Source organism: Hibiscus syriacus, unplaced genomic scaffold (genome assembly GCF_006381635.1).
Source record: "Hibiscus syriacus cultivar Baekdansim isolate YM2019G1 unplaced genomic scaffold, ASM638163v2 tig00112305_pilon, whole genome shotgun sequence".
Classification (NCBI taxonomy): Eukaryota; Viridiplantae; Streptophyta; class Magnoliopsida; order Malvales; family Malvaceae; genus Hibiscus; species Hibiscus syriacus.
In genome coordinates, this window is record NW_024063299.1 from 1,105,316 (window position 1) to 1,177,404 (window position 72,089).

At 34.0% G+C, this 72,089-nt stretch overlaps 2 pseudogenes; both read left to right on the forward strand.

The window, feature by feature from the left end:
* Positions 1-22,150: 22,150 nt before the first annotated feature.
* Positions 22,151-26,637, forward strand: LOC120177698 (annotated as a pseudogene).
* Positions 26,638-27,795: 1,158 nt separating this feature from the next.
* LOC120177715 lies at positions 27,796-30,714 on the forward strand (annotated as a pseudogene).
* Positions 30,715-72,089: the final 41,375 nt, after the last annotated feature.

Below are 72,089 nucleotides of genomic sequence, written 5' to 3' on the forward strand. Positions count from 1 at the left end.
ATGGAGGGTATGGTTTAAATATGTTATGGGAACCAATACTCACAGCAGTTGAGTCGTGGTTTGAGAGGCGGGGAGACGCATTGCAGTCCTAGCATCTCCCCCATTCAAGTTGAAGACACGTTTTCTCCATGGCAACAAGGTGATAGTCACATGGACCATCATGTGTTTCCCATGACCACGATATCAAACACTCTATTCAAATAAATAATTTTAGAAAAGCATTATTTTATGAATTTTTTTCATTCGTATTATTGTAACATTTCATCAATTAAACCATAATTTCCAGCATAGTATACTAGTTTTCCAATAATTTTCTATTTATCCTTCACTTTTCAAACCATGCAAAATAGTCCTTAAAACCCAACAAAGTTCCAATTTGATCCAAAACACAATTCCAAGCATCTAATATCATTCTAAACCATTCACATATCAAACTAAAAAAAATTAACATCTCTTCATAATACCCCCATCATAGCTAAAACTTTCAATTAACTCTCTGTAATCATTTCTAATCAATTTTCATATTTGTTATACTTCCATAACACTCCTAAAGTTAGATTACAACTTTATCTCAATCAAATTCAACTTTCTCTTCAACCACCATAAATACCAACTTCACCATTGAACCATGAAACAACGAAATACATATACCAATTTGTAGAGAATTAAGTGTAGAACATTTTCTTATTTCTCACTTTAGTCTAAATTCTCAATAAAATGGATCAAAAATGAAAAATAAAACCTTACTCACCTTGGCTATGTAGTCTCAACAGGTTGAAGATGAGCAGAGAATTCTTGAAATTTCTTACAAAATATCTACTTAAAAACCTAAATTAAAATGAATTAAAAATCATTTTAGCCCAAAAGTCAAAATTACCATTAATGAATCCTAATATTTACCACTTTTCCATCCTTTTATCTCCATTTTAATATCCTTAAATAAATATAAAGATCTCCTATATCAATTTCCATCTTTGCCCTTCTAATTTTCTAAAAAATCAATTTAGTCACTAAATTCACTATTTCACTTTAACATGGAAATTCCTCCAAATTTTACTAATTCACATCAAATTCCACTAATTAAAATATCAATATAATATTTCTAGCCCTAAAATATCTTCATTCAAATTTTTGCAGATTTTCGATTCAATCCGGTTATCCAAATATTTTACAAATCTTTATCGCTTAATAAACTTTTATACAAACTTCAAATTAAAATTCTGAAACTCACTAAAATTTTGTTCTTGGAATGAACTACTCAATTACAGTCCCAAAATATAACTTTTGAAAATATACTTTTTAATCCCTAAACTTTTACAACTTTACACTTTAATCCCATACTTTCGAAATTTACTTTTTAGTAACAGTCCAAATTTTGGGGTATTACAATTCTCCCCCTTTTGAAAATTCATCCTTGAGTTTTTAGTCTACTTCTATTGCAAAAAGGTGGGGAAACTACTTTTTCATATCCTCATATCTTTCTCATGTAGCTTCCTAGACCTTATGATTCCTCCAGACAACCTTAACTAATGGAATCATCTTATTTCTTAATTATTTAACTCCATGTGCCAAAATCTTCACTGTTTCTTCTTCATATGTCAGATCCAGCTGAATCTCAATTTCCTTCGGTATTATGACATGAGAAGGATTTGATCGATACTTTTGAAACATCAATACGTGAAAAATATTATGAACCTTGTGTATTTCCAAAAACAATGCTAACTGATAAGCTGTTGATCCAACTGTTTTTAAGATCTTAAAGGGCCTAATGAATTGTGGACTTAGTTTTCCTTTGCATCCAAAATAGAGAATCTTCTTCTAAGGCGATACTTTGAGAAATACTTTATCACCTGCTTGGTATTCAATTTATTTTATCTTCAAGTTTGAGTAAGACTTTTGTCGATTGGTGGCTATCTTAAGATTATCTTTAATTATCTTCACTTTCTCTTCAACTTCTTTGATCAGATCTGGCCCCACCACATCTCGATCTTTCAATTCAAACTAATTCAATGGTATCTGACACTCTCTTCCATATAGAGCTTCATATGGAGCCATCTTGATACTCGCTTGATAGTTATTATTATAAGAAAATTATGCTAAAGGCAAGTATTTCTCCCATGATCCTTTAAACTTAATTACACACTCCCTTATCATATCTTCTAGAACTTGAATAGTCCGTTCGAACTGACCATTTGTCTGTGGGAGAAAATATGTCTTAAAGTTCAATCGAGTACCCAATGATTCATGTAAAGACTTCCAAAACCTTGAAGTGAACCTTAGATCTATATCAAATACTATTGAAATTGGCACTCCATGTAGTTGAATTATCTTCTTGATGTATAATTCATCATACTTATCCATCGAATAATTAGTACGAACATGAATAAAATGTGTTGTCTTCGTCAATTTATCAACTATCACACAAATAGAATCCTTTTTATTTGGTTTCAATGGTAGTCTTGTCACAAAATTCATCGTAACTCATTCTCATTTCCATTGAGAAATAGAGATTAGTTGCAAAAGTCATGAAGCCACCTAATGTTCAGCTTTACTTGTTGACACATCAGACACTTTACAACAAATTCCATAATAGCCCTCTTCAAACCAGGTCAATAATATCGAATATTCAAATTTTGATACATTTTGTTTCCACCTGGATGCATAGACTAAAATGTATCTCTAAAAGAATATCTTTTTTCAACTTTTTATCATTTGGAATATAACTATGTCTATGTAATATAAGCATCTGTCGGACTTGACTTTAAAATCTTTGGTTTCACCCTTTTTCCACTTGTTTCATCCTTGATAATCACTTTTCATCTATTCTTTACAGCTTCTTTATCCATTCTAACAATAAAGGCATTAACTTTAATTCAGCCACCAGAGCACCATCGTCCTTTAAAGACAATCAGGAATATAATGTACGTAAAGCTGAAAAAGTCTTTCAGTTAAGTGCATCAGCTACAACATTAGACTTCCATGGGTGATAGTCTATGATCGCATTATAATCCTTAATTAACTCAATCCATCTCATCTGTCTCAATTTTAGCTCCTTTTGAGTCAGCAAATACTTCAGGCTTTTTTGATCGGTGTAGATATAACATCCTTCACCATATAAATAGTGATGTTATATCTTAAGTACAAACACCACCGTTGTCAACTCAATATCATGCTTCATGCGGTTTAAGTTGCCTCAAAGCATAGGCTACCACCTTTCCATCTTGCATCAAAACGCATCCCAAACCATTATGAGAAGCGTCGCTATAAATCATATAGTTCTTGCATGATTCTGGTTGTACTTGTAATACCCCAAAATCATATTAGTGACCTTATTAAAAGGATTTAAAAATTGAAGACTCATTAGTATAAATGATAAAAAGATAGGAAATGATTAAAATAGTGTTTATGACCAATTTGTATAAATGAATTAATAGAGAGGGCATTTTAGTCCTTTAAAGGGGAAATAACTTTTATAGTTATTTTTAATAAGGTATTAAAGTGGGAAAAGGGGGAAAACCTAAGTTATTTTTCTCTCATTCTTTCTCGTGGAATAGTTATCCTCCATAGCCAAATGTAAGGTGTTATTTGGCTAGTTTCTTCTTTCGTATGTGGTTCGTGTTTAAAGTATTGAGTGTTATGGATGCTTAAGGAATGATTAAATAGGATCAAAACTAAGAGATATGAAATATGAAAGATTTAAGAAAATGGGTTTTTGAGTGTTATGTTAGAATATGAGTTTTTACTGATGTTTATTAGTATATTTAACTTGTCAAAGAAGTAAATAAGAGATTAGAAGCTTTAGATATGAGTAAAAATATATTAGAAAAAGTTATATGAATCTTGAGTTGAGATGTTACATGAAGATTTTAGATGTTATAAGAGGTTAAATGAAGTAAAGTTAGTTGGGTTAAGTAAAAAAGAGTTTAATAGTATTGTTGGAGGTAAAAGTAAGAGATTAAAGGGGGAAATTTAGTAAAAATCGGGTTGAAAAATGGTAAATCTGGGTAAGGGTATCGGTACTGATAGAACAATACAGTTACTATAGGCTTAAATGGGTGGAAATATGACGAACAGTATCGGTACCGATCAAGTAGTATCGATACTGATGGGGTATCGATACTAAAAGGGAAAGTATCGATACCATGGATAACAGAATGCCAAAATGGTATCGATACCGAAAGGGAGTATTGGTACTATAGTGTAGTAGTATCGATACTGAGAGAAAGGTATCGATACCATGGTAGGGGTATCAATATTATTGAGCCTGGAAATATAAATAGGTTGAAATTGTTATAGAAACTGAAATAATAGTACTTTTGAGTATTATTAAAGTATAAATGTTAGGGAATATACTAACATTTGGTACGGTATATGTCTTTAATGGATGCTTGTGTAGATCATAACCAAGCTCTTGAATTTAGCAAGAAAAATGACAAAGATAAAGTTGTTGAATAGTCAGACATCTCTACATCTTATTAGGGAGGATTACCAGGTGAGTACATTGATTGTAATTATTGGAGATGAATAAGATTCACAATGATTCAAATTAGAACGTTTTAAGTTAATGTATGTTTTATAGTATTTAATATGTTATGATTATATGTATGGAAAGGATATTATGAATGAGTTTTTAAGTATGAACTGCTCTAAACTGAAGTTATAAGTGAAATGCATGAAAGGATGTCATAAATGAAATGCATGAAATGATGCATTAAGGCATGAAAGGATGTCATAAATGAAATGCATGAAATGATGCATTAAGCCATGAAAGGATGCCATAAATGAAATGCATGAAAGGATGCATTAAGGCATAAAAAGATGCCATTAATGAAATGCATGAAAGGATGCCATAAATGAAATACATGACAGTATGCATTAAGGCATGAAAGGATGCCATAAATGAAATGTATGAAACGATGCATTAATGCATGAAAGGATGCCATAAATGAAATGCATGAAAGGATGCATTAAGGATGCCATAAATGAAATGCATGAACGGATGCATTAAGGCATGAAAGGATGCCATAAATGAAATGCATGAAATGATGCATTAAGGCATGAAAGTATGCCATAAATGAAATGCATGAAAGGATGCATTAAGGCATGAAAGGATGTTGTAAATGAAATCATGAAAGGATGCATTAAGGCATGAAATGATGCCATAAATGAAATGCATGAAAGGATGCATTAATGCATGAAAGGATGCCATAAATGAAATACATGAAATGATGCATTAAAGCATGAAAGGATGCCATAAATGAAATTAACGAATAATTAATAAAGGAAAATAAAAAGAAAAATGTATAAGAAAGAAAGGTATGTTGGACATACTAAGGATGTTTATAATATAGTATGAAAGAAGTTTGGTTTCTATAATAGTTACTTATCTAATCCTTATGGATGATACGAATTAGTTCGAAAACTAATAAATTCATAATAAGTTTATGAGTTTCTGTATTGGTAGTGGGGGTACAACCCATGTAAATTATAGTAATGTTTGAGGAATGATTGTTTTGGCACTACAATTGTAAACTATAGAATTTAATGAAATTAATAGTTAATTGATAATATGAATAATTATTAGAGTAGAATTTGTTCTAAAATAAAAGATTAATGGCCTAGTTGTGTATGACAGAAATGTGTCAATTATGCCAGTTAGATGAAAGGTTAAATACCTTTGAATAAAAGACTAAAGTCTAATGGTGTATTTGGCAGAAACATGCAAATGATGCAGATGGATGAAGGACTAATTCCTTACTCGTGCTAATTGATATGAAAGGATCCACAAATGAAAATACATAACGATATTAATGGTGTATAAGGTGTCACTCATGATAATTATAAAAGATAAAGGACTAATTGGTACTTTGGTGCAATACATGTGCATTACTTTCTCATTTAACGTACATAGGGCAACTAAAGAATAATTGGGAAGAATATACGGAAGGATAGGTAGGATGGACCTACTAAGTTTAATTTTGATGAGTGAATAACAGAAATTTGGTTGAACTGAGAAAGATTTATTTGATCCTTATGGAATATATGATTTAATTCGTCATTTAATAGTCATAAGATATGTACGTATAAATTTCATTTTTTTAATAATATTATGCCTCACTAAGTAAATACTTAACGTTTGTTGATTTTACGTGTAGGTAAAAGAAAAGACTATTCGGATAAGGGGTGCAATAGCAGCTATCATAAAGCTAAGGTTGACTCTCATTAGTAATGGTAGGACAATCATGTTTATTCTGAACATTGCTGGCATGCAATCAAACTAAGAAAAATTCTTTGGAAATTATATAAAGTGGGGATTTTGTAATATATTTCAACAATTGCTTTTATGATGGTACTAAATGTTTTAGTTTAAAATTTTGAAATAAAATTTTACGGGTTTATAAATGAAAATTTGTTTTAAAAGTGATGTGACATCTATATCTCATGTACGAAAAGGTATACGGGAGATGGGTGTTACAGTACTAGTACTAGAGCCTCAGTTAGAACCTTCTTTAAGGTTTTAAAACTCTCTTGGAATTTATCCGTCCAAATAAATGGAACATATTTCCTCAACAGCTTTGTCAATGGAGAGGCAATCATCGAAAAGTCATTTACAAATCTTTGATAAGATCCAGCTAACCCCAAGAAACTTTGTACTTCAAAAACATTTCTTGGAACTTTCCAAACTAATAATGTTAATCTTCTACGGATCCTCCTGAATACCTTCTACAGATACTACTTGTCCAGGGAAGTCAACCTCTAACAACCAAAATTCACACTTTGATAGCTTGACATACAACTTTTTTGTCCCGAAGTGTCTTAAGAAAGATGTGTAAATAAGCATCATGCTCTTCCCTGGTATTTGAATAAACCATAATGTCGTCAATAAATACAACCATGAAATGATCCAAATATGACTAGAATACTCGATTCATAAGATCTATAAATGTCGTCAAAGCATTCGTCAAACCAAACGGCATCACTACAAACTTGTATTACCCGTATCGAGTCTGAAATACAATCTTTAGAATATACTCTTCTTTAATCTTCAACTGATGGTACCCAGATCAAAGATTGATATTGGAAAACACTACCACCTTTAGCTGAACGAACAGATCATCAATCCTTGGAAAAGGATACTTGTTCTTTATAGTCACCTTGTTTAGCTGACGGTAGTTTATGCATAATCGCATAGATCCATCTTTCTTCTTTACAAAAAAAACATGGGTGCTCCCCAAGGTGACATGTTAACTTCCTAAAAAGGCTACTTTTAAGGCTTTTTTCACTTAATTTATTGTTTGTTTAAAAGCCCATTTTAGTCATTTTAGGATCATATAGTTGCATGTGTGGTGGTATTGCTGTTTTATTTCTTAATGGTGGTGTATTAGAGAAATGTGCAGTTGTTTGTGGTGTGCAGGGAATAGCAGACAAAAGGATTATTCGGGAAGTAATGGCGCAGCATCACACGTTGCTGAAGCAGATTGAAATGCCTTGGCATTTCCGACACAGAAAACGACAAAAAGATACAGTTGTACGAGGACAACTGGCTCTGCACGTGAAATGATTGTTGTAACCGCTTGCCAGAGGACCATTTCTACCGGAGGATAAGGTTCACGTATATGGTGTGATTCAAGGGGTATGAGGGGTATTTTGCACCCAACAACCTCATCATTACTCCTAGATATTTTTATTATATATGGCACCTCATTAGAGAGAAGAATAGACACACGCACACGCATAGGGCATAACAGAAAAATCTCATTTTTATTTTCCTTTTCCCTTCTTCTTCCTTGGGTGTTCCTCCATTGATAAAGCTCCAAAGAGTGGCGAGCTATGCGTATGATATGAGCTAGCGAGCTAAGGTGGTTCGTGGTGGCCGAGGAGACCTCCGGTGGTGCGCGTCGAAGGCTTCTTTTCACTTCCCTTTGCTGTTATTTTCATATTATTTTTGGGTTATTAGAATGAATATTTTAAGGCTTGTTCTTTGGATATTTCGAACCCCGCCATGAAGTAACTTATTTGGTGGTAGTTGGTTTAATGGTTGTTTAAACTTTATTTTAATTATAGATTTTTGTTTTCTTGGGTATTTGCTTCCTTTTCTTATGAATACTTCACCATCTAGGCTTGTAAGAGGCATGAGAGTGTCTATTTCTTAGATAAAGATTAGGTGTTCAAGGAAAACCTAAGCTAAAAATACTTGTAGTATTTGAGAGAAACACAAGACAAGATCCTCATAAGCAATGGGCTATAGTATTTTCAAGGGGCTTTGAACTGGCCTAGGATTACTATATCCTAATCTTAGTACTCGAGAGACACTAGGATAGGATTTCAACGACTAAAAAGGGTGTTTTTATCAACAGTGTAGGTTGTCATCTTCGTTGAGTGCGAGTAGATCCGATGTTGGATGATCTAAATCCTGGAATTATGGCACCCTAAATTCAAGCTGCACATTTCAAGCTTAAATCGATCATGTTCAACATGTTGAATTCTATTGGGCAGTTTGGGGGTATGCCAATTGAAGATGTCAGGCAGCATATTCGTAATTTTCTGGAAGTTTGTGATTCTTTCCGCCAAGAAGGAGTGCATGAGGATTTTCTAAAATTAAAGTCATTTCCGTATTCATTGCGTGACCGAGCGAGGGCTTGGTTGAGTGGTGTACCGTCCGGTTCTATGGAATCATGGGCTAATCTTTATAAGAGATTCTTATTGAGGTATAACCCACCAAACATGAATACTCAGCTAAGGAATGAAATAACATCTTTTTGCCAGGGCGACGATGAATCCATATATGAGTGTTGGGACCGTTATAAGAGTTTACTTCGAAAATGTTCAAATCATGGTTTTCACGATTGGACTCAAGTAGTTATGTTCCATAATGGAGTTAATGCACCCACGAGGATGATGCTGGATACCTCGGTAAATGGGACATTACTGGATAAATCACCTACGGAGGCGTTTGCTATCTTGGATAGAATTGCTTACAATGATTATCAGTTTCCTTCCTCAAGGCTTGGGAGTGGGAGGAGAGCACCTGGAGCATTTGAGTTAGATACCAAGGATTCGGTGTCTACTCAACTCTAAGCTATCCCTAACATGATGAAAAATTTACAATGTTCCACTAAGGTGAAGGAAGTGAAAGCAACTAGCTTGGCATGTCTGTTATGCCAAGGCAACCATCACGAGAGCGAATGCTCGACTAACCATGAGTTTATCAACCTTGTAGGTAATTTCAATCAAGGCAACAACAATCCTTACTCTAACAGTTATAATGTTGGATGGCATCAACATCCATATTTCTCATGGGGAAATTAAGGAGCCCACAATGTTAATCAACCCACTCGGTAGCAGAATCACAATGAGCCTCAAAGTTACCAAAATGTTATGCCATGGCATAATACCAACAAAAGAGCTTCAACTTCAGCGAGCATAAGTTCATTGGAAGCTACAATTCAAGAGTTCATATCTACTACGAAGACAATATTGCACGACCATTCTACTTTAATTAAGAATCAAGGAGCTTTACTTCAAAGTCAAGGCGCCTTACTTCAAATCCATAGCTCATCTCTAAGAGCATTGGAAGGTCAAGTTGGTCAGATTGCTACAGCATTGCAAGAGCGTCAGCAAGGAAGTTTGCCAAGTGACACCGAAGTCACTAAAGGGCATGGCTAAGGCACCAGATTCTGATGCCAAGGCAAAAGCAAATTCTATTCCTACCATTAAGGAAGATAAACCTCCACCACCCTTCCCACAAAAATTGAAGAAGCATAATGATGAAGTTCAGTTCATGGACATTCTTGATCAGCTCTTTATCAATGTACCTCTCTTGGAAGCTATTGAACAGATGCCGATGTATGCCAAATTTCTAAAGGAAATCTGTACCAAGAAGAGGAAAGTAGAGACTGTTTCCACAACAGCAGAATTTTGTTCTTCAATAAGTAAGTTGCCACCAAAGTGAAATGATCAGGGCAGCTTCATTATTCCTTGTTCGATAGGAGCAAATTTTGTTGGAAAGGCACTGTGTGATCTTGGTTCAAGTGTCAATTTAATGTCGAAATCTATATTCTTAAAGCTTGGCATAGGAGATGCAAGACGCGCCTCAGTTATTTTACAACTTGTCGAGAGATCCCATATTAAACCTGAAGGGAGAGTCGAGGATGTCATAGTAAGGGTGGATAAGTTTGTGTTTCCAGTTGACTATTTTATTCTGGACTATGAAGTTGATGCCAAGGAACCTATTATTTTGGGAAGACCTTTCCTAGCCGCTGGTCGTATCTTGATAGACTGTGAAAAAGGTGAACTCTCCATGAGAGTGGCTGATTAGTGTGTGACTGCCAATGTGTTTCGAACGCTCAAATATGTCGATGACCATGAGGAATGCCAAGGCATTTCTGAATCGAACTCAGTAATTGAAGAAGAAACTGGACATCTTTGCTAGAACAATTTCATTCAGCTGGTTGAAAAAGAATATTGGGAGAATGATGAAAGCTTAGTGGAGTCCAACAACTTCCCGATTTTGGAGGAGCAATCTAGCTTACTACAAGTTAGATCAGATATGAATTTTGAACCTCTTAATTTTAATGAATTTATTCCTCCTAAGCCTTCATTATTGCAAGCACCTACTCTAGAGCTTAAGACTTTGTCAGGGCATCTGAAATATGCTTACTTAGGTAGCGATGAAACTTTATCGATGATTATTTTCACTAACCTTACTGCTAATCAAGAGAAAAGTTTGTTAAGTGTGTTGATGCAGCATAAGAAAGCAATTGGTTTGACTATGGTCGATTTAAAAGGCATCTACGATCTGCATGCACAAGATTCTGCTCGAAGATTGCCACGTCAATTCAATTGAACCATAAAGAAGATAACCCTATTATGAAAAAAGTGGCGATGAAAAAAATCTGAAATGGCTTGATGCTGGAGTGATTTACCCTATCTCAAATAGCTCAAGGGTGAGCCCTGTCCAATGTGTTCCGAAGAAAGAGGCACGACGGTGGTTACTAATGAGGATAATGAACTATTACCCACTCACACTATTACCGGATAGAGGATATGCATGGACTATCAAAAACTCAACAAAGCTACAAAGAAGGACCATTTTCCTCTACCTTTCATCGACCAAATGTTGGATCGATGGCCGGCAAAGCAGTCTATTACTTTTTGGATGGGTACTCGGGGTACAATCAAATTGCCATCGCATCAGAGGACCAGGAAAGACTACATTTACTTGTCCCTATGGCACTTTCCTTAGGAGGATGTTTTGGACTCTGTAATGTCGCGGCAAACATTTCATCTGTATGCAGTCAATATTTTCACACATGCTTGAGGATTTTCTGGAGATATTTATGGATGACTTTTCTGTTTGTGGGGACGATTTTGAACGATGCCTCGGCAATTTGGCAAAAGTTCTCAAAAGATGCGAGGAGGCTGAGTTGGTCTTAAATTGGGAAAAATGTCACTTCATGGTGACTGAAGGTATTGTATTAGGCCATAAAATTTCTCAAGGGTATTGAGGTGACAAGAGAAGATGAAGTGATTGAAAAGTTACCACCACCAACTTTAGTCAACGGTATAAGAAGTTTCTTGGACATAAAACCCTTTGTGTTTAATGAGTTATGCCTGTCGCATTCACTGAGCTGAAAAACGACGATTGATCTCAGCACCATTGTAGTTCCTCCTGATTGGACATCACCATTTGAGCTGATGTGTGATGCAAGCGATTATGCCGTAGGAGCTATTTTGGGGTAACGGGAGTAAAATTTTCATGTTATTTATTATTCTAGCCGCACTTTGAATGAAGCACAATTGAACTATACCACCACTGAGAAAGAATTACTTGCGTGGTGGTTTGCTTTTGATAAATTTAGACCTTACCTAATAGGTACTAAAGCTATTGTTCACACTGATCATTCGGCTATAAAATACTTAGTGAACAAAAAGGATGCCAAGACTAGACTTATTAGGGGATCTTACTTTGCAAGAATTCAACTTAGAGTTGGTAGATAGAAAAGGACTGAAAATCAAGTTGTTGATCACTTATCTAGGCTAGAGAACAATTCTGAATGCCAGGACATTGTAGATATTCAAGAGTAATTTCCTGCTGAGAAAATTTTATATACCACGGCAATCCCATGGTACGCTGACCTTGTTAATTTTCTTGTTAGTGGAATATCGTCTTTTGATTTAGACAGTCATGCTAAAAAGAAGTTCAAGCATGATGTAAGGCATTATTTTTGGGATAAGCCATATTTGTTCAAGCATTGTGATGATAAGCTCATTAGACGATGTGTACCCGAAGAAGAAAAACGTGACATTTTGTACCATTGTCATTCATCCCCATGTGGAGGCCATTTTGGTGGAGCAAGGACTGCTACTAAGGTCCTGCAATCAGGCTTTTACTAGCAAAATATGTTCAGAGATGCTTAAGCATTTTACAAAGCTTGTGATCGATGCTAGCGGACTGGAAACATCTTCAGATAACATGAAATGCCACTGCAAAATATTATGGAAATAGAGTTGTTTGATGTATGGGGCATCGATTTCATGGGACCATTCCCATCTTCTGGAGGAAATCTATATATCTTGCTTGATGTGGATTACGTATGAAAATGGGTGAAAGCAATAGTAACATCAAGGAATGACTCTAAAACATACTCAAGTTTTTGCACAAGTATTTTCACTCGTTTGGAGTACTCGTGCTATCATTAGTGATGAGGGACCCACTTTGATAACAAGTTAATTGCCAAGGCATTGAGGAGATATTGAGTTTGACATAAGATTGCCACGGCATATCATCCGCAGACGAATGGCCAAGCTGAGATATCCAATCGAGATATCAAGCAGATTTTAGAGAAAGTGGTGAACCCAAGGCTTAAGGATTGGTCGCCGAAGTTGGATGAAGCAATTGGGTGTATAGAACAGCGTTCAGACTCCTTTGGAGATGTCACCATTCAGGTAGTGTATGGAAAGCTTGTCATCTCCCGGTTAAACTTGAACAGGCGTACTGGGCCATCAACCAATTGAATTTTGATGCTCAATTAGCAGGGGAGCAGAGATTACTGGAACTCAATGAGATGAAAGAGTTTAGAGCACAAGCATATGAGAATGGTCGGATATACAAGGAGAAAACCAAGAAGTGGCATAACCAGAAACTGATGCCATGACATTTTCATATGGGCCAACAAGTCTTGCTCTATAACTGGAAAGCTCAAATCTTGATGGTCAGGACCATTTGAGGTGCATCATGTCAATCCCCATGGAGCAGTTGACATCAAGAATATAGATGGGATGATCTTCAAAGTCAATGGCCAGAGTTCAAAGCCTATAATGGAGTTCCACCACCGCACAACAAAGCAGTTTTGCATCTGCACGATGTTGAAAAGTGCCCAGAGGAAAACCAAATTCGATGCCACACCATGGAATTTGTGTCTGTGCATAAAAAAATTTAAATTTCATCTTTTATTATTTTATTTTTATTTTATTTTGTAGATAATTTTTTATTTGATTCGTATGGACCACAGTGCTGCAAACCGTGTAGGGAGCAGTTACCAAAGGGAGGAAAGGACAGCGCATTAAATGGGGAAGATATTCCTTGATTTGTTTTTTTAATTTAATTTTCTGATTTTCACTTTTCTTTCTCCAACAGTTTGTCCCATCAACATCATTACTTTGGTAGGATATTTTCCTTCCTTATGCACGCATTGACCCCATCCACTCAATTTAACCGTCCTATCACCCATTTTCCCTCTTTTAACTTTTTCTTTTATCTTATTTTAACTTTTCTCTTCAGTTTTAACTTTTACTTTTTCTCTCTCATTTATTCATCTTCTTTTCTTTTTTCTCCATAGCTGAAAATCCTTCAAGCTTTTAACACTCTCAAATATTCTTCATTTTTCATTTTTCTTACTTCACAACCACTGAAAATTGTGAGTACAAGACCGACTGCAATCGAGGCTTCCACTTTGCAATAGTTTGATAACCGAAAACTCTTCTTTGAGTTGGGTTTTATTTTTATCGATGAAGTCGCGGTGGCTTTAGACCGGATGATGGACATTGTTACTCCACTCAAATGGAAGAAGTTTGCAAGGCATCCGGGTTCGGTTAATGCCTCATTGGTTAAGGAGTTTTACACCAATATCTTCAAGCCAAACAAACACTACATTTTCGTGCGAGGTAAACAGATTCGGTTTACACCCTCTACGATTAATAGGTATTTTCATTTACAAGATGTGGAAGACCGACATGCCACGTTCGAAAATGATACCGATAGCACCTCCTACGATGAGATTTTGGAAGACTTACGCTTCACAAACACCGAGTGGAATGGTTGCCAAACCAGTTGATATTTGGTCAATCGTGAGCGTCTTCAACCGCATGCCAAGCTATGGAACCATTTCCTCAAACACAAGCTCATACATATATCTCACAATACGACGGTATCACTTCTCGTTTAATGTTTTACACTCGATCATGTATCCCGTCCTATTGATGTTGGTCGAATCATTGTTCATCAAGTTCATGAGTGTTTGGGTAAAAAAGCAAGTGCTTTAGTGTTCCCTAATTTAATTGTTGCTTTGTGTCATAAGAAAAAGGTTGAAGAGAATGCTTTGATGAAATTTTACCTAGAATTTTGGGCATAACTAGGGCTAGATTACCACTGTTATTGGGGATTAAAAATCCAAAGTCAAAGAACCCTGCTCATGAGCAATCTGCAGGTACTAAGCAATCAAATGTCGAGGCAAGGTTACTTGCTCTCGAGGAAGTTGTGATGTAGACTCAGACTCACCTGCATGCTTTACATGGTGACATCCGTAATTTCTTTGGTTATGTGAAGCATAGAGATGTTGTGGTGGAAGCGATGTTTCAAGAAATTCTTCCCCACGCTCAACAAAATTTCCTTAGCTTTCCAGATGAAATTCTACTGGCATTCAATGCTAAGGCATCTCCCGAGCCCGAGTAAGATGCAGCCGACCCTCCAGTTGATGAACTAAATCCTGATTCGCACCGTCTGAGACCCTGAATTCACCTATTATCCCTTCTGAAGAAACACCCGTCCCGTTCCTGGACCCAATCCTTCTCCTACACCACATAGTGGCCGACGTACCAAACCACGGCTGGACGCAGGAATATTGCGCATTATTACTCTAGTTCTTCAGAGTCCAGCCCAGCACATCGTAAATGCACCAGAGGGAGTGCCAGTAGCTTCAAGGCACACCACCACGCAAATCATGAGGTACCTCACTTGCATTCATTTTCATTTAGTTTGCATTTCATTGCATGGAATTTAGTTTTTAGTTAAATTAGTTCTCTTTAAGCATTGAGGAAAATGTTTCCCTTAAGTTTAGGGGATGTAATGTTCTCAGTAGAGCATATGCAAGATACATTAGCGTAGTATTATGCCATGGCATCAGTAAATAGTAGGACAATTAGATAGAATATTTTGAGGATACCCGATGATGATGAATTTTTTAGGCTAGAATTTGAATGTAAATGACTGTTGAGAATGATTAACTCACTCTAGGGCTTGATACTTTGTGGAAAAAAATTACACGATGTGTATGTTCTCTATACTTAGAAAATTTAGAAATTTTTTATGAAGGAACTCTAGTTAGTTTTGGCATTAAATATATATTGTGCTTAAAAGAAAAATCAAACAACTCCGTTATATGAAATTATGAAAAAGCTTAGGCATAGCTGTAGAGGGACATTCCTCTATGTTGTGGTATTGCTTGAAATTTCTTTAATAAATGGCATCCTCGCACATATGAGTGAATGAAAGTAGTCACGAGATGACTCTACTTAACTAGCTCGGGGGTGGAAGGTATGCTCCCTTTCACCTATAGTGTGGAAGAGTATGTGTGATGGGCTGACTCCCTTCGTAGCAGCATCTCTAAAAAAAGTTCAGAAAAATGGAGTAGTAAAAATGTGCTTAATGAATAAGTAAATGCCTTGGAAAAAACTAGGGGACTTGAGTAGAAATTGTCTAAATTTGCTAAGTATAGATTGGATGAAATCACGCACACACACTACCACAAAGAATCTTGACCTAGGGAAAAGTACTTGACTTCTTGATATGTCTAGCATGTTGAAGCCTAATGTTCTGAGGGTTGAAATTTAATTTTGTCCTACTGTCTTATTGTTGAAAGTTGCCATGACATTCTGCTTATGTAACTGCTATCCATTGCTTGAGGATAATTAATAGCTTAAGTTTGGGGGTGTATTAACTTCCTATAAAGGCTACTTTTATGGTCTTTTCACTTAAGTTATTGTTTATTTAAAAGCCCATTTTAGTCATTTAGGATCAGTAGTTGCATATAGTTGCATGTGTGGTGGTATTGTTTTTATTTCTTAATGGTGTTGTATGAGAGAAAGAAAAAATTACACGATGTGTATGTTCTCTATACTTAGAAAATTTAGAATTTTTTTATGAAGGAACTCTAGTTAGTTTTGGCATTAAAATATAGTATTGTGCTTAAAAGAAAAATCAAAACAACCCTTATATATGAAATTATGAATAAATGCTTAGGCATAGCTGTAGAGGGGCATTCCTCTATGTTGTGGTATGCCTGAAATTTCTTTTAATGGCATCCTCGCGCATATGAGTGAATGAAAGTAGTCACGGGATGACTCTACTTAACTAGCTCGGGGGCGGAAGGTATGCTCCCTTTCACCTATAGTGTGGAAGAGTATGTGTGATGGGCTGACTCCCTTCGTAGCAGATCTCTAAAAAAAGTTCAGAAAAAATGGGGAAAAATGTGCTTAATGAATAAGTAAATGCCTTGGCAAAAACTAGGGACTTGAGTAGAAATTGTCTAAATTTGCTAAGTATAGATTGGATGAAATCACGCACACACACTACCACAAAGAATCTTGACCTAGTGAAAAGTACTTGACTTCTTGATATGTCTAGCATGTTGAAGCCTAATGTTCTGAGGGTTGAAATTTAATTTTGTCATACTGTCTTATTGTTGAAAGTTGCCATGACATTCTGCTTATGTAACTGCTATCCATTACTTGAGGACAAGTAATAGCTTAAGTTTGGGGGTGTATTAACTTCCTATAAAGGCTACTTTTTGGTTTTCACTTAAGTTATTATTTATTTAAAAGCCTATTTTAGTCATTTTAGGATCATGTAGTTGCATATAGTTGCATGTGGTGGTATTGTTGTTTTATTTCTTAATGGGTTGTATGAGAGAAAGGTGCATTGTTTGTGGTGTGCAGGAATAGTAGACAAAAGGATTCCTCGTAAGTAATGTCGCGGCATCATATGTTGCTGAAGCAGATTGAAATGCCTTGGTATTTCCAAAACGACAAAAAGATACAGTTGTACAAAGACTGTTGGCTCTGCACGTGAATGATTGTTGTAATCGCCTGCCAGAGGACCACTGCCACCTGGAGGATAAGGTTCACACATATGTATGATTCTAGGGTATGAGGGGTATTTTGCACCAACAACCTCATCATTACCCCTATATTTTATTATATATGACTCATTGGAGAGAAGAAGAGACACACACAGACGAATAGGGAAGAGTAGAAAATCTCATTTTTTATTTTCCTTTTCCCTTCTTCTTCCTTGGGTGTTCCTCCATTGATAAAGCTCCAAGGAGTGGCGAGCTAGGCGTCCGAGAGGAGCTAGCGAGCTCAGGTGGTTCGTGGTGGTCGAGGAGACCTCCGATGGCGCTCATCGAAGACTTCTTTCTCACTTCCCTTTGTTGTTATTTTCATATTATTTGTGGGTTGTTAAAACAAATATTTTAAGGCTTGTTCTTTGGATATTCGAACCCACCATAACTAACTTATTTGGTGGTGGTTGGTTTAATGGTTGTTTAAACTTTATTTTAATGATAGATTTTTTTTTATCTTGGGTATTTGCTTGTTTTTCTTATGAATACTTCACCATCTAGGCTTGTAAGAGGCATAAGAGTGTTTATTTCTTATGAAGATTAGGTGTTCGAGAGAAACCTAAGCTAAAAATACTTGTAGTATTCGAGAGAAACAGATAAGATCCCATAAGCAATGGGCTATAGTATTTTCAAAGGGCTTTGAATCGGCCTAGGAATACTATATCCTAATCCCTTAGTACTCGAGAGAGACTAGGATAGGATTTCAACGACTAAAAAGGGTGTTTTTATCAACAGTGTGGGTTGTTATCATCATTGAGTGAGAGCATATGCCATGGCATCCTATTCTGTTAGGTTTCTTTGACTAGAGATAGCAGGAACACTTTAGGAAAACCTGTCGAGTAAGTAAAGATTAGATAGCTTAAATCTGCTGAGAGATAAATTTATCCTTAAATCAATCCCTACCATTCATTCCAGTGAAGCTTGTGTGAGGATTATCTACTTATCTTTTATTTGCTATTTATTTACTGTTTTTACTATTTTCATTGCCTCGACATTATAACATTTTCAACACTAACATTTGTTCCTACCACTGCATTTCCATTTGCTACACCATCAGACCATTCATATGCATCCACCTTTATAAACTTTTCATTTGTCGTGACATTTGTATAATCAAGACTAACTATACTTAGATAGAATAGTGCATTGCTTTGGTTAGACCTTTGTAATTTCACCCAATCCCTGTGGAGGCGATACTCACTCATCACTTTATTACTTGAGCGATTGTGTATACTTGCACATTATTTGCGTATAATTTATAGTACTCACAACACACAACATGACTCGTCTTGATGAATCCCCGATTGAGCAATTCTTGTAATTGAGCCTTCAACTCTCTGAGTTATATTGGAGCCATACGGTATGGATCCATCAAAATAGGCACAACCTGGGGTACTTCAATTCTAAACTCACCTCTCTATCAGGATGTTATCATGGTAGTTAATCTGGGAAGATATTTGGGTACTCTCCAACAATGGGAATTTCTTCCAGTCTAACTTCAAAAGTTCGAGTGTCCAGCATGTTAGCTAAGAACGCCTGACACCCTTGTAGCAATAATTTCTTAGCAGAAATGGTTGATATCACATTAAAAAATGATTTACTCTCTCTCCGACTATTATCACCTCTGTACCTTCCAAATATTTAAGTGTTAGTCGTTTTAAATGACAATGTACTATGACATTATAAAAGGATAACCAATGCATGCCCAAAATAATTTCAAACTCCTCGAAAGGCAGTTTCAATAGGTTTCCCGAAAATTTAATTTCTTAAATCTTTATTGGGCAGTTTCTACAAAATCGAGTAACTCACGCACTCTGACCCAAAGGATTTGTTGCCACTATATCACTAGAAGTAGGTTCCAACAGAATCTCTAAATTCTCTAATCAGCTTTGTACTAATATATGAATGTGTAGAACCGTCATCTCAGTCCTCGGTAGTCTTGATATTATAAACTCTAATTGCATGTTGCATTTTTGACTGTGTAGTATATTCAGAGGTTCCCCTATCTCTGGCCTTGCCTCTGCCTCTCTCTGAAACTGTAGCAGATCGCTCAGTCTGGGTTGGTCCCCTAGACATCACACGGTAATATCTCACAAAATGACCATTCTCACCACATCTAAAACACACCCCAGAAATCGTCGGCATACTCTTGAATGAGATTTACCAAAGACCTCACATAACCTAAGTTCCCTCTGAACTGGTTTTCTCGCACCTGAAGCAGCTAACTGTGATGGTGGCCTTTTCCATCATTGGATCTCTTAGTTGGAAGCAGTACTCTTGGATATACTCTGATATTTGTCACTGGAACCTCGCTCTTGGATTGGATTGCAGTTGGAAACGATCAGAGTCTTTTAGTGACAGAAATTTCTGCATTGCAAATTCTCATTGTGCTCTCTCCAGGGCTTTAGCTCGGTTCACGATCTCATGAAAAGTAGGCATCTCTAACGCCAACATGAACTCTTTCAGTATTGGGCGCAACCCTCTATGAACCATTCCCATCGATCTTTCTCAGTCAGAACTAATTCTGAGGCAAACCTACTCAGCTTCTGAATTCGCACTTGAACTCATAAACAGTACGATTTTGTTGCTTCAAATTCAGGAATTACTGCTTCAGTTCTATGATGAAATGGTTGTCGATATACTTGTTCTTAAATTCCTCAAAGAAAAATTGCCAAGTCACCCTCTCTAAAAGGATATGTATCATGGCGTTTGTCCACCACATCCGAGCTGGACCTCGAAGTAGAGACACCACTCCATTAATCTCTTGGCTAGAGCAGCTTATCCGTCCAGCATTACTTTTACATGCAACCAAAGATCCACTGTCACCAAACCTTTATTAGTTTCTCCCTTAAATTCAGGGCTCTCAGACTCTTTAATTCTTTTGCAACAGACATCAATGAGCTGGGAGTAAGTGGTGGAGGGGGAGGAGAAGGCTGATATCGTTACAGGATAGCTTCTAAAGCCTGAAGAATAGATAGCTTAAAGCCTGAAGAAATATTCCTTGATCCGGTGTAGGTATTCCCTGAGGTGCAGGCACTCTCCTCTATTCCGACTGAATAAAGGTTTCAGCGTTCACTTCATTACTAGCGGTCCCTTTTGGAACCTTTTGTTGTTCAGTCGATCTCCTAGACGTTTCGCATTCAGACATTATTTACACAAAATACTTAGCTTAGTAAGGAGTGACATCCCACATATAACACATATCAGTTATTTTGGATATTCTAGTGGCATGTACTAACTTTCAACAATTAACGACTTCGGTTTAGGCCGAGAATCGACTAAACATATAACTTTGATACCAATAAATGTAACATGTCATTAATCAAATCATAAATTCCAGCATGGTACTCTATTTTTTCAACAATTGTGTATTAATCCTTCATTTTTCAAATCGTGCAAAATAGTCCTTAAAACCTTACAAAGTTCCAATTTGATCCAAAACACAATTCCAAGCATCTAAGATCATTCTAGACCAATCACATATCAAACTAACAAATTTTTAACATCTCTCTGTAATATCCCATTATAGCCAAAACTTTCAATAAGCCCTCTAATCAGTTTCAATTAATTTTCATACTTGTTATACTTCCAAAACACTCTTAAAGTTAGATTACAGTCTTATCTCAATCAAATTCAACTTCTCTTCAATCGCCATAAATACCCATTTCACCATTTAAGCATGAAACAATGAAATACCTATACCAATTTGTAGAGAATAAGTGTAGAACATTTTTCTTATTTCACACTTTCCAATTCTCACTAAAATTGATCAAAAATGAAAAAGAAAACCTTGCTCACCTTGGCTATGGAGTCTCAGTAGGTTGAAGAAGATGAGGTGAGAATTCTTGAAATTTCTTACAAAGTATCTCCTTAAATCCCAATTTAAAATGAATTAAATGCATTTTAGCCCAAAAGTCAAAATTACCCTTAATGAATCCTAATTTTTACCACATATCATCCTTTTATCTCCATTTTAATATCTTTAAATAAATATAAAATATCATATTTCAATTTCCATTTTCTCCCTTCTAATTTTCAAAAATTTAATTTAGTCACTAAATTTCACTATTTCACTTTAACATAGAAATTCCTCCAAATTCCACTAATTCACATCAAATTACACTATTTAAAAATATCAATATAATATTTCTAGCCCCAAACTACCTTCCTTCAATTTTTTTGCACTTCTTAATCGATCCGGTATATAAATTTTTATCGATCTTATATCTTAATAAACTTTTATACAAACTTTAAATCAAAATTCTAAATCCTAATAAAATTTATTCTTCGGCTGAACTACTCAATTACAATCCCAAAATATAACTTTTAAAAATTTATATTTTTAATCCTTAAACTTTTATAATTTACTTTAATCCCTAAATTTTCAAATTTATTTTTCCGTCACGAGTCCGAAATTTGGAATATTACAATTATTAAAAAAAATTTTCCAAAAGTACAATATTAGACGTCCTTTGACTTTTGTAACAATTCTTGTATTTTTATAAAGAAAAATACATTTTATATATTCAAAATGAAATTATTAACATTGTAAACTTCTTCAAAGTACAAATGACATGATTTAATTTATATAATAATTTTCGTAAATCTATTTTACATGTGATGTGATGATTTTTTTTCTTTTATCTTATTAAAAAAAAATACTCGAAAAGAAATCTTTTTTTTCAAAACAATTATTTAAAAGGACCGTTTTTCTATTTTCTATTTTCTATTTTCAATCGCAATATGCAATACGAGCATGGTTTCCGCTTGATTGTAAATTCAGTTGGAATTGCAAGAATACGTTGAGAACGAAGAAGGTGAAAGCGAAGAGATCCCATCTCAGATATTTCATGGCAATGAATAAGAAAACCGCATCATCATCAAGACCCAGGAAGCCATCGGGTACGGTTTTACCCTACCAAACCCATCGAATAAGGGACCACTATTTCTTGGGCAAGAAGCTTGGCCAAGGCCAATTTGGCACCACCTATCTATGTACCCACAAGATCACTGGTGTCCGCTACGCTGCAATCAATCCCCAGCGCAAGCTCGTCTGCCGTGAAGATTACGATGACGTCTGGAAAGATCCAGATCAGCATCATCTGTCCGAGAACCCATCCGTGGTGCAGATCAAGGGAACTTATGAAGATGCCGTCTTCGTTCATTTGGTCATGGAGCTTTGTGCGGGTGGGGAGCTTTTCGATAGGATAGTGGCCAAAGGTCATTACAGTGAAAGGGAGGCTGCTAAGCTTCTCAAAACTATTGTTGGTGTCGTCGAGGCTTGTCATTCTCTTGGGGTTATGCATAGAGATCTCAAGCCTGAGAATTTCTTGTTTGATTCTCCTGCCGATGATGCCGTTCTCAAGGCTACAGATTTTGGCTTGTCCTTCTATAAACCGGTTGCTTCCTGAGTGTTCTTGTTATTTTGCTTATATATGTTAATATTGATTCTATTGAATTAAGGCATTTTGTTGGGTTGAATTGATAATGTAGTTCTATATGAATCGAGAAATGGAGTTTTGATATTTCTTTTTCTGATTGGATGTTGATATCTGCCATTGGCTGCTTCCATGATTGGGGTTTTTCTTTGATTTGTTATGTTATTATTTTCTAGAAAAATGAATTGATTCTTTGAAGTTCTTGGGATAATTATTTTCCACCGTGATAATTTATTGCATGTTCTTGAGGCACTGTTTATTATTAGGATCAATTTTCCTTGGGTTTTGATGTTGGTATGTAATTTTCAAAATAACATTATTTTTAAAAAGGGAAATTGTGTGGAACGTTGGTTCTGGTTTGTTTGACTGGAACAATGTTTAGTTACCCAGTCCAATTTTTTACAATTGTTTTATGATTTCGGTTTTTTCCCCCATAATTAATGCTCTTATTATCTGATTCAATTGGATATATAATGTGTAAATCTTCTCCAACATTAATTAAGTGTTCAGTAATCACCAATTGCTTGGAAAACTCTGTGCTCATGTCAAGATTAGCACAATTAATTTATCAGGTTGTGCTTTATTACTGAGCTCTACTTGTAGGCTCATCTTGGAATTTCGGTGCACTAGTTCTTTCCCTTAAAATTTCTGTGGTGTTTTCTTTCATGGTTAATGGGGCTAACTTTTTTTTTAATCCATTTTCATTCCAGGACAATGTTTTAATGATGTTGTTGGGAGTCCCTTTTATGTTGCTCCGGAGGTTTTGTTGAAGCATTATGGACCAGAGTGATATATGGAGTGCTGGTGTTATCCTATACATCTTATTGAGTGGGGTTCCCCCATTTGGGCAGGTTTTTATTTAACATCATACTCCCTGTAACAGTTGGTGCCATGCTTTTGTTCTCCTAAGGTGTACTTACCTTTCCTCTTCTCTTGCAGAAACTGATTCGGGAATCTTCAGACAGATTTTACATGGAAAAGTGATCTTGTATCTGAGCCTTGGCCTAGTATCTCTGACAGTGCAAAAGATCTGTTAATGAAGATGCTTGAAAGGGACCCACAGAAAGAATTTCTGCCCATGAGGTCCTGTGTAAGTTATTTGAATACTATGTATGCTATTATTTCTTTCTATAGCAGATGAAGACAGTGCCCCTCTTTTTATCGTATGTGTGTAAGTCACAATTGTGGATTGATTTATGCATCAGTCACCCATGGATGTTGATGATAGAGTTGCCCCAGACAAACCTCTGGATTCTGCTGTATTGTCACGTTTGAAGAAGTCAGCAATGACAAACTTAAAAAGATGGCTCTGCGTGTATGTGACTTTCCTGTCTCCATCTTACTAATGATCTCTTGTTATAGAAAAATTTTAGAATCTAATAGCTAACTTATATCTAGTTATCTTTAATACCGGATTTATTATCTTCTTGCTGAAGGATTTTATCTTGTATTGGGCAACACGAGAATAAAAATCATCAAAAGCTTTGACTGAATGTTTACAGGATGAATATAATATCTGACATAAAATTATGATTTGTGAGTCTGCCAAAATTGAGCAATAAGATGCAGCTGTTCTTAGCATATTAGTGTTATTTTTGCTATTACACTGTAAATTATTGGTGTGGTCTTATGAAATGTCTATATGTCTGAAGTGTGGAGTTCTCCATAATAAGTAGAGAAATGGAATGGAAGTTTGTCTGGTATACTAAGATTCAGCTTCATTTTACACTCAATCATGGCAGATATATTTTGCAGTTTTTCTTAACATGGTATGGCACTGTGATCAAATGTATTCTTCTAGAAATACGTTGGTATTTAAATTTGCTATGATAACCAGCTATTGTTTATTTTATTCTTCATTGGGAGGCATTATTAAATTTTATTGATATACAAGCTTTCCCATTCTCTGAACTTTTACTTTTGAGATTTTGGCTGTCTGCATTGGATTATCGTTTTTTTTGTCCCTAGCTTGTTTTACACAAAATTCCGGGGTGGGTCTGGAATTTAACTTGTTTTAGCTGTAGTTGTTAGCAATAGAAGTCAGGATCCTAATCTCTTAAACTTCTATGCCTGTTAACTTTATCCGGGCTTGTGAGTTGTGATAAAATACTACGTCAAACCATCATTTCACCCAAGAAGTAAATTCACCATCAAATAGCTTCATGAGAACTATAAGAGGCAGAGATCGCTACTTGTGATGGAAAAATGCAAAACTGTAAATTTTTTATTTTCCTTTTCAGTTAGTTTGTTATGCTATAAATCATGGTTGTAGAAAAAGTTTATTGCTCAAAGTTTATCCCTTCATATATGTACAATGAACGCAATCCACTTGTTATCTTTGTTTTGTTTGACAAAATAGGAATGCATGAAAAAAGCGGCTGTTACGAGAGTCAACTTTTTGTCTTGGTTGTTTGGAACTATGGCTTATTGATGTTTATGTATTTTTGAAACATATTATGATGGGAAATAAATGCTTTTGCAGGTCATAGCAGAAAGATTATCTGAGGAAGAAATTGGTGGCTTGAAAGAGTTGTTCAAAATGATTGATACAGATAACAGTGGGACAATTACATATCAGGAACTCAAAGATGGTTTAAAGAAAGTGGGCTCTGAACTTACGGAATCAGAAATCAAGTCTTTAATGGAAGCCGTAAATATACCCTTCTGAGTTATTGAAAATTTAATGTTTTTGCTATAATCTAAGTGTGGTTCTCTCTAGTGTTACAACATGATCAAGTCTCACAATTACAGCATTTGAAATTTTGGCAGGCTGATATCGATAACAGTGGAACAATTGACTATGGTGAATTCCTTGCTGCTACACTGCACATAAATAAGATCGAGAGAGAGGAGAACTTAGTTGCTGCTTTTTCCTTTTTTGATAAAGATGGCAGTGGTTACATCACCATTGATGAACTTCAAAATGCTTGCAAAGAGTTTGGTCTAGGTGGTGACCATTTGGATGAGATGATCAAAGAAATTGACCAAGACAATGTAAGTACAAGGTCAATTGGACATTTAAATTTGAAGTTATTCATATTTTCCATTGTAAAAAGTTATATATTCATAGTTTTTACGTATCATCATCATCATGGTCGTATCAATGTTATCACTGAGATGAATGCATATGAGTATATTTATGTTGGGAATATGAATTATTACTTGTATGATTACATTTAGTATTACAATATTGATTATTTGTCCTTATACGATTCAGTACATTTCAGTATTACAACTTTGATTTTTTATTCAGTACATTTTAGCCGGATTCATAACCATGTTCATATACATAAAATTGCAGGATGGGCGAATAGACTATGGGGAATTTGCTGCAATGATGAGAACGGGGGATGTGGGGGTCGGAAGAAGCAGATCGTTGAGGAGCAATCTGACCTTCAGCATAGCTGATGCCTTTGGAGTCAAGGACCCATCGCGTGCTACTAACTAAAACTAAATTATTCAAACTTGGATGTGAGTGTCGGATACAAGTATGTATCCTGCGTAAGTATGTTTAAAATTTTCAAAGTTTTTCCATATATTTAGAAGGTCCCTGAATTGATATAATCTCATCGCTATTACCAATTTCCTAATATGCATCCGGAACCGGTGTCGAACATGGGTACTTCAAGAAATGAAGAGTCATAACAACATAAGCATAGAATGAAAACCAGTCTCTTGCATAGTTTTCTGCATTTCGACAAACTGAAATCGAAGGTTAATGAGACTGACGTTCCATTTGAGTTGCCTAGCCTAGGGTGTCGATGCTTCTTTAGGTGTGGGATTGGATTTTATTGGCACGTATAGTTCACTAATTGTGGGCATGATAGAGTAAGTAGCCATCGGACAATTAGTGCTTCTTGTAATGTTCTATTTTATAATGAAACAAGATTGTTTGTTGTTTACATTTGTTTACCTTTCACACACACAAAGGGTTAGGATCCATTTATCTAATATAAACTCTTTGTTTTACACAGAGTTGAATGAGTAAAATAAATGATAAAGATTTACTCTCTTTTTTCCAGTGAATATATTTTCCTTTCCTACTGTTAATTTTAGTCATCTATTTTCATTAATCCAACAGTCATAAATCTGTATAAAACTAAAATAGTTTTACATTATGTAACATGATTCTGTCTATATATATATATATATATATATATATATATATATTATATATATATTAAAAAATTCTCTATTATTTTAACATTTTTTACTATATTTCATGAACTTGATAATTTTTTAGCCCCTCTATTTATATATATTCAAGCAAGTTAAACCACGTTAAATAGAAAAACACGTTGATTTCTGTATAGCCAACGCCTTAAATAATAAAATAAAATACAAATGGTTCCCAGTATTACTTTATTAAGTAATTTTATTATTAAAAATTATAAAATGGTCCCTTGATTATATGATGTTATTTTGTTGAGTCCTTCGACTATTAAACGTTACAAAATTGTTACCCGACTATTCATATGTTCCAAATTGTCTTTTTCCATTGAAAAATTGGTAGTCGTCTGAGCTGGACATTAACATGTTGGTTGAGATATGATAAAATATGATCTCATAACTGTTTGAGCTGTATTTTATGGATCGACTCTCCGTTTACATTATGTTGCTAAACCAGTGCTTGAAAGATCATATCGTATAGCCAGTGCTTGAAAGCAACTGCAAAATCAGTAGACATTATTAAAATGTGATTTTATTATATCTTAGTCAATAAGTTAATGTATAGTTCAGAAAACAATCATATTTTAACAAAAATGATGATTTTGGAATATATTAATAGTCGGGTGATCATTTTATAATTTTTAATAGTCGGATGACTCAACAAAATAATATCCTATAATTAAGAGATCATTTTGTAACTTTTAATATTCAAGAGACTCGAAAAAGCATTATCCTATAGTCAATGGACCATTTGTGTATTTTATCCTAAAATAAAACTGCCTTAACAAATGTATCCAAATAAAGAGTATTTAAAGACCAAAATCAAAGTCTTCACTGACATTTCTATTGCTTTTCATCTTCGTCCAACTTCTGTCCATGGCCGCTACCAACTTGAATTCCCATCTGGGTTTAGCTCTAATCTATCTCATCGTCCTCTTTTCAATCCCCAGATCTATATGGGGCCTTGAGCCTCAGCCTGCTCCACCCACAGTTTGGGAGATCCTTCCCAATACGGTCTCCCCAGTGGGCTTCTACCGAGCACAGTCACCGACTACGTCCTTCACGACGACGGAGGTTCATTGTCATGCTGGACAGTCCTTGCTATATTCAATTCGAGTACTTGGTCTACTACGAGAAAACCATCGCTGGAAAATTGGGTTATGGCTCCATTACTGATTTGAAAGGCATTCAGGTGAAGCGGTTCTTCCTGTGGCTCGATGTCGATGAAATCAAGGTCGATTTGCCACCCTCTGATTCCATCTATTTCCAAGTTGGATTCATCAACAAGAAGCTCGACGTTGACCAATTCAAGACCGTCCATTCTTGCCGCGATGGGGTTGCGGGCTCTTGTGAATATTCTTGGAAATCAGTTCTTCAGGTACTCCCGTTTCCCTTTCCTCTAATTTTTGAATCTGTTTTACTGCCTGTAACGTTGTGTATCTGGATTCAAAGTATGGCGTGTTTCAACTGAACTTCAAGACTTACTTTAAATTCATTTCCTTTCTTATTGGAGTTAGTTGATCGTGTAGCAGAGGTGTTGGCATCCTTTATATTTGTTGATTCTCAGCTTTTCTGAAAACTTGGAAAATAACGGCAACGTTATAATTTGCATTTATATCGCTTCGAATATCATATTTAGAGTAAAAGTAAACATGGAAAATCAAAAGAACAAAATGCATTTACCCAAAAAAAAACAAGCCGGTCCCCGAAATTCTGTAAGATCAGCTGTAGGCTGATTCTATGTAATGTTGGTTTCGGAGAGGGTGTGGTGAATTTTTTAAGTTTTCAAGGTACTTTGACGACCTTGAAGGTCATATTCATATATTCCTGTGTCGGACATGATGTTGGACACTGGATATTACAACATAAATGAATAGCGTTGCAACATAGAGGTGATTCATATGTTGAATGGGGAGTGGGACATTATTTCTAATCATCACATTGTCCTTTTTAACCCCTTCTCGCCATTGCTAATGCTATATTGTTTCATCAAACAACTTTCAAATGACACAGTTTAGTACAGAACAATTTTACAAGCATTTATTCCTGGTGAGCAATCAAATTGTTGGGAACTTTAGTTTTTCTATCTCTACTACTTGACGAGAGTAGGGGGGGAACATGAGGTAGGCAAAGAATAAAAGTAACGTTGTTGAGTGAGTTGGTTTCTTTTATGCTTTATACTATATTCTATGGTATGCATCAATACTTGACAACCAACCTCGAGAGTTTCCGGTCAGTATGAAAATGTGTACATGACACTCTAAAAGGAGGTGAATTTTAAAGTGTTTTAGTCCTTGGAGGCTTCCCTCAAATTTTATTGTATATCGGCAGCAGCGATGAAGACCTGTTTACTGAGGGAGGGGCCATGGCTTCCCCCAAAAAAATTAGATTCAACTAATCTTAGGTCCCTAAAGATTTTGAAACTATGCACATTAAGGCATGGCCCCCTAAACCTTTGGGTTTAATTACTTATTAGGTCCTTATCGATTTTGATATTAGACAAAATATGCAATGTCCTCATTGTTTCCGTTTTAGATCCCTGTCAATTTCAAATTTAAGCAAATTAAACCCTAACCTCCAGCTTTTAAATTTTGGCTTAACAATTAGACCTTGATCCATTTTTATTACTATTTATATTTGCCTCCATATATCATCCTGGCGTCCAACTTTTGTTGCTCCATGGTGCATAGGCTAAATACTTAAATGTGCCTGGTCATTGACTATCTAATTTAAGATTCAAAATTCCTTTTTTATTTAGCTTCCTGAAGATACAAGGATATGTTTTACCTGAATTTAAGATGCCATTTTTTTCCAAGGGTTGTATTATAATGGACATCATAGTTAAAATCTTCATCCTATTATTTCTTTTCCTTGTATCCATACAATATGTTTCACCGTCCACATCCATAAAGCCATTTGGTTGCCAGTCTGATGTCTTGAAACTTCTTTTGCTCCTGAATTTTTATCCGTGTCATGAATAGATATTTGACATGATTATGCCCCTTGAATCATGGACAAATGGTTAAAGATTTTTCAGCATATGTAAAAATGTTGACATGGCATGTGTTTGTTTTGTTCTTAACTTGGAAATAGTAGTGCAGGAGCAAGATCAGAATGGACATGAACAAAGTGCTAAAAATGGCTGTAAATTTCTTCAAACCAACTTAACACACAATCTAAGTAGGCTACAAAGATTGATCTACATATATTTGATTCTGATTACCCACCAATAAAGTCATGCTGCGTGCTATCTTGTGTGTATATCTGCATGCCTTGATCTAGATTCAATTGCTTCTCTATTCTGTAATTTGGTCTCTTTTCTGCTTGTTCACACTTCGATGAAGGTGGTAACTTCGTTTAATAACTCACGATATCTAGCATGTCATCATAATCGTGCCTCTAATTGTCTTTTTCTCAACTATTTATTGTGGTCATGGGCAGTTCAGGCCATGAGAAAATATCATTTGTAAACTACTCAGCTTATTGCCGATAAATGCATTACTACATTTCTTTTTTACTCCAATATATTGAGTTTCACTTTCCGGAATATTGAGATTTGTCGTGTGGTTCATTTTCATCCCATGTTTTTTATTTCAGCTTCCGATGCCAACGAACGAAATTCAGATGCTAATTACCGAGTAGCTGCCACGGGCTGATCTTGCTGTGTGTCGAGTCGGTAGATTAAGCTTTTATCTGTCATGTGTATGGAAAGGAGAAAAGAGGGAATAAAAGAAAGAGAGTGAAGTAATTTATAGTAAAACGTAGGCACAAAAAATGTGTCATAAGTAATAGACTGTGTAATCAATGAACTCTTAAAGTATGAGAGGTGAAGAACAATGCTGCTCACAACTAGCTGTACTATTATTTGAACTTAGCTTAAACGAACAAGGTTATGTTCGTGTTAGTTTGTTTATTTTTTTAAGGTGTTTGTGTTTATTTAAATTTTTAATATCTTGTTCATTTATTTATTTTTGAAGGTGTTCGTGTTCGTGTTCGTGTTTGTTTATTTATTGTTCACGAACATATTCTTTTAATGTTCACGAACATATTCGTTTAATGTTCACGAACATGTTCGTTTAATATTCACGAACTTGTTTGTTTATATATTCACAAACATGTTTATTTAGCATTCACGAACATGTTCGTTTAGTATTCATTTAGCATTTTTTTAGTGTTTGCTTATTGTTCATTTATATGTTCAATTTTTAGTTTTACCCTTTCATTTGCAAGCTAAAAAATGATAAAATTACGCCACTAGTACTTAAACTCCCTAAAATTAACAATTTAAATTTCAACTTTGATCATATGTTCGATTTTGTTCTTACAATCACCAATATTTAAAATGTTAAAAAATGAAAATGAGAACCAGGTAAACGAGTTTGTTCATGAACATAAATGAACGAGTTCGTGAATGAGCTTATTTATGAGCATAAACGAATTGAACACACCTCTATTCATGTTAATTCATTTAATGAACATAAATTTTTTTGTTCATACTCGTTTATTTAGCTTAATAAACAAACGTTATACGAACGGTTCACTAATAGTTCATCGAACGCTCTGTTCATTTACACTTCTAATCGTATTGCCTTTTGCCTAAATCCTCGAGGCAATAGTATTAGTTTTTCATTGCGTATAGTATACTATATGAACTCAAATCCTCTGCCCTAAATCTTAGTTAAATTGAACATTAACTCAATTTAGCATCATTGTAATTATAACATTCGTGATGTTGTTGATTCAAAGCTATTTAAATATAAATTCTCTGATTTAAGGAATTGAAAGATTAGAAATAATTTACACCTTCATATTATAATTTGTACCATTGAAAAGGTAACAATTTTATTTCATAAAACAACGGTTTTAAATATGGACGGACAATAGAATTTCATATTTGGGGACGAACTTACAAAATATATAGGAATTTAAAAAGAATGGGGGGAGACCGCTCCCACCCGCTCTTCTTGGTCAATTCCAGATTTTAAATAACCAATTGTAGTATCTTAAACAACTAGAGATAGATTTCATACTAAAAGTATAGCATTTGTAATATATGAACTTTATATTTTGGAAAAAAATAATACCAACTTTGAAGAGTATTCTTTTTAAAGCATGATTTGGGTTTAAACATATCTTAGGCTAAGATATGGTGTCCGCAAATGGAAACAGTGTTAGTTGCAAATCTCCTTACCAATCAATTGAATCCTTATTTGCTGCTTGGTTGGCTGCTTTCTAATGTCATTATCTTCTATACACCCACAGGCGCATTACATTTATATATTTCTATACCTTCAAATTAATCTGCCTCTCATATTTCTTGCAGGTGGTGTACACCAAATTTTGGGTTATTTTAAGATGTTTAAATATTAATTTATTTATCTTAAAATTTACGTGTGTAGTGTATACCTGTTTTTTGCCATTGATTTAAATGAAGTGTGGAGAGGTATGGATTGTGATGAATGTGTTGTTTGATTCATTGGAAATGAGAATCAAAGGATATATATATATTTTTTATTAATGGGTAAGTATACGATAGTATATGTTCAAAGATAACTTTAAATCATTTGATATTTAACGCTCATACTCCTGACATTCATGGTGCTCGAACACGAGATCTAAAGAAATAACAATCATTTCTTTGCCATCAAGATCACTTAATTTGTGTCCGAGAATCAAAGGATTGGATGTTGAGAATGACGTTGTTGGTTGTGGCCATCCCTATTATGATGCACACATATCTTGTATACGCATTCGCTCGAACTCAGAATCTTTAAAGAGAATAAAACTTCCTTTAACTACCGAGACCTCTTAATGTGTTGAGATAAATAAAAAGATATAAGCTTTGATTCTATAAAAGTGAATTAAGGGTTTGGCGAAGTATTTGTTGTAATAATGTCTCCTACTCTTTGGTTGCAGTGGATAATGTTTCTCCTACGCATCGTTGGGTTCTGGCAAACGCAGCCTCATCTGCATGCACAAGTAGGAGCGTGAAGGTAAAGCTAAAGAAGTAAAATACAAATGATAAGAATTATTTACACAAGTGATCATATAAGGGAGAAGTAAAGTCTGGGATATATTATGCATACAGAATCTTCTCTCTTTCCATAATTTGCGACATTTCCTATTTTAATCCATTCTCATTCTTGGCATCTGGATTTTTTTGTTCACGTTGTTAATATTGCAGCGTGTCCACTTTTGTAAACTACCTTTATGTTTTGTGTTGATGATAACAAATTTGACTCTTCGGTCGAGAGCGATTCATTTTTTAAGTTTAGACGGTAAATCGTGATCGTTGGATATTCTATCTATGTAGGAGGTGAGTGAAAGAGGAGGAAAAGAGGAGAGGAAAAATAAATCATCTCCTCAATTGAAGCTGAGAAATATTTGTGATGATCCTAGTTGATTATGTTATATATAATATAATAATGATTATTCATATGTGATCATATTAAATATAATAATGATTATTCATAGGTGATCATATTAAATAAAAAAATTATCTTAATTGTCTTTAATTTAAAATTTGATAGATTATAAAAAAATTGTCTCTTCGAACAGGAACCAACATAAGATTTTGTGTTCAGGACATATTTTTAAAATTTTAAAATAAAAACTTATAAAATTCCAAATGAAAATAAAAACATATTATAAATTAAAAAAATAAAATCTAAAATATATAATAATTCAAAATTTTTAAAAAAGCAAATATATATGTTGTCCTCTCAATCCATCCTTACCTTCAAATTATAATTTACAACATGTAAATGTAATATTATATTTTACCTTTAAAAAACAATGATTTGTTTTATTTGTATGGATTGAATATAAGGTAATATTTATTTAAATATTTTCAATCATTTGATATTAAATATTCATACATTCTTATTTATGTGATGCTTGAATTTAAAATTTTAAAAAATAATAATATTTTTAACCAACTGAGAACGTTTAATTCATTTTTAAACAATAACTTTAAACAATCAATTAAAGCATCTGAAACATTTATGAATTTTATATTTCGACTTTTAAGGAAGAATATTTAAAGAATGCATATCCCACGCCACACCTTGTCCCCAATAGATGCGTATTTGTGGAAATAAAAAAGTCCATCCATTTATCAAATATGGTGAACGATATTTCCTGAGATATTCTTAATGATAAAGTAAGTAACGTTATTTTTAAAAGTTTTTGAATTTGAACAAATTTATATGTAGAATATATATATATATTATTAATTAATTAAAAAAAATTAAATATGTTTTTTCATATAATTACCTCAAATCATAAAAAAAAGGTAAACGAAAAACAAACAAAAATAATAATCCGACTTACACAATTTGTTAAGACAAGAGAGTTCCAATGTTGACACATGAAAATTGATCATGTTGTCCAATAAAATCCACCTTCCCATGCCTCCATCGTTTGCATCTCTAGTTTGTAATTATTACCCTACTAGGCACGAACGAATCGAGATGGGACGGTGAAAGTATTCGTCTTCTTTAAAAAAATTAAATTTAAATATATATATATATATATATATTTATATATTTTATTAAAATTTATTTTCATCCTCTTAAAATTTTATAAATTATTTTCTACTTAAAATTTTATAAATTTATCCCCTACTTAAAATTTTATATGTGTCCCTGGTAGGAAAGAGAGAGAGAATTCAGTTTTGATTTATTATGCAAAGAAAAGGAAGTGGAGTTGGGATGGGATTAGTGAGCATCGGCTGCCACTTTCGCCCTGTGCTTGACACGAGTCACCGCTGCCCACACATATGAAAGGACCACCACCACCACTATATTTATGTTTCCTGTCACGGCCCAATTACAAAAAAAGCTTCAAACACTCTCCAAACCTAACCAAAGCTTTGGGGGGTTTATTTAGGGTTCATCAATGGGCTCTTTACAAATTTGATCCAATCAAAATGTTTAATACAAATTTAAATATATTAAGATATAAAGATTCTTTGGTTAACATTTTTGTAAAATATAACATTATTTGGGGTCAAGTACACAAATAGCCCCTCGACTACAAGAAACAACTTTGTTGAATCTCAAGCTATTAAAAGTTACAAAATAATCCTCTAAATATATGGCTTGATGAGTCCCTCGACTATTAAAAGTTACAAAATAGTCATCCGACTATTCATTATATTCTAAACTCGTCCTTTTCGGTTAAAAATTAACGATCGTCTAAGCTAGACATTAATATGTTGAGTGAGATATGATAGTCGTTTTAGATTATGATATCAGATTTTATCATATCTTAATCAGCAGGTTAACGTCCAACTCAAATTATCGTTAATTTTTTAATAGAAAAGGAAGAGTTTAGAACATATGAATAGTCGAGTGACCATTTTATAACTTTTAATAGTGGTAGACTCAACAAAGTAATGTCTTATAGTCCGAGGACCATTTATAACTTTTAATAATCGGATGACTCAACAAAACAATATCTTATAATCAGAAGACTATTTATATATTACCCTATTATCTGTCGTATTATTGAGAATGTTATATTATATTATTTTATTTTTTTAGCAAAAGTACAATATTACAATATTTATAGAATTATGTAGTCGAAATGGATAAATACTTAATATAAGTCGATGGAAATGACATTTTTACTATCTTGATAAATACAAAATGGTCTCCCGATTATAGAGAGTTATCTTGTTGAGTCCTCAAATTATTAAAAGTTATAAAATGATCATATGACTACTCGTTATGTTTCAAACTAATCATTTTTCGTTAAAATTTAACGACAATATGAGTTTGACGTTAACCTGTTGAAGGATATATGATAAAATCTGATTTCATTATTTTAAATGACTATTAGCTAGTATGTTAACGTTCAGATTAGACAACCATTATTTTTTTAACGGAAAAAAGACTAATTTAGAACATAATGAATAGTCAATTGATCATTTTGTAATTTTTAATAGTTGAGTGACTCAATAATACAACTCTCTATAGTTGAAGTACTATTTGTGTACTTTTTCCAATACATTTGTACTGAAATTGATATAGTAAATAAAAAAGAGGACTGGGGCTAAAGTTATAGTAAATAGAGGGGACGTCATAGTCGGAAAAAAGGCGGAGGTGTCAACTTAGCAAAAGCTGAGACAAGAGGTCAGCCCTAGGTGTCCCTTGTGAAATGAAAAGGAGGCCTTTTTATTGTGCTTTTTAGGACCAGATGTTTTCATTCTTCACCTTTTAATACCAACTATCCATTAAACTTCAACATCTGTCCTTTTTCCAAAACTTTACCCACTTCTTTTTTATATTCGCTCCGTACTTATTTTATCTATTTAGTTTATGAATTGAACTAATTACCATTAATTAGTCAAACTCTTATGGCGTATCTCTCTCTCTCTCTCTCTCTCTCTCTCTCTCTCTCTCTCTCTCTCTCTCTCTCTCTCTCTCTCTCTCTCTCTCTCTCTCTCTCTCTCTCTCTCTCTCTCTCTCTCTCTCTCTCTCTCTCTCTCTCACACACACATATATATATATATATATATATATATATATAATCTTGTTACATAATATATATATTTTTAGTTTATTCGAATTTAGGAAAGTTAGATAAATAAAAATAGATGGTTAAGATTAACAATAGAAAATGTGAAGATATTGAAATAAGAAGTCAATCTCAATCATCTATTTTCACTCATCTAACGATCATAAATCTACGTAAAATTAAAGAGTTTTATATTGACTAAGTGGATTATAACTATATATATATATATATATATATACTTTTGTTTGATCATTTAGACATCATGACAACTCTTATTGTAAAAAATTTTATCATATAAAATTATATGAAATAATAAATTATATTTAATATTTTAAGATAATGGATTGTGTGATGTTACTAACTCTCTTTTTTTTCATCTTTGTGATACTTGATTATATTAATTTTAATGTTAATCGTTAGTCATTGATTTTTTTCTAATAATATATATGTTTTTTTTAATTTTTAATAATTTTATTTTTATGACTTATTTTCTTTTATTTTATATATTTTCGGTCATTTGATCGTTGTTTTCGTTTATCTTTTTCTCATAGTTGGATTTCACATCGTCACGGTTGATAAGATGACACTTATTTATTATCATATTGATCTTTCCTTCTTTGGACCTCGAATTGGATTTGAATATGCGATTTGCATTCGTGAATAGTTTTCTCACATTGTTTAACTCTGATTTTCGGTTTGTCGATGTCTTTCAATAGCTTGATCCACTTTTGTAGTGTATTTGTCGATGCAGTAATATTTGTTCATAACTACATTTTGTTCGAGTTTATTTGATTAGATTTTTAAATATTTTCCTTATATAATCTTTGTATGATCTTAGGTGACTAGTTTCTTATGTTAATGATTATAAGAAAAATATATTTATTATGAATTTAGTTTATGATTATAATTTTAAATTTTAATTAGAAGTTAAATATTTTTTATTTTAATAAAATTAACTGTTTTTACTCAACAAAAATTGATTATCGTTGGATCAATTTGTTTGATTATACTTGGCATAGAATATCTAGAGACATGTATAGGAATTTATCCAAAATTAAAAAATTATATTAAAAAATTTAAGAGTACGAACATAAATAATTAATAAAAATACATATAACATGCATAAAATATAAAAAAAAATTAACATTTTAAAGATAAGGTCACACCTAAACACCCCTCTATCCATTAACGAGAGTATCATCTCACTATATCAAAGTGCATTTATTCGGTTATTCCCAAGCCTAACAAATAATACAATTGTTGCTTTTGAAGTCATAGATTCTATAAAAAAAAAGGCTATCGTGAGGGTGAATTTCCCGAAAAATCACCCTTAAAATCTTTTATTCCTTGTCAGACACCGTTTAGACTTTATTTCCCTATCTAGCATCCTTTGTAGGAAGGCACGCCCCTTGAAGCGCGCCTTACGCTGATTTGGCGCCACGTAGGGTAAGGCGCGCCCCCTGAAGCGCACCTTACGCTGAGATGGATACACGCTGGCAAAGGCGCGGCCCCTGGGGCGCGCCTTATGCCACGTAGGGATATAGCGCGGTGTAGGGGTCGCGCCTTCCAATTATCACATGCATAATGCAAGGCGCGATGCAGGGGCCGTGCCTTGCATAATTTCATCCGAACTTCTCGGCTTTAAAGCATCGTCTCTCCGCTATAAATACCCCTCTCGCCCGTAAACTCTCTCACAACTCCCTCTCAACCAAGAAACTACTACAATAATCCTCTCAACCAGTAAAAACACCCAACAATCCTTTTATATTTTATTCAGAAGTTCGTTCGATCTTTCGTTATAAGGTAATTTTTTTATAAGATTTTTTATAATTATATATGATTATTTGAAAAAATATTATATTAATTGTTTTTAATTAATTTTTGTGGTTTTAAAATTAGAAAGCGGGAGCATACGTCGAAATATTTTTTGTCGATACGGTAATAATATAAAATTATATTATTTAATTTATTTACGTTTATGTGTAAAATATGTGTAAAAATTTTATTGTGTTATATTTTCGTTCATATATTATTTATTTAGTTAGGTTTGTTTCAGTTGTTTTTTTGGAGATATAATATTGTCGCACTTTCAAACTCTAAGAATGACGTGAATTTCAGCTATTGTTTATTATGATGGAGAAATTCGAGAAGATGAAACTGACGTTGTTTTCGTATCAAATCATTATGTTAAAATATCATTCAAGAGAAACATAAGTCTTGATGAGCTGATAACGAAGATTTCAAGAAAGGTTCATGTTGGAAGTACTAGAAGAATGTCATCGTTGCAGTACAGATTTCCAACATCATTGTTGCCATTAACTTATACAGCGTTCGAACTATCAAACAATGATGATGTTGAAATGATGGTTGATTCTCAAAGTAATTACTCAGACGTCGATATTGAGATGTATGCAAAGTTTGTTCAAGTGTGTGTTGTTCGGGGTCTGTCATTAAGCTCCCACTATGGGTTGGCTGAACAAGCTGATCAAGTTAACAGCCCGACTACAGTAATGTGTAATGATTTTAATGCCATAATGGGAAATCCGCATCATGGTGTCGTCCCACCAACTTCAATGGGAGACATTCATTAGCAACTCCTTACGATATGTACCGAGGTGGGTCCACGAACAATTCGTATGGCAACATTGAGACCAGTTCAAGGGAAAGGCATTCATCTGCTAATTTCTTTGACCTTAATATAGAGATGCCCTCGACGCAACAATCTGTGTAGTTTTCATTTGACACGATGGCTTCAAGCTTCAGGGGGAGGCATTCGACTATAAGCTTTTTCGATCTCAATGTTGATATGCCTTCTAGTTCAAGGGGAAGGCGTGCAAGTAGTAGTTTTTTCGACCTAAATGTGGAGAACATGGAGGAACCATCATCTCCATCAGAAGAACCGCTTCATGAGCCAGGTGCTAAGACTGGACTATTCATTCACCCAGAATCACCGCAATTCAACTCTGATAATGATGATGATGTATATGAAGTTCCCTCAAATGTGGCACAAACTGAACTTTCAGCACACATGTATGAAGTTGACTATGGTGCAATGTACGGGTCAGAATTTCCAGATATGCCTCATCTTGTTGACTATGGATTTTACTCATCAGTAAATAATGGCGAGTTATCTTTAGGCATGGAGTTTTCAAGCAAAGAAGAAGGGATGATGGCTATAAAAAATTACAATATCCGTAATTCTGTTCAATCCAGAGTCGACCGCTCTATGACAGAAAAATATGTATGCCACTGTGCCCGACGTGAAAACGGATGCAATTGGATGGTTTGCGTATCGAAGTGGAAGAGGGAAAACAATATATAGGAACTAACGGTATACAACGGTCCTCACACATGTTGTGCTGGAGGGATTAACCAAGATCATCCCAACTTGAACTCTGAAGTGATCTACCAAGTCATCATACCCATGGTAAAAGCAAGCTCCCATATAGCTATTGCAGTGTTGATTTATGCTATACAATCACAATATGGGTACATTGTCTCCTATAAAAAAAAGCTTGGTTGGCAAAATAAAATGCCATTGTCAAACTTCATGGCGAATGAGATGCATTTTACAACGAACTTCCAAGTTGGTTTAGGGTGGTGCGGAGGTTGAATCCTAGGTTTTTTGGACTTACCCACAATGCGTTAATGCTGTCAAATACTGCAAGCCTGTAGTCCAGATCGACGGGACTTTCTTGTATGGAAAATAAAAGTAAGTTTTACTATTGGCAATTGTCAAAGATGGTAATCGCAACATTCTTCCAGTTGCTTTTACTCTTGTTGAAGGAGAAGATACAAATTCTTGGGCTTTTTTCCTCTGAAACTTACGTTCACAAGTTATCACGAGGAAAACAATCTGTCATTTCAGATCGCGGAGCTGGGATCAAAGCAACAATGGAGTCTTTGGGTCCAATGTGGCAACCACCCTTTGTCCAACATAGTTATTGTATCCAAAACATTGGTGCGAACTACCATGGAAGGTACAAGAAGAATGATGAGTGTCAATTACTTGTGCGCATGGGTAAGTGAAACTGATGTAGTTTGTTTTCTTTCGATCAATTTCATTTTTTAAAGAACCAAAGTTAGTAATTTATACATTTTATGCTCAGGTTATGAACTACTACCTCAAACATTTGAATCCATGCTTCAAGATTTGCGGGTGAAGAACGAGGAAGGATACGATTACATCAGCCTCATCGATAAAAAAATGTGAACAAACACATATGATGGTGGATATCGATATGGACACATGACGACCAACTTGGCTGAGGCAATCAATTCGACCTTAAAGGGTGCACGTCACTTACCGTAGTGGCTTTGGTAAAAACTATATATTTTTCATTTGGGGGCGCTTTTTGCGAAGCTCGGGGGACAAGCTCAAACATGAATGCAAGGCGATCATGTCTATCACCCTAGATTAGTTATAAATCTACAAAAAAATTGTTGCATCAAATGGAATGTCTGTAACAAGCTTCTCTAGAACGCATGAATTGTTTCGTGTCACATAGTTGCCGCGACCTCTTCAAGGGATTGAAGCTGTGTCGTTAAGTGTAAATCTACGGGACAGATAGTGTGACTGCGGGTTTTTTCAAGCTCTGAAGTATCCATGCTCTCATGTGATAGCAGCTTGCTCGCATACCCGTCAAGACTATAATCGTTTTGTGGATCCCGTATACCTACTATCAGAAGTTTTTAAGGTATACGAATTTGAGTTCCCCCCATAGGTAATGACAAAGACCCAGATGAGGTTCAGAATTGGGTTTCGATTATACCAGATCCGAGTTTATTAAGGGAGTGTGGTCGTCCAAAATTCACTCGAATTCATTTTGATATGGATATTCGAGAAACATATAGACACGACAAAAAATATGGGCATTGTAGAAACTCATGACACACTAAAAGAACATGTCCACTTCTTTTGTCATCAAGTAATCATTGATGAGGAACTGATGTAGTTGTTGTTTATCAAATAATATTTACTTAAAGTTAATTTCATTTGATAACCACTAATGACGATTAAAAAACAATTCAGTGAGAACGGGATTCGACGTTGGCGTTATATGTGATTATAAAAAAAGAGATAATAAGTGACAAACTTAATAAAGTTATTGAACACAATTATTAAATATTATTCAACTAATAGCAATTTGGTATTTGAATATAATTTTAAACACAACAAACTTACAATAAGTATTAAATGGTAAATAAAAAAAATTACAATAATTGGTATTAAATGGTAATAATCAAAATTAATAAAATTAATTAACAAAAAATCCAGCAAAACTAACAAAATATATTAAGTATTAAATGATAAATAATAATAAAAATTACAATAAAGAAAGTCCAATAAACAAGTAAATACAAATATAAAAAAATATAAAAAAAACTATCGATGTCTGCGGTGCAAATGTGTTCCGCAGGGCGATGGTTGTTGGTCTCGATGAGGATTTCTTCATATAACTGGTTGTGACTCCTCACTTTCATCATCATCACCATCATCGTCGTCGTCGTCGTCGTCGTCGTCAGGAGCAGATATATTTTGTTGATGAGGAACTGATGACGATATAGCACCTCCATAGAATAAGGACCCTGGAGGTGTATGACTGACTAACCCACCGCTCATAGATAACTGGTAAAACTCATAAAACCCAGACATCGATGAATGAGAAAACTGTACAGGAGATGTCTGTGCGGCGGTCATCGATGATGAGGCTGCACCCGCCAAATAATCAGCATATGAACCCCAAGTCAGATATGCAAACATAGACCCATAATATCCTCCATGAGGGGTCATATAACTCTGTGACGGCAGTGGCGACGGGGTCATAAAACCAGGTGGTGGTGATAACATTTGGTAAGGGAAAGGCGGTGGCAGCATCAGATATGGCTGCGGGGTATAGGTCGCTACAGACGGTGGATGCTGTGAAGGTCCTGCTGGTGCAACTGAGGACGAACCGGAAGCACCTGCTCTCTGTCCATGGGGTTGTGACGGTGCACGTCTCTGTCGACATCGATGAAAGCTCTGCCCTTGTGCATCCTCGGAAAGCATAAACAACTTTCCGTTATTGTTGAACCACTCATAATAACCATCTTCAACCTTCAAGATGTCATCATAAATGGGCTCGGGAAGGCACCGATGTCGATCCTCCCAAATCACGACTCACTCATGATGCTTCACCAGCCAATCTGTATCTGACTTGCAACGTCGATCTGTGCTATGCAACTCGTCCATATTGCGAGGTACTTCCGATATTGGTTGTAGAAAACGAAATTGCTGGAGCACGCGATCATTGGAGTGCCACTCGATGATCGCATAATAGATCAAAGGGACCACCGCAATCCAAACATCTTATGGGCCCCTCAACTCAGGTGGGATGCACATCCTCACATCATCATTAAAATATGAAACCCATTCAAACTAAAGCAAATATATATAATTTTTATCAAAATAATAATCTAATTATATAACTATAATACAAAATCAATTTTTAAACATTAAAATGCATACATCTATGCCAGTCTTCTGATCGATTAACACCCTCATTTTTTCTAAATCATCAGGTAGCTCCCGATGATTTTTCCTGTCAATATACCACTTATTCAAGGAAAAATAATTTATTATACACTGTATAAAATGATTAATATATGAAATTAGTTTTATAATTACCTCAATAGTAGTGGAAATACGAATGAGTTCTTCACAACAGGACATAAAAAAGGCAATCGATACCATGCCCAAGACTGTAGCAGAAGGAGATATCCGCCGATAGCATTTTCCCTGTAGTCATTCGCTTAACACATCTCCTTATACAGGAAAGCCAAAACTGTAGTGATCCGGCCAGATGAAACTCGCAAAGATGTCGCAACCATATACAGTGAACTTGGTTGCGCAATTTTGTTTGGCATCAACAACCCTCCTATAAGCTGCAGTATGCATGTCTGTGCCTACATTTTAACTTCGTCATCAAAGGCGTCCTCGCTCAACTCCCGAAAATTTGCATCTAACCAATTTAATGGTATCCGACCATCGTTAAAATTTCACGGGACACCTCCTAAATAGTCCCGGCACAAAGTAGTCCAGTTACCGTGTGCCATCCCTGAAATCACATCTCCATCCACTGAAAGCCCCAAGTGAATAGAAACATCCTCAAGCGTAATCGTGCACTCTCCGCAAGAAAGATGAAATGTGTGGGTCTTCGGCTTCCATCACTCCACTAATGCAGAAATATGGTCTGGTTCTATCTTACAATGGTCTTCATATTCACCTATCTGACCGAATCCAGCCTCAACTAAATACGGCCAGATACGGGTAGGTATCGCTAACTTAAGGTTCCTAATAAAAGGATCTAATATACGGTCATTCTCCTAAAATATTAATAATTACAAAAATTAATTTATAAACTAATAAACATACATTAAATAAATAAATTATTACTAATAATTTAAATCAAGTTAAAATGAAAAATGTTACCGTATCAGCATAATAACTCGATATATGATTTCCATCCAAACGAAGCAGACCACCTTCCATTTTATAACTGCAAAAAAATTAATTAAATAAAATATTTAAATAATTAAATAATTAAATAAAATACTAATAAAATATAAAAATAAAATAAAATATACCTTAAGTTGAGAAGATTTGAGAGAAGTTGAGAGGATTTGGTGTGATGAAAATGATTGAGAATGGAGGTATTTATAGAGGTAGGAAAGGGGTGTGAACGGTCTGAAATTAAAGCAAAGGCGGGACCCCTGCACCGCGCCTTTCTGACGTGTGTTAGAATTAAAGCAAAGGCGCGACCCCTGTACCACGCTATAGCCCTACGTGGTATAAGGCGCGCCCCAGGGGCCGCGCGCTTTTGCCAGCGTGTATCTGTCTCAGTGTAAGGCGCGCTTCAGGGGTCACGCCTTACCCCACGTGGCATCAGATCAGCGTAAGGCACGCTTCAAAGGGGCGCCTTCCTGCAAAGGGTGTTAGATTGGGAAATAAAGTCTAAACGGTGTCTGAAAGGGAATAAAAGATTTTAAGGGTGATTTTTCGGGAAATTCGCCTACCGTGAGTTAGACGAGAAATATGAGTCCATAAAATTAGATATGTGCAAGGCATATGATCAGACTGTAATAACTAAACTGTGTTTTTGTAGATATGTGGTATGTGCTTGGTGTCAATTTCTTACAGAGTTGCAGTGCTTTCAATTAATAATCCTGACTCGGTTAAGGAAACTAATTCTGACTCCACAAGTTTTCAATTTGTAATGGGGTTGTCTCAGGAAAGGTGGACTAATATACGGCATAACCAGATACATTAAAAGATATTTAACAAAATCGGTTTAGCGCTACAAGAAATGTTGAGTAATAATAATGTTGTAGGTTGAAATCGTGAAGAAAAATTAAAAAATTTGGCAACCGACAAACTTAGCTTGTCGGTTTGTGTCGATACAAATAAAAATGTATCGATCCATATCTATATAACAGGTAAAAATATGACAAAACTGGTCTCGAAATGACCAAACCGGTAAAGCACTACCGGATATGTTGAAAGTGTCGATACTTTAATATAAGTATCGACACATTTGGAATTTAAAAGACAAGTAGTAATAGCGCCTATAAAGTGTCGATACTTTCTAAAAATGTATCGATCCATAACAATATAACATGTAAAAATATGATAAAATCGGTCTCACGGTGACAAAACCGGTAAAGCGGTACCGGATATGTTAAAAGTGTCGATAGTTTAGTATAAGTATCGACACTTTTGGAATTTAAAAGACAAGCAGTAATAGTGCCTATAAAGTGTCGATACTTTATAAAAATGTATCGATCCATAACAATATAACAGGTAAAAATATGACAAAACCGGTCTCAAAATGACAAAACTGGTAAAGCGTTACCAGATATGTTGAAAGTGTCGATACATTAATATAAATATCGAAACTTTTGGAATTTAAAAGAAAAGCAGTTATAGCGCCTATAAAGTGTCGATACTTTATAAAAACGTATCGATCCATAATAATATAACTGGTAAAAATATGACAAAACCGGTAAAGCGATACCGGATATGTTGAAAGTGTCGATACTTTAATAAGTACGCGTAATAAATTATCGATACTTTTAAAGAAATAGGTAAATATCCTATAGAATGTATCGACACCTGACATAAAAGTATCAACACTTGGTAATCGATTAAATATAAATAACATATCCGGTGAAAATATGAAGGGCATAGCTAAATTTCCTCTGAAAATAGATAGAACACGAACGAGTTTTTGAAATCGAAGCGTAATTGTTGTTGCATTTCAGAAGGCGTTTCTAAAGCGAAGTTTGTTTGTTTGTTGTTGCAGTCGTATCAAAAAGTACGTTGTCGAAACCCTAGTTTTTTATTATTACAGTAATTGGAAATAGGGTTTTTATGTATTGTTTGGGATTTTCTAAGTAAAGAAACATTTAGGACTGATTATAGGTAGAAAGTGATATTCTATGTAAAATATAAATATCGATACTTTTATTAAATATTATAGGTAGAAAATGATATTATAGGTTATATAAATGTATCGATACATGGAGTATTGAGTGTTCCCATTCGGATGAAGGAAATAAGGATTATGGTTTTTTGGTTTGGATTGAGGATTTCGAATCGAAACCAAGAAGGATTTGGGACCGATTATATTATATTATAGGTAGAAAATAAATATGGATACCTTTTTGTAATATTATACGTAGGAAATGATATTGTAGGTTGTTTAAATGTGCCGACACTTGTTGTAGTGGCCATTCAAATTCTTTTCAATGAAACTGTTTTACTACAAGAGTAGTTATCGATATTTGTATATTGAATAAAGTGTATATAACCAGTATTTGATTTGATTTTCGTAAACTGATATATGAAGGAAAAATGAAGTCAAAGGATCTTGGAATTGTTGGTGGCAAAGATGACTTTGAAATTGAGGTCGAGAGTCGAAAGCAACCAAAGGGTGGATATATGTATTTCTAGTAAGTATCAATGTCTTTTTGTTATTATTGTTGAAATGGTAATTAGATTAAAGTATTTAAGAACTTTAAATTGATTACAAATTTTAAATGTTGACAGTATGACTGAATGCCAAAGGATGAAAGAAGCTGGCAAACATATCGGTTCGGTATATAAATTGTAATTGACATTGAGTATTATTTAGCGTTAATGTATTGATTAAGAAACATTTATGCTTAATATTAGGTGAAAAACGATGTGTTGGAGAAATGGAATTCGATGAGTGATGCTGAGAAAGAACCTTACATCGCACAGTCAAAGATGGATAGTGAAGAATACAAAGAATGGAGGAAAGCACATGAGAAGAAGATATTCATTAAACTTCTAAATACGTTAATACAAGATATATAAGAACAATAACATTATATATTATTAAAAAATATAGGAGGTCTCGATAAGGTGTAGCATAAAAGGGGTGAATTCATTAATTGAACACCTTAAGGAGAAGGATCAGTTGAATGTGCTGGAAGAAATGGGGTTTGGATCATTGATAGGAGTAAGGGATCGACCTATTCGGAGGGAATTGTGTTGATCCTTGATGAAGCAATTTGATGTCCAACAATGTATTGCTAAATATGGTGATTATTCATTTCCTCTGGGGGTCCCATGTGCTGCAGCCGTCTTGGGGGTACGAAATAAAGGCAAAAGTGTTGTAGAAGTCTGTAAGAGTAAGAAATGGAAAGCACTTTGTAACACCCCAACCCATATCTGACCCGGATACGAGTCCGAGATGTCACATTGACATTTCAAAACCTTTATTCTTGCAAAATATCAAAACATTTGAACTCATTTTAAGAAAATACCACAATATTCTATTAAATTATGTTTCGTATAAAATTTCCAATCAAAAACATATTTATGAACAGTAAAATATGTATGAACAATACTGTATGAACAGTGATGAACAGTATATGCTACAATACCCGATTGTTAAAATTTTCCAGATTCAAAAAGGGGAATCAATTCCCCTGCTACAGTACTGCTACAATACTTCCGTAAAATACGTATAAATTTATAAAAATATGAGGTTTCATTCATATAAAATTACCATTTACATATACACATTTAAAACATTACAAAACTTAATCATATGATTTTACAAAACTGATTAAAACATATCGGATTTAAACCTTTATTTACATGCCAACCACTATCATTGTTACAAAATACATACTATACATTTATTTTCTGATATGATCTTTGGAAAAGAGAAACTGACTTGTCTTGCATAACTTTTACCAATATTCCTCTTCTCGAAACCTACGCGTGAAACAATCACACGCTAAGTCGTTGACTTAGTGAGACATATAAAACATAATTATATGTTAACTATAACTTCTACAATGTATGAACATTTGATATTACCTTATCATACCAAAGCATATATTCTTTTCTGTAATATATACATACATGCACATATCATGTAACATAACATCATTAACATGCTTATCATTTCTCATTTTATCATCACTAATTTCTTTATATCATATAAGCATATGTTGAACATTTCCATATATATTATGGAACACATATATCATTTCATAACAAAAACACACATAACATCATATAATTCATATAACATATTTTATATCACCAAAAGCATATACATCACATATATTGTATTTGTTATTGTCTCTTTATTAGCCCATGGTACACTGGTGAGAACTGAAGGTATGTGAGTACATTGAGGTTGTGCACAAATGCTATCACCACAGCTCGTATAAATTTGCACCGTAGTGCCACGTAGAATTTATACCAAAGTGCCGCGTAGAAATGCACCGTAGTGCCATATAAGATTGTCAATAAGGATCACATATAAATTCCTTAAGAATCATATACATATACCAATGATCAAGTAGGTGTCTCAAAAAGACATCATACATGTTCCAAAGAATACATATACGTCTCGAAGGACCATGTAGAATTTTGTCCCGAAGGACCGCGTAGACCCTATACTCTTGGCATGCCAACTATACTTATATCTCTCGTATCATATAACATGGTTATTATTCTTATACTTCATATATTCATATACTCATATCATTGTTCTTATAATCACATATCACATGTGCATATAATCACATAGTTTACTTTCATGTCACTTTTCATATGAATTCATATTCATATGTCACATAGCTCGTATCACTTTGCATGGATTCCCATAAACATATATATCATTTGATTCATGTCTTATTCTTATATCATCATATATATATCATCTATGTTTCATCACTTAATCTCATATCATATAACATGCTCTATCCTCTTATGTTCACATGACATATAATGCATACAAATTATATTCATATATGTCTTTACTCATGAATTCATACATCACACAAATCATACTTGTTCTCATATGTTTCCAATACATCACTAGTGCATTTTCACATAAACATGTACATCATGTAACATATAATAATATATATATATATCCATTTCTATATACTAATACACACATAATAATCACATAACATTTTAAAAGTTACTTCTTACCATAGTAACTCCATCATTGGCTCGTCGCAAGCCAATGTTTGTTCAAGAACCTAAGTACAAAATAAATTGCACTCACCTTAGCCTTGCTTTGATTCGATCCTAATATTTTGATTATTCTGAAACTTGTTTAGGCTCAATATCTTTGCCTTTGAGCTCTTACGGGAGGAGAAGAAAATGAAGAAGAAGAAGATGAAATGTTTTCATCTTCCCACGTTTTTATCTCCTTTTATCTCCTATTAAAGGGGATAAAAATATATTTCATGACAAATGACCATTTTGCCCTTTAATTCTTTGGATAAATACTAACAACTTTCAGGAAATATCCCTAATTAAATCATTGAACTATTCAACTATTTTACTTTGTCCAACAAATTTTGAAATAGTTCACTTTGGTCACTAACCCAGTATTGAGGATGTTACAAATCTCCCCTTATTTTAAGAAAATTCGTCCTCGAATTTTCATTGCACACTTTGACAATAACATATATTTTAATACTCTCATGTTGTTTCCTTTATTTAATTTTTCATTCCTTTAGTTTTTCCACTAACTTTTTCCCTTAACTTTTTCCCTTATTTATTCGTGTACTATCATTTATCATATAAACAATAACCTCATCCATTTCTTTCTTTTCTCTCTTTCAATTTTATATTTTCCTTTGATCTTTCTAAAATTCATATAATGTCACTCATCACGTATATACAAACATTCCCTTTCGTCACTTATCATCATAAATCAATCAAATTCCTTATAATTTTTAATTACCTTGCAACAATAACCCAACTTTTATTCCATCATCGTTTGACCAAGAACATAACTTTACATCTTCTTCAATTGTGATTAAACATATACTTTATGAAATACAACAATCTTTTTCACATCACCTTGCATATTTCCTTATTTCTATATCGAATTTATCATTGATACTTCCATATGACCTTTATCATATTTGATCTTTCAATCCTTTTTATTTCTTTATTACATTATTTCTTTATTCCTTCAAAGTCAAAATCTCCTTATACTCAGATCATATATTTTCCTTCATGTTTACATACTCTTTTCCTATCTTACTTATACTTATCCCCAATTATCAATCTTCATCGCATCTTAATAATTTTGATAAGCAGCTTCACTTATACAGAACCTCATTCTTTACCATCTCTTGTACTTTGTATTTTTTTTCTCAATGCTCTCTTTAAAACATGTAAATACTCATCTCATTGTCTTCATCATGTCTCTATATTTAAAATACAAATCCATATCTAGATTCATATCATATTTGATTAATTCACTTTATCTTTTCTTCCAATCTTATTACTGTATCACCCTTCCTCTTACAGCTAGTCAATAACAAACGTTCAATCTAGGGCATGCCCTAATCAATTAATCATATACTTTTGTTTTCCAACTAGAATTATCTGAATAATAGCTTACTTAACTTATCAAATCCACATTCATTCCCATACACCATGAAATTTTCTTTGCTCACACTAAACATTTCAACGTCTTCTATCTTATAAAATAATCACTTGATGTACTATTTCTTTAAGCTCTTTCGAAACAATATTCACCTCAATGCATCTTCTATTATTCCCATTATAACATTTGTTTACCATATTTTAGCTCAACCACATAGCAACTAAATTAATTCATCTAACTTTTCCACTTTAGGATAGTGGAGATTCTCTAACATTATTCAGTTGCACATTTAATTTTCTGAACGCAATCCTTAACTTTTTAATCTAGGGTGCAACCCTTATTAACTCAATCATATACCTTCTTTTCAATCGAAGTTTTCCTCAAAGATATCTTACTCAACTTCTATTTTTTTTCAAACTCGAACTCTTACTCACATAAATATTATTCATCTGTTTCAAAATTAAACGTTATACTTCCTTTATCTTATAAATTATTCACCGACATACTCATTCTCAAACTTTTCTATTACTTTTTATCTTCTCTTGAACATTCAAATCCTTATCTCCTTCACTACATCACATTTACATAATTAAAATATACATTGTATTCGAATCCACTTCATATTTTGGTTATCATAACCTAACAATATCTTATAATTCCAATACATTTCCATCACATAATTTTGTTAGCCATTGCTAACTCTTTTCATATATAATGCAAATCCCTTATAATACCACACTCTTGCTTATACTCAATACTATTTACAATTCCAAGATTCCTTTTCACATATCACATCTTCAACAAATCTTTCGTGCTATCATAAACTTCACTTCATTACTTTAATTCTTTCATTACCTTTTTCCCTTATGCTTTTACATTCTTTTCATATCATTTATACTTATCCCTCTTTATCCCTTTTAACTTTTCTATCAATCCTTTGTTTCCGTCAAACATACAAATCCTTTAACTTTAATACGTTCACTATCACACTACTTTATTAGTCAACTTATTTCTTTCAATCAAAACGTAAACCTTCATCAAACTATCCATATATGTATGCTTTCCAGTAAAAATAATTCATCATCTATTTCTTTCACTTATCAAACCTTCATTCTCACTCATTCATAATATGATTCCTTTGATTCGAATTCAACCATTCCATTTATCTTTTTATAATCAGCATTGTCTTATACATAACTAAATCATATCATGTCCTTCATACTCACATGCTCTTGTATATCACATATATTTATCCTTAACTATCACTCCTTATCATATTTTCATAAATTTGATAGTCAACTTTACTTGCACAGAACCTTATTCTTTATCATTCTTATACTTGTTTTTCTCCATTTGTTTCAACAATCACCAAATTCCAATACTCATCTAATCCATTTAAAATATTTTTTTCTGCTTCAATTTACAACACTTTTAATAGAGCTTTTAACCCAATTCACAAAGGTTGTCTTTAACCTTGACATATTATCAATTAACTCCTTGTTTAATCTTTCAAGATCAAACCCTACTGCTTGAGTCTGTCAGACTCTCATCTGATTTGATTCTCTGACGGAGAATACAACTAATTCATATCTGGTTTAAAGTTCAAAACCATAATCTCTATCTTTCTTTGATGGTGCTTAACTCTATGAAGCACTAATTCTCTTAATCATCTGATATTTTTGTTCTCCAGTCCTTTTATTCTTAGCTCTCTCTAGAGATTTAACACGGTTAACCATTTCTTGAAATGAGAACAATTTCAGAACCAGTAACACTCATTTAATTTAAGGCACAAGCCATAAACAACCAATCACATGTATCCTTCTTATCATTCTTAATCAGAATCAACTCAGCAATACTTCTGCTTAACTTATTAAACTTATACTCATACACATGCATGTGTAATTCCCTTGCTTTACGCTCATATATTCAAGCTTCATTTATTTTATGAATTGATAATCCATGTACTTATTTTTAAACTCTTCTACAAACGATAACCGCATCAGTTGATCTTTTAACATTCTTATGGTGATATTTGTTCACCATACTTCTAACTTACCCATATAGTAACGAAACTACTTAATTTAACTTCTCCAATTTGGAGAAATGAAAATCTTCTAGCATCATATTCCTATCATTTAATCAAATTTCCATAACAATGGAACATTTCTCAAATTCACCCTTGAACTCGGGTGTTCTCAACTCTTTTCGATACATTCATTCTATGAATTATAGAAGTATAAAATTAAAAACACATCATAATATCATTTAACATCATGAAACATTCTATAATCTTGTACAGACATGCCCTGAGGTTTTTCGCTCTTCTCCCTGCCTGGCCAGGGCAGATGAATGTTATTACCTTCAGTCTATTTCTCTATGCTTCACTTTGGAAACTCTTATGATCATATATCTAATATAACATAACAATTTAACTCTATTCACAAGATAATATACTCCTTACACTATCAGATCAAAAACTTTTTCACTTTATGTTGGCATGTATACTTTTTAAAACACTTTTAACTTCGTTTTTAGCCTAGAATCGGCTAAACCGTAGCTCTGATACCATTAAATGTAGCACCCCAACCCATATCCGACCCAGATACGAGTCCGAGATGTCACATTGACATTTCAAAACCTTTATTCTTGCAAAATATCAAAACATTTGAACTCATTTTAAGAAAATACCACAATATTCTATTAAATTGTATTTCGTATAAAATTTCCAATCAAAATATCATAATCCGAATGTTAAAATTTTCCAGATTAAAAAAGGGGAACCGATTCCCCTGCTACAGGGAATCGATACCCTATTACAGTATTACTACAGTACTTCCGTAAAATACGTATAAATTTATAAAAATCTAAGGTTTCATTCGTATAAAATTACCATTTACATATAAACATTTAAAACATTATAAAACTTAATCATATGATTTTACAAAACCGATTAAAACATGTCAGATTTAAACCTTTATTTACATGGCAACCACTATCATTGTTACAAAATACATACTATACATTTATTTTCTGATCTGATCTTTGGAAATGAGAAACTGACACGCCTTGCATAACTTTTACCAATCTTCCTCTTCTCGAAACCTACACGTGAAACAATCACATGCTAAGTCGTTGACTTAGTGAGGCATATAAAACATAATTATATGTTAACTGTAACTTCTACAATGTATGAACATTTGATATTACCTTATCATACCAAAGCATATATTCTTTTCTATAATATATACATACATGCACATATCATGTATCATAACATCATTAACATGCTTATCATTTCTCATTTTATCATCACTAATTTCTTTATATCATATAAGCATATGTTGAACATTTCCATATATATTATGAAACACATATATCATTTCATAACAAAACACACATAACATCATATAATTCATGTAACATATTTTATATCACCAAAAGCATATACATCACATATATTGTATTTGTTATTGTCTCTTTATTAGCCCATGGTACACTGGTGAGAACTGAAGGTATGTGAGTACATTAAGGTTGTGCACAAATGCTGTCACCACAACTCGTATAAATTTGCACCGTAGTGCCACGTAGAATTTGCACCGAAGTGCTGCGTAGAAATGCACCGTAGTGCCATATAAGATTGTCCATAAGGACCACATATAAATTCCTTAAGAATCATATACATATACCAAGGATCAAGTAGGTGTCTCAAAAGACCTCATACATATTCCAAAGAATACATATACGTCCCGAATGACCACGTAGAATTTTGTCCCGAAAGACCGCGTAGACCCTCTACTCTTGGCATGCCAACTATACCTATAGCTCTTGTATCATATAACATGGGCATTATTCTTATACTTCATATATTCATGTACTCATATCATTGTTCTTATAATCACATATCACATGTGCATATAATCACGTAGTTTACTTTCATATCACTTTTCATATGAATTCATATTTATATGTCACATAGCTTGTATCACTTTGCATGGATTCCCATAAACATATATATCATTTGATTCATGTCTTATTCTTATATCATCATATATATATCATCTATGTTTCATCACTTAATCTAATATCATATAACATGATCTATCCTCTTATGTTCACATGACATATATTGCATACAAATTATAGTCATATGTCTTTACTCATGAATTCATGCATCATACAAATCATATCATCTCTTGTTCTCATATGTTTCCAATACATCACTAGTGCATTTTCACATAAGCATGTAAATCATGTAGCATATAAGAATATATATATCCATTTCTATATACTAATACACACATAATAATCACATAACATTTTAAAACTTACTTCTTACCATAGTAACTTCATCATTGGCTCGTCGCAAGCCAATGTTTGTTCAAGAACCTAAGTACAAAATAAATTGCATTCAACTTAGCCTTGTTTTTATTCGATCCTAATCCTTTGATTATTCTGAAACTTGTTTATGCTCAATATCTTTGCCTTTGAGCTCTTACGGGAAGAGAAGAAAATGAAGAAGAAGATGAAATGTTTTTATCTTCCCACGTTTTTATCTCCTATTAAAGGGAATAAAAATATCTTTCATGACAAATAACCATTTTCCCCTTTAATTCTTTGGATAATTACTAACAACTTTCAGAAAATATCCCCAATTAAATCATTGAACTATTCAACTATTTTACTTTGACCAACAAATTCTGAAATATTTCACTTTGGTCACTAACCCGGTATTGAGGATGTTACACACTTGCCTCCAAATATGTTTTGAAGAAGAATATGACATATGCTGAAGTTGAAGAGGATATCAACAGTGGATCTTACGAAGGGGGATGACCTAAAGGCCCTAGTTCTATTGTACCTTGTCGGGATCTTTGTTTGTCCAACGGGTGATACGTCAACGAACAAGGACAATATGAAACTTATTTGCGATGAAGGCTTGAAGGGTGCATAGCAATCTTAGAGGTAAATGAGTTGAAGAATGTTTTTTTATATATAAAATGATTGTATAGTTATTATATAAAATGATAAATTTTATTATAAATGCAGGTTGCACTGTTCAATTTTTGGTCGGGCTGTGATAATGTGTCGGCTTATGAAAGAACCGGAGTGGTACGCATCCGTACATGGGGGAAGGAAGAGGTGGTTAGAGTGATGACGAAGTTGAAGTTGGATAGACCGAGGAAGTAAGAAAGGGTAATAAATGTAATTAAATAATATTAAGAATATAATCAATGTCTTAATATTGTAATTGAATTTTAAAGGTTATTGGCAAAGAGGTAGAGGAGACAGAGGAGAAGGAATAAGAGATGGTTATAGGGGGAAGATGGTCAGGGGGATGACGGCGAGGGAAAACATAGTAAATTCGACATTTTGATGTCTGAATTGGCTGATATAAAAAAATCTTTTTGATATTTTGCAAAGACAATCAAGATTCAAGAGACACTTGAGAGACATAAGGGGGAAGTGGAAGGAAGAATAGATGGAGTGGTGAAAGAAGTTGAGGTGTTGAGGGGTGAACTTAAGATGGTGACGGGTGGAAAATTTGATGGAGTGATCAAGGAGGTTGTGGAATTAAGGAGTGAACTTACGGAAGTGAAGGGGGTGGTTGAGAAAAACTTGGATGAAGGGGAAAAATGAAGGGTGAAATAAAAGAAATGAAGAGCTATGTAGAGCAAAAATAGGATGAATTGAAAAAATATGAAGAAGAAAAGATAGAGGAAGAAGAAAAGATGGAGGAAATGAGGAGGAAAGATGTTGATATGATCTATACACCGGAGAGTGTTATAGATGCAGATTTGGATTCGGAATGTCCTGCACCCCAGAAGAAGAAGTAGAAAGTAAGTTGAATAAAAGAAAACTTAATTTTATTTTTATCATGTTGTTGTGACAAAATTTTGTATGCAAAATTAAAGGTTGAAAAAACGGATATTCCAAGCGAAATTGATGAGCTCAAAGATGCAATGTGTGATTATTTATGGAATAGTGGGTTAGAATTGTCGTAAGTGAAATATATTGTTTTGTGAGTGAAATTTAAATATTTCATGACAAGATATTAATCCTAATGATTCATACAGATATTCTATAATCGCAATACGCTAATGTATCCGACGTTTCAACGTTGAAGCCTACGGAATGGGTTGGCGGTGTGGTAAGTAGAAAGTACAAAATGTTAAAACCTATTGAATATGTTCTGATTATGTAATTAATTTTGTTAGGTTATTGATTTGCTCGACTGGACAATATACTACGATTCGAAAAAAGTCACTCCGGAGGATTGGCTACCTTCCATACCACTTAAGGGTGAGTTAAATTAATAAATGTTGAAAAATAGTGTTATAGATGGCAAATTAATAATGATTGTCGTGTAATTACAACAACAGGCGTTAGAGGCCAACAACAAAGTAACTGTTGAGGGAATTGCGAGCTTTTGGGGTCCCATATTGGATAACTATGTGAAATTCACCGACTGTGAGAAGGTAAGACACCATACGAATTGCAAATGATGTTTTCGGATATATAATGTTGAATTTTGTCAAATTGGGTGTGAAATTTGTTGCAGATCATGATCACAATAAACTACCATAATTCACATTGGTATCTGTTGGTGTTAGATATGGTAGAACGTGTTGCAACGGTATATGATAGTCTGTTTACATCTGAAACAGCTAAACAGAGAGTGAATGATGCTAAGAGGTTGATATGTATGAAAGGAAATTATGTAAATTATAATGCATACTTTTTTTGGATCATAACTTGATATTTTTTAATGCAGGTGAAAATATTAGATAGTTATAATAAGAAACGCAATTGGATAGAAGCATGTGTCTTTCTAGGAAATGTCCCTTTGAAAAATTTCAAATTTGTGGAGCATAAGATGAATGAGCAATTGAATGGGTATGAGATGTTATCATAAATAGAAAGCTTAATTTATGCAGGTTTCATAATTGACATGTGTGGTATTCAAATTTTGTAACAAATATGATTACGACATTTATGTGATGATGCGGATGGAATCGATCGGTTCTAGAGGGGAAACTGGTGATTTTGTAAGTGGAATTAAAAATTAGTTTGCAGTTAAATTGTTAAAAGTCGTAGATTGAATGTTGTGGTTTACAATACTTAATGTACTGGCAATTTGAATATATGTTGTTGGACATTGAGATCATATGCAAATATTAAACGATCTCGTAAGCCACAATCAAAATAAATTAAGAGAGGAGATGACAAAAGCTGCCATGAGACACAAGAATAACAAAAGGAAGCGATGATGTAAATGTAGGGTTAATTTTGTATATGATTTATAATTTTGTATGTGAATGTAATTATGTATGAGATGAGAAAAGTTAGCAATAGGTTGTTGTATATGTTTCTTATACACAGTAGGAGTCATGTTGATACTTACGATATATGGAGATCGTTGTCTACATTTTTCCAAATGTCACTAACATAATTGTCATCATGTGCGGGACTGAATGACCATTCCATATTTAGGTATGTACAATAACAACAAAATTCAATAAATTTAAAGTAATAGGTAAATTTACAATGTTGGTGGTAAAAATAGATTTTTTTAATGACAAAATTAATAAACAAAAAAATTTGTTTCCAACATTTTGTCCAGTATGGTGCCCAAACATAGAGTTTCCAAAAAAGTGTGTCGATACATTTATTGTAAGTATCGATCCCAAAAACATCAAAGCTAATTATTATAAAGTAATAGGTAAAATATATCGGTTTAAAGAGAGAATAGGTAAATAGATGTGTCAATACATTTATACAAAGTATCGATCCCAAAAACATCGAAACCCATAATTATAATGTAATAGGTAATTTTTCAATTTAACCGGTATAAATATACTTGTTTTATGAGAGAATAGGTTTACATAATGTATCGACACTTGTGGAATTTGTGTCGATTCTTTTTGTCCAAAATGAATGCCCAAAAGAGGTACACGCATAAAATGTCGATACATAAAAAGTCTTGATCCCAAAAACATCGAAACCCATAATTATAATGTAATAGGTAATTTTGTAATGTAACCGGTATAAATATACCGGTTTTATGTGAGAATAGGTCAACACAATGTATCGACACTTTTGAAATTTGTGTCAATACATTTTGTCCAGAATGAATGCCCAAACTAGGTGCACGCATAAAGTGTCGATACATTTATACAAAGTATCGATCCCAAAAACATCGAAACCCATAATTATAATGTAATAGGTAAATTTTCAATGTAACCGGTATAAATATACCAGTTTTATGAGAGAATAGATCTACATAATGTATCGACACTTGTTGAATTTGTGTCGATACTTTTTTTCCAGAATGAATGCCCAAACTAGGTGCACGCATAAAATGTCGATAAATTTATAAAAAGTATCGATCTCAAAAATATCGAAACCTATAATTATAATGTAATAGGTAAATTTCCAATATAACTGGTATAAATATACCGGTTTAATTAGAAAAGCGGTCAACATAATGTATTGATACTTTTTAAATTTGTGTTGATACTTTTTGTCCAGAATGAATGCCAACGAGGTGCACGCATAAAGTGTCAATACATTTAAAAAAAATATCGATCCCAAAAATATCAAAACTGATCATTATAATGTAATAGGTAAATTTACAATGTAACTGGTATAAATATACCGGTTTAATTAGAAAAGCGGTCAACATAATGTTTCGACAGTTTTTAAATTTGTATCGATATCTTTTTAAATTTCGCGTGTTTTTTCCCCTTCATTATTTATAGAATATAATCGATACAAACTCCAAATCGAAAAACCCTAAACCTAAATACAGAAGAGAACTCTTCCACTCCAACGAATATCAACATTCTCATAACAGTTACGATCAAATATTCAGGTAAATTTATCGATATTTTATAGGTTTAATTGATTTCCAGATTGGACTATTTTTTTCCTTAATGTGTTTTTGTTCCAATATAACAGCATCCACACCCAAAATGGCTCCAAAATGTCAACGTCAGAGGTACGGTCTTTCTCAAAGCTCTTCTCAACCAAGCTATTCTCAACGACAACCTCCTTCTCAACCAATTGCTTCTTCTGAGCAAATAAGGTCATTCGAAACTCTGAACTTTAGATCCGATGAGGAGAAAGAAAGATGGCAGAGGAGTTTCAAAGTAAGGAAGATTCGTCCCGAACGTGTCATTGACTTGGGTTTCTTGTTCGATGATAAATATGGTTTTAGTTTTAAATCCACATTTACATCTTGGGGTTAGCTTGAATTCCTTAGTGTAGAACCAAAATATTACCCCAACCTAGTTAGAGTATTATACAATAATGCTTCCTTCCAGTGTGAGCCTAATAAGAGTAATATAATATGAATTAATACCCATGTCATGGGGAATGATATATATATATATATATATATATATATATATATGGATACTATTGCGGAGGGTATAGGTATACAGAATAAAGGGGATTCATATGAAAATGATTTAGATACTACAATACAACGGGTTGCTAGAAATAGCCCAATTCACCTAGATGTAGAGGCGAGAGTGTTTCACAAAATGCTCACTTGGTTTATTCGGCCTACTGGAGGAAAATATTCAACGATTCGAGACAGCGATTATTGGTGGATAGCAAAGTATAGATCCAAAACAGCTTCAAACATTGCTAAACTGATATTTAATTCAATTGTATATATATGGTCGCAAAGAGAGAATCAATTTCAACTTCACTACCATATGGATGTGTCATCACCCATCTGTTGAATAAGAGAGAAGTCAATTTTTCGCATGACGCCCCTTTTCGATTAACTCGTAAGATTGACATGTTATTTATTACCAGACCGGGATATGATTTTGTTGAAAATGTCGGTTGGAAGCGTGTCAAGGATGTCGGATTAGATCAAGAGAGTGAGGAAATGGACCCCATTGGCCATGAAGACGACCAACCAATGGGAGACGCAATGATGAAAGAAGCTCCAGAAGCTCCAGGTGGAGATGATGTCATAATTAAGACAGTGATGGAATACATGGTCAATTTTCGGGAGCATATTGATTCCCTTGTGAGCGGAATATGAGCTGATATTTCATCATTGTGCGATAAAGTCTCCATCTTGCGTGACGAATTACGTCAACGAAATCTAACGAGTTAGGTAATTAATTATTTATGTTTCTAAACATTTACACGTTGTGAAATGTATTTTATTTTCTTTTAACAGATGTGGACAACCAAGCGGTCAATGAAGATGACGATGAAGATGAAGATGATGATGATGATGATGATGATGATGATGATGATCCAAACAAGTATATCTTGTCTGCAACGCCGCCTGTAAGAAAACTTGTAATTTTTTATGTCAATGGTGTCCTTACCTACATCCCAAGACATCCAAAAGGTTTTAATTATGTTCATTTGTATCCATTATTTTAACATATAAGCATACAACTTTAATCTCATTTTCTTCATGTTGTAGATGTTATCTTAAGAACATGATTATATGAATTTATGCATTTATGCATTTTTGCGTTCAGAATTTTGTTGTTGCCATTTGGTCATCCAATATGAGGTTAGAACTGTTGAGTAATTGAAATACTATAGCCAAAATCGTTAATATACAATTAAATGTTAACATTCAAACATGATTATAATCTCAGGCATAACATCGACCGTGTACTTGAGAAATTACCTTTGTTCTCTGACCAGTTTCTATTCGTTTCGGTAAGATGAATGTCATTACACTTTGCTGACTTTAATTTGTCTATGATTCCTACATATTTATGTTCGACTGTTTATAAACAGGATCAAGGAAAGTGCAAAACAGAAGATAATGTTATCTACTATAAAGATCTCAATGATGTTTGGAACGAGTATCCTGATTTTAACGCCCTAAATACACTGTTGGTCAATGATCCAACGCGAAAAATGATTTATAATCCGGTAAGTTACATTTATACCATATTTTTCCAGTTAAACAGGTGTTCATACATTGATTTATTAACAATTTATGTATTTATATAGACAAATAATTAAATATGTCCACATCCCTTCGATGTTGCTTTCCATTCGGATGACGATGCTCTAGGTATGATACAAGTTTATTCCTGATTATGCTAATTTAGTTTCTTGTTAGTAAAATTACACCTGATTAGTTTGATAATTAAAATTATTTATATATGTCCTCAGAAAAAGGCAGTAACATACGAGAGTCTTTGGAAAATTTGTTGAATGCGCCTAATGTTTCGGACTTCGTTTATAATAACCCTTTTACATCGTATTAATTTCATTGTGGGTACATTATTTGAATATTGTTATGTATAAATTTTTTGTGTATGTATGTTTTGGTTTGATTATATTGTGTGTATATTTTCATTCGATTCAAAAATACTAAAACATATAACACAGTAACTGTGTCTTTTAATATTGCATAGTATAACATGTGACTTATACAGTAAATATTCCATTCGGATGGGTTGTGTATAACAAAACAATCTATCTATCTCTTCCATGTGAGTACTTTATTCCCATGTGACAAGTGTGACAACCCCATCAACTCACAACTCAGCTTTGAACTGAATCTGTAACATCTTCAATATCGGGTTATGACTAAATTGTAAGGTTTCAAAATTTGGTGATTTAATTAGAATAATTGAATGGTTTAAAGACTTATATGAGAAATGTGGTGTAGGATCAAATTGAAAAGAATGAAGAATGAAGGGATAGTATGGTCATTTACAAAGAAAAAATATTTAATAATGGTATATATAGATACACGTCAAAAGAAGGAAATAAAGTTTAGAGGTTTCCAGAGTTCTCTTCCTTTCTCTTCTTCTTCACGTGTGAAGCCAAGCAAAGGTGAGTTTTCTCTTGAGCTAATTATGTGCTGAAATTTAAGTTTGGTTTTGATTATTCGATGCTAAGTAAGATAAAGGAAAGTTTAATTTCCTTTAAAACAACAAGATGAAGAGTGTAGGAGGATTTAAAGATTTGGAGTTCTTGAATGAAATTTAGAAATAAAGTTCATAATTAGAATAAGAAGTTGAATTTGACTTGTCATCAACCTAATTAAGGAAGATCAAGAGTTAGAATTAGATTTGGAATATGTTGGAATTTGAGTGAGATTCTTGAATTCTATGTGGAGGATTGGATTTTGAGTTTAAAGAAGTGGTTATTGAGTAGTAATAAGTGTAAGTATATGTATACAAGTTAGGGATATTAAAGGAAGTGAAATAATAAGAGTTGAGGTGAAAAGAGAGAGAATTTCGGGTTGAAAATGGAAATTATGGGTTGTGTGCATCGGTACATCTTCAATGTCTACTGATGCACTCTCAAATAATTAAACATTGAATGAAATGAGTGCATCGATGCATAGGTAGTGCATTGATACACCCCATTAAGAAGAAAACATCGAATGTAATTTGTGCACCGATGCATAGGTAGTGCATCGATGCACACGTTAAGGAATGTATTGATACACTGTAGGGTACATCGATACATACCTTCATTAAGAGATGAAATTAGCCTTTCTTTTGGTCTAAGGAATGAAAGATTAACGTATATCAAGTGGAATACTGATATGCATTAATGTATAATTATGTAGATATTGAACGTGACTTTGTTTCAAAGTAATCGAAGGGTTAGAATTTATTCAATTCAAACAAGGATAAGGTGAGTGCATATGCATAGCATGATTATATTGATATATTCGGTTCTAGACTTGCGATAAGTCTAGATTTAATATCTTGATACATGATTCATTCAATATTATGAAACATGATATGAATTCATATCATATGCATTATGTGATATGCTTGAAATGAACATGCATGAAAAGTTACATGTCTATGGGATATACTATGTGAATTGTGGTAAGTCTATTTTCCATATTAGAGCTTATATATATGAGTGTATGTGTCATATGTGATTGAATGAGTTATATGATATATATATTAGGTATGTGAAGTATGTGTGATGTGTTTGTTATGATTTATATGTACGCATGAGCAGATGTATTGACATGTTACAGTATATATATTATATAAGTTATAGGATGAGAATATGTTAGATCATAAATTAAACTGAATGATATGTGATTAGATGAGAAATGAACATGAGATATACGAATATGAATGAAATGATATGGTTATATGAATATGAGAAAAGGTATATATGATAAGATAATCATATGAACATGTGATAAAGAGCTATAGAAAAGAAATATGTGATATAAATGTGTGAATATATAATAAGGTAAAAGAGATAATGCCCATGATATGAGTTATGAGAACTATAGGTATAGTTGGCATGTCAAGAGTAGAGGGTTTACCTATGTTTTACGGAACATATGGACAAAATTACCTATGTCTTTCGAGACATATGGATAGTATACCTATGTTCTAAGGAACATATGGACAGTTTACCTAGGTTCTTCGGGACCTATGGACAGTTGTCGAGGTTATTTATGACCTCTGGATAGGTCTTTCGGGACATTCATTGAGCTGTGGTGACAGCATATGTGTGCACAACCTCATAGTACTTGTATACCTTGAGTTCTCAATAGTGTATATGGGCTTAAACATGACATAAAGAGTATGTATATGATTGTATTTTAATATGGTATTATTATGATTTACATGGTTTCATATGTGGTATGATAAATGATGATATGATAGTATAATTGCATTTGGATAGTAGACTTCATGTTTATATTTTTAGTAATTCTTTATTATGTAATTATGCCTCACTAAGTCTACGACTTAGCGTGTAAGTGTTTTTACACGTAGGTTCCGAAGAGCAAGAGAATCAAGAATAGGAATTTACAGAGCAACATATCTCCACTCAGCGATCAGATCTGAAGTAAAGTCACACTATGTTTTTTGTTGTATGTAGTGTGTTGGCATGTAAGAAATATGTTAGTTACAAATGCTCTGATCAGTTGTGTCTTGTTTTGGTCAACTTATGTAAAGTAACAATGTTATTTTAAGGAAAGTTTAAAAATTTCTTCGGTTTTCTTTAAAAGTCAGTTGTAAAGTAATGTGACACCTCAAACTCGTATCTGGGTCAGATAACAAGTTGGGGTGTTATATTTAATGGTATCAGAGCTACGGTTTAGTCGATTCTCGGTATAAACTATAGTCCATAGTGTCTTAAAAAGTGTTCATGCCAACATAGTAGTAAGAACTTCTGATCTGATAAGAGTAATGAGTATGTTGTTTAGCTAATAGAAACATTTAGGTTATCTCTTGTTAGATGTCCGGACAAGATAGCTTCCGGGGTGAAGCGGGAGATGATATATTAGCTGAAATTAGTAATTCACCTGCCCTGGCCAAGGAAGGTGAAGGACAGGCACCCTCTGGAGTGCCTGTGCAAGATCAAGATGTATTTTTCAGGACGTTGGACACTATTTTGACACGTTTCCAACCTCCTGTATCCTCAACGTAGAGGATTAATGTAGCCAAAGAGCTAACGGGATTAGGAGCTCCAGAGTTCAAATGTGAAGCCGAATAAGGTCCCTTTGCTACAGACCTTTGGCTTAATGATGTAAAGATCATGTTATAGGGACTCCATTGCTCTGATATAGAGAAACTAGATGGGATGGTCTCCTTGCTCCTTGGGCAAGCAAGAATCTGGTGGATGAATGTTATTCATAGGATGCCAAATGATCAGATAACCTGGTATTTGTTTTTAGAAGAGTTTAAGAACAAGTATATAGGAGATCAATTCATCAGGAAAATAAAGCAAGAATTCTTGAATTTGAAACAGATGAATCGCACTGTGTATGAATATGAGTGCGAGTTCAACAAGTTAAGTCGGTTCGTGGCCGAATTGATTCGGACAGAGAAAGAAGCATGTGAGTGGTTTGTGGAAGGACTACGAAAAAGGCTAAAAGAGATGTTGATTGTATTGAACATGTCCTCGTTTAAAGAGGTAGTAAATCATGCTAAAGTTGTAGAAAGAGCTCAGAATGAGCGGTTTGGGGATCAAAAAGTTCAATCTTCTAAAAGAATGGGGGCTTCGTCGAGCTCTGTACCACCCAAGAGAGGTAGAGATTATGGGTTACAATACCAAGTAAGGTCTGAATTAGTGGTATCCTCTGCTAGAGGATCAAATCAGATGAGATCTATACAGACTCAATTAGGAAAGTCTGGTGATGGAAGAGCACAACAGAGACACTATCAGATTTGTGGGAGATATCATGGTGGGGCATGTAGAGTTGAATCTGGAGCCTGTTTTCGATGTGGGGAAATAGGACATTTCATGAGAGATTGTCCATTGGGGACAGGAGAGCCTGTATAACCGGAGCGATCTGCTTCGATGTCCCAGAGAAGACGGGGTAGAGGTAGAGGAAGAAATCAGACAGAATCTTCTACTCAACAGGAAATACGCTCTACGGCTAGAGTATATAATCTCAATATCAGTGAAGACAGTGAGGATCCAGAGATAATAGCAGGTATCTTTCTATTGTACAATAAATGTGTTATGGTATTAGTTGATCTGAGCTTGTATACCCATATATGAGTAAAGAATGGGTAAGAGAATTGAGAATTTAGTTAGAAGTCATTTATAGTAATAGTGGCTAAAGTAAACAAGATATGTTGGAAGTGTTCCATTCGGATTCAGGGAATTGAATTCTTTGTTAATCTAATGGAACTATTTTTCAAGGGATTGGAAGTAATATTGGAAATGGACTAGTTATATAGTTAGCATGTAAATAATGATTGTAAATTAAAAAGGGGTTCAACTAATCAACTTAGTCAGATTGGAAATGTCAGTGTTAAAGGATAGATGTTATGAAAAAATAATAATATTAATAAATAAAAAAACAAACAAACAAGTAAAGGGAATAGGGTTTTGAGGAATTTAAAAATGTGTATAATAGTGCGTAGTTTTAAAGATGAAAGTAGATGGAATGTTTGAATATGAATTAAGGGAATTACATTAGAGATGAGTAAAAAGGAAAGCTTAATAAGTTAAGGAAATGAAGGATAAGTTATGTTAACTGGAAGGAATATCTATGGATGGTCGGATGAAATATATGTATGGCTTTAAAGAGTTGGGTTGAATAATAAAGTAATGTGATGATGACAGTATTATAGTTAAAGGATTGGTGTGTTAATGGAAGTTAAGGATTAACTGAAAAGTTTAAGGTAATAAAAAGGGATAAGTAACTTGTGACTGGAATAAGGAAAAAGATATGATCTATGAGACAAGGAGATAGTGATTTATAAAGGAGTAAATAGATAGGGAAATTAAATGAAAAAGGGTGTGTAGTGTGAATTATAAGTGGATATGGAAGTAAGGAAATGGTAGATAATGTTATTAAAAGATTGTTTGATTTCGTAAAGTATACGTTTAATGACATATGAAGAGATTTAAGGTTGTGTTCTGAGTTAAAGGATGATGGAATAAGAGATTGGTTATGGTTATAAGGTAATTAGAAATGGATTGGGTTCTTTGGGAAGTGAAAGCAAATCATTGATTATAAATTGTAATGAAATAAAGTAGATAAAGGAGCAAGAGAACATTAAAAGATATGTTCTTATCGGTATGTCTAATGAAAATTCAAGGACGAATTTTCTTAAAAGGAGGGGAGATTTATAGCATCCTTAATACCGGGTTGTGACTAAATTGTAAGGTTTCAAAATTTGGTGATTTAATTAGAATAATTGAATGGTTTAAAGACTTATATGAGAAATGTGGTGTAGGATCAAATTGAAAAGAATGAGGAATGAAAGGATAGTATGGTCATTTGCAAAGAAAAAATATTTAAGAATGGTATATATAGATACACGTGGAAGGAAAGAAACAAAGTTTAGAGGTTTCCAGAGTTTTCTTCCTTTCTCTTATTCTTCACGTGTGAAGCCAAGAAAAGGTGAGTTTTCTCTTCAGCTGGTTATGTGCTGAAATTTAAGTTTGGTTTTGATTATTATATGCTAAGTAAGATTAAGGAAAGCTTAATTTGCTTTAAAACAAGAAGATGAAGAGTGTATGAGGATTTAAAGATTTGGAGTTCTTGAATAAAATTTAGAAATAGAGTTCATAATTAGAATAAGAAGTTGAATTTGACCTGTCATCAACCTAATTAAGAAAGATGAAGAGTTAGAATTAGATTTGTAACATGTTGGAATTTGAGTGAGATTCTTGAATTCTATGTGCAGGATTGGATTTTGAGTTTAAAGAAGTGGTTATTGAGTAGTAATGAGTGTAAGTATATGTATGCAAGTTAGGGATATTAATGGAAGTGAAATAATAAGAGTTGAGGTGAAAAGAGAGCGAATTTTGGGTTGAAAATGGAAATTCTAGGTTGTGTGCATCGGTACATCTTCAATGTGTACCGATGCACTCTCAAATAATTAAACATCGAATGCAATGAGTGCATCGATGCACAGGTAGTGCATTGATACACCCCATTAAGAAGAAAACGTCGAATGTAATTTGTGCACCGATGCATAGGTAGTGCATCGATGCACACGTTAAGGAATGCATCGATACACTGTAGGGTGCATCGATATATACCTTCATTAAGAGATGAAATTAGCCTTTCTTTTGGTCTAAGGAATGAACGATTAACGTATATCAAGTGGAATACTTATATGCATCAATGTATAATTATGTAGATATTGAACCTGACTTTGCTTCAAAGTAATCGAAGGGTTAGAATTGATTCAATTCAATCAAGGCTAAGGTGAGTGCATATGCATAGCATGATTATGTTAGTATATTCAGTTCTAGACTTGCAATAAGTCTAGATTTAATATCTTGATACATGATTCATTCAATATTATGAAACATGATATGAATTCATACCATATGCATTATGTGATATGCTTGAAATGAACATGCACGAAAAGTTACATTTCTATGGGATATACTATGTGAATTGTGGTAAGTCTATTTTCTATATTAGAGCTTATATATATGAGTATATGTGTCATATGTGATTGAATGAGTTACATGATATATATTAGGTATGTGAAGTGTGTGTGATGTGTTTGTAATGATTTATATGTATGCATTAGCAGATGTATTGACATGTTACAATATATATTATATAAGTTATAGGATGAGAATATGTCAGATCATAAATTAAACCGAATGATATGTGATTAGATGAGAAATGAACATGAGATATACGAATATGAATGAAATGATATGGTTATATGAATATGAGAAAAGGTATATGTGATAAGATGATCATATAAACATATGATAAAGAGCTATAGGAAAGAAATATGTGATATGAATATGTGAATATGTAATAGAGAAAATAACCTCAGTGACCAAAAATGCCTTATAATATACGAATTTAACCAACATTTTTTGGATTTGCCAAAATGACCAACAAATTCGCAACGCGAACTCCAATTTCGCAACACGAATATGTAAATCGTATTGCGATTTTCCAATTTCGCAACGCGAATATGTAAATCGCAACGCGAATTTGTAAATCGCAACACAGAAGCCAAATTCGCAACGCGATAGTCAAATTCGCAACACAAAAGTCAAATTCGTAATGCGAATTTGTAAATCGCAACACAGAAGTCAAATTCGCAACGCGATAGCCAAATTCGCAACGCGAAAGTCAAATGTTTTTACGCGAAACACAATATTAATTTCGCAACACAAATGTAAACATTATTATCGCAAATTATCTCTAACCTAAAACCCTAAATCACAACTCAGTCCCATCTTCATCTCTCACTCTCTACGACGACATCCGTCCCCATCTCCAACGAAATTCGTCTATCTCTATCTCTCAGAGCAACCCTCACAACCATTCACGGTCAGAAATGGAAAATCAACCACCGAGAGTTAGTTTTTTTAATCTCTTATTTTTATTTTGAAATTTTTGTATTATTATTAGATTTTTCTTATATTGATGATAAATTTACTGGTAATTTCAATATATATAGATTAATCATTTAACTGAGATCGCTTAGTAAATTCATTCGGTTGCTGCCAATACTGTTAAACTGTTTAGTGTTTAACCCTGTGAAGTTAGTATTTGTCTTTGTTTTGTCTTTTTGTTGAAGAAACCCTAAATCGCAACACCAAAACCGCAACACGAAAATCGCAACGCGAAAATGAAAATCGCAACGCGATTTTAGTTTCGTTTTGTGATTTTCATTTTCGCGTTGCAAATTTAAGTTTCAGAAACTTCTTTTATTCTGCAAATTGAAACTTGAATGAATTACATTACTTCAACAAAAAAACAAAGACAAATACTAACTTAACAGTGTTGCTAATTTAAGTTTCAAGAATATACTACTACTCTTTATGTTGTCCTTGAACCTGCACTAAACCTATATATTGTCCTTTTAAATGTTTATATAAGTGCTTACTTCTGGAATGTTATCTGATGCATTTTGTGAACTATGATGGAATAATGACTTGGGTGAATATCGTGCTAGTTTGAAACATATTGGCTTTGTTTTCACTGTTTAATATCATGTCTGTTTATAGTGTATACTAAGGAGTTTTTGGTATATCTAACTGTATGTTTATTGTTTTTGTAGAAATTTTTTTCGGCTGCATTGACCTTAAGAATAAATTAAGCCTAGCCACTAAACTTGCGTCAACGCTTACACCTCTACAAAGAAAATTGTTTGAGGATACTTGCTTCGGACCATGGCTAAAAGTACAACATACGGGTGGAGATGCTCTGTTGACACATTTGTTTCTTCAGACCATGACTAACGATCTACCTGAGGGGATACAACGTGGTGATGAGGAGATATGGTTTCATTTTCCTCCGGCACATACTTATTTTGGGCGGGAGGAGTTTTGCTTAATCACTGGTCTACGCTTCGGACACGATGATGTAGGTCGGTACACTAGTCATATCGCCCGCCCGTCATGGTTATCTCGAGTTTTTCCTGAGCTGGCAAATTCGAAGCCGAGTTTACACGTCGATGACTTGAAGAGATTATTTGATAAAGATGGTTTTACTCGAATGGATGACCTTGATGTTGTCCGAGTATGCCATTTATTACTTTTGTATGCCGGCTTTTTAGGTAAAGAGGGCAGACAACCTATCTCCGAGGACCTAATATTATTGGTAGAGGACCTAAATGCATGGAACCTCTTTCCGTGGGGTTCATATCTATGGAAAGCTACCTGGAAGAAGTTGTCGTCTGCCTTTGAGGACCGAAAAAGTTTACGGGGCGATGGTTCTAAATACACTTTGACAGGCTTTACTTGGGCCTTTAAGGTAAGAATTTCTATATAATGTTTCCAAAATTATAATTAATTATTTAACAATTACTAATATTTGTGTATTATATTGTTTGTAGATTTGGATATTTGAGGTTTTCTCCAGCATGCAGACATATGCGATAAAAGGATCAAATGATATTCCTAGGGCTATTACCTGGAAGAGGATCCACATGTTGGATTGGAAAGAGTTACTCCTATATACGACGATGAATGATGTAAGTTAACACACAAATAATTACCTGGAGGCCAACTATCCATTACAGAGGCTGACACCCACAGAGGTTGAGCTTGCCACTGATTGGTGGTAAGCTAGTAAGCGGTTTTTTGATGGGACGGGGGATGAGCACCCCCTACTTCGAGAGCCATCACCTGATTGGGCCGATTCTACAGCTCGATACCCGGAGCCATCACCTGATCGAGCCTCTTTTCCACCTCCACCATCACCTATTCCATCACATCATCGAGCCTCTTCTCCACCATCACCTCATGATAGGCGACCGGTAAAGAGGCCACGACATTTATCTCCATGTTCTCCACCTCTACGGGATGAGTTAGGGGAATTATGTGATGAGGTCGGTGTTTTGCGTCATGAGGTTGGTACTTTACGTGAAGATAATGGTGCATGGCGTGATGAGGTTCGATCTTTACATGGTGAGGTGGATTTTTTACGCGATGACAATGGTGCGCTACGCGGTGAGGTATCTACTTTACGTGATGAGATTGTCGCTCTACGCGAGATTGTTTCATTGTTGCAGAATGAGAATCATACTCTACGCAATGAGGTAAATTTGTTTAATACTATACTAAAAATGCAAATAACCTTTTTTCGGCATTATTTATTTATTTATTTACTGATTTATGTATTAATTTATTTTCAGCGGCCCGATAAGGTAGATGCTTTACGTCGGGTTTTTCTTGCATGATGGGGTTCACGCATCAGACGTCGTGCACGTGCCATTACGTCTCCGTTCACCCCACTAGTGCCAAGACTCCATAAGAATAAGCTCGATGCACCTATCATCATTCAAGAAGTACCTCCTATCGTTCAAGAGGCCCCTCTCATCATCGAAGAAGCCCCTCCCACCGTTCAAGAGGCCCCTGTCATCGTTCAAGAGGTCTCGCCCGCCGTTCAAGAGCCCGATTCACATGGCGTCATATGTCGACATATTGATAAACCCCCTCCTGTGCCCGATATGATGGATACGAGTTGGCTTTCGAATGTGTTACCGGCCAGTACCATTCCTCAGTAGGAGATGGAAACACTACCAGAAACAATTACAGATAATACCCTTTGAGCTAAGACCGCAGTTGATTTTTATCAACATGAACGGGAGCAAGGGGTGTTATTCTGACCTATGCCAAATCGACGATGCTATTCATTTGTTTCTTGATCGGTCTTGGTGGGGTATTTTATTAGGGGTTGA